This window comes from Heptranchias perlo, chromosome 20 (assembly GCF_035084215.1).
Source record: "Heptranchias perlo isolate sHepPer1 chromosome 20, sHepPer1.hap1, whole genome shotgun sequence".
Classification (NCBI taxonomy): domain Eukaryota; kingdom Metazoa; phylum Chordata; class Chondrichthyes; order Hexanchiformes; family Hexanchidae; genus Heptranchias; species Heptranchias perlo.
The window spans coordinates 20,533,948-20,606,036 of record NC_090344.1 but is presented as its reverse complement, the minus strand read 5'-3'; the positions used below and the strand labels follow the sequence as shown (position 1 = coordinate 20,606,036).

The following is a 72,089-nucleotide window of genomic DNA, read 5'->3' as shown; positions in this document are numbered from 1 at the left end:
CGCAGCTCGCACTTTACTTTCCCCACGCGCTTTAAAGTCTGTCGTTTCTGAACAAAATCCCCTCCGCGCCGGACATTCAAAGGACCTTTCGCTCACGGCCAACCTCCTGTAATCGACACTTTTTCGCCACTGCCGCTCTTTGCATTTCTCCTCATTCCTATTCAATCGTACATTTCCACAGACCTGTTAAAATCAAGTGGAACATTTCCGATCTTCCTGCACCGCCCAGATTGCCAAAAGTGCACATTTCAGACGTCATTCGCAGCGATGTAGCGCCGCCCGTCTCTCCCGCACATCAACTGCTCGGGGAAAAGCGCCAACGACCATGGAAACAAAACCCAGTTCTTCAGTTAACATCCCCCGTGTCACAAGATACCCCATGGAAATTTCACGGAGAAGTATGCCGCTGTCCTTCCGATTGCCAGCCCTGCTTTCTTCGTTCTTGTCTCTGGAGCAGTCTCGCAGGTGGGAATGTTTCAAGGCACAAATGAACATTGGTGTGAACGGGACATGTGCCCCCGAGTAACAGCGGTCGTTGAGAAAGGCATGGATGTTAGGGAACTTGGGGAAATAAATAGTGATGTCTTGAGGAGTGTACATATTACAGAGAGGGAGGTGCTGGAAGTCTTAACGCGCATCAAGGTAGATAAATCTCCGGGACCTGATGAAATGTATCCCAGGACGTTATGGGAGGTTAGGGAGGAAATTGCGGGTCCCCTAGCAGAGATATTTGAATCATCCACCGCTACAGGTGAGGTGCCTGAAGATTGGAGGGTAGCAAATGTTGTGCCTTTGTTTAAGAAGGGCGGCAGGGAAAAGCCTGGGAACTACAGACCAGTGAGCCTGACATCTGTAGTGAGTAAGTTGTTAGAGGGTATTCTGAGGGACAGGATCTACAGGCATTTGGAGAGGCAGGGACTAATTAGGAACAGTCAGCATGGTTTTGTGAGAGGAAAATCATGTCTCACGAATTTGATTGAGTTTTTTGAAGGGGTAACCAAGAAGATAGATGAGGGCTGTGCAGTAGACGTGGTCTACATGGACTTCAGCAAAGCATTTGACAAGGTACCGCATGGTAGGTTGTTACATAAGGTTAAATCTCATGGGATCCAAGGTGAGGTAGCCAATTGGATACAAAATTGGCTTGACGACAGAAGACAGAGGGTGGTTGTCGAGGGTTGTTTTTCAAACTGGATGCCTGTGTCCAGCGGTGTGCCTCAGGGATCGGTGCTGGGTCCGCTGTTATTTGTTATTTATATTAATGATTTGGATGAGAATTTAGGAGGCATGGTTAGTAAGTTTGCAGATGACACCAAGATTGGTGGCATTGTGGACAGTGAAGAAGGTTATCTAGGATTGCAACGGGATCTTGATCAATTGGGCCAGTGGGCCGATGAATGGCAGATGGAGTTTAATTTAGATAAATGTGAGGTGATGCATTTTGGTAGATCGAATCGGGCCAGGACCTACTCCGTTAATGGTAGGGCGTTGGGGAGAGTTATAGAACAAAGAGATCTAGGAGTACAGATTCATAGCTCCTTGAAAGTGGAGTCACAGGTGGATAGGGTGGTGAAGAAGGCATTCAGCATGCTTGGTTTCATTGGTCAGAACATTGAATGCAGGAGTTGGGATGTCTTGTTGAAGTTGTACAGGGCATTGGTGAGGCCACACTTGGAGTACTGTGTACAGTTCTGGTCACCCTATTATAGAAAGGATATTATTAAACTAGAAAGAGTGCAGAAAAGATTTACTAGGATGCTACCGGGACTTGATGGTTTGACTTACAGGGAGAGGTTAGACAGACTGGGACTTTATTCCCTGGAGAGTAGGAGGTAAAGGGGTGATCTTATAGAAGTCTATAAAATAATGAGGGGCATAGATAAGGTCGATAGTCAAAATCTTTTCCCAAAGGTAGGGGAGTCTATAACGAGGGGGCACAGATTTAAGGTGAGAGGGGAGAGATAAAAAAGGATCCAGAGGGGCAATTTTTTCACTCAAAGGGTGGTGAGTGTCTGGAACGAGCTGCCAGAGGCAGTAGTAGAGGCGGGTACAATTTTGTCTTTTAAAAAGCATTTGGACAGTTACATGGGGAAGATGGGTATCGAGGGATATGGGCCAAGTGCAGGCAATTGGGACTAGCTTAGTGGTATAAACTGGGCGACATGGACATGTTGGACCGAAGGGCCTGTTTCCATGTTGTAACTTCTATGATTCTATGATTCTATGATGTGGAGCAAACTTAAAGACATAAGAATGTGAAAGTGAGTGTTGGAGTCGGTAAGGCCGCAGTAAAGTCTCAATGAAATGGACCATGATTGTGGAAGGAAAAAAATCTGGAAGAAGCGGCGGGTCTGAATTTTGGATCTTTCAGCAGAGACACATGAGAGAACAAAGACAGGGTACAGACAAAGGTGTTGGAGGCAGAAAGAAAAAGAACGAATTAAGAGGAATGAAAAGAGAGTGAAAGAAAGGATGGGATAGAAGGCGATGAAAGAAAGAAAGAAAGAAAGAAAGAAAGAAAGAGGGGAGAGAGAAAGACAACCGTGCAATACTCACCCGGCAAACGGGCGCTGCTCCCAATCGGGTGCACTTCGCCCCACTGACCCTCGTCCCATTCACAACATCCTACAATACACTGTCAATGCTGAGCAGTGAAACAGAGAATTTAAAGGTATAAAGACACTCACACACCGTCCTACAATACACTTTCAATACCTGTGCAGTGAGACAGCGAGTTTCAAGGTATAGAGACACTCACACACCGTCCTACGATACACTTTCAATACATGTGCAGTGAGACAGCGAGTTTAAAGGTATAGAGACACTCACACACCGTCCTACGATACACTTTCAATACATGTGCAGTGAGACAGCGAGTTTAAAAGTATAGAGACACTCACCTTTTTGTTCAAAAGTAGCACATCCCAGGAATATTAGAGACCGAGGGTCAGTTTCCCTCTCCTGATGTAGCTAAGGCTTGTCAGTCAAGAGTCCCCTCCTCCCAGTATTGGCTGTTGAGGAAGTACAGTGTAGATTTAATGGAATACCTTCAGCCTGACCGAGGTTATTCTGACTGGCCAGTAATTACTCGATCTATCCCTTTCTCCCTTTTTAAACAACGGTACATCTTTAGCAGTCCTCCAATCCTCCGGCATCACACCTGTAACCAGGGAGGATTAGAAAATGATGGTCAGAGCATCCGTTATTTCCTTTCTTGCTTCTATTAACAACCTGAGATATATTTCATCCGGGCCTGGGGATTCAGGTGGAATGATTTGGGTACTTTCTATTTTCTGTTTGCAAAAGTTTGCACCGCAGGTCAAGATCACAAGTCTCGGTCAAAATTAGGACCACTTCTGGGTTTAAACCTCAAATCGTGAATTATACCACAACTCCAACGAGCCCAAAAACAAATAAATTAACGTGTTACAGACACATTCTATGAGAGGTCTGTCTGTACAATGAAAGGGCGTTTTTGATCAGTCATTCTGATATCCGTTTCCTCCTGAAGCTTGAACAAATACAAATTCCACACTGTTATTTTGTCGTTTAATTCCACAAATTAGGTGAAAATAATAAATTACGGAAGGCACTGCTGGGAGTTGGACCCTGGATCTCCTGTTTACGAGACAGTTGCTTTAACCAACTAAGCCACAGCGCCACTTGATAACATTGCTCCCCCACCTCCTCTCACTAATATCTATCAGTGACACGTTACTGTCTGTTTGGGGTTCAGACCGTTTTATCTTTGTCGATTTCGCTTGTCCGTTGACCTGTGCATCCCAATTTCGCCTGCATTTCTCTCTGTGTTCAACTTTGTGTATCCCTCAGTGCGTTGATACACGGATGATTATGTGTGCTTGTGTTTGTTACATTAAATAAATTAGGGGTTCAGACAATTCTCGCTCTGACATTGGACAACTATTGACCCAAACTTTACAGCGAAGTGTTGTTTATTATGGTGCCGAAACTAAAAAATCGTAAGAGGTCCAAAAAGGGAAAAGGAGATAAACTTGTGAGGGAAAATATTGACAACAATCAAGGTTTTTACACGTATATTAAGAGAAAAAAGCGTGACTAAGAGTAATGTGGGCCCCTTAAAGACAGATGGAGATGATATTGTAATTGAAAATCAGGAAATGGCAGAGTTGCTAAATTTTTACTTTTCATCGGTCTTCACAGAAATGGATGAGGCTAACATACCAGAGACACGAGGAAAACTGAAAATAAATCAAGGGGATTCATATAAGTAAAATAATGGTAATGGGAAAATAATGAGACGAAAGACAGACAAATCTCCAGGACCTGATGGTTACCATCCCAGGGGACTAAGAGGAATAGGCGAGGAAATGGTACATGTTTTAGTCATGATCGTTCAAAAGCCTCTTGATTCAGGAATTGTTCCTTTGATTGAAATATTGTCACTCTCACTCCATTATTTAGGATGGGTAGGAGAGATTAAGTTAGAAATTAAAGACCCATTAGTCTGAAGTCTGTTGTGGTGGAGTTACCAGTATCTGTTATTAGGGAAATAATGACTGAACACTTGGATAAATATGAAGTCATCAGCGAGAGCCAGCATGGATTTGTAAAGGGTAAGTCAAGTCTAACAAAACTAGTTGAACTTTTTGAAGGTGTATCTAACGTGGTAGATAATGGAGTTTCCTTGGGTGTTAAATAATATTCACTTCCAGATGCATTCGATAAGGTACCACATAAGAAGCTGTGAACAACAATGAGAGTGCGTAGAATTTAAGGCAACCTAATGAAATGGGTTCGGAGTTGGTTAGAAGGTGGGAGACAGAGAGCCAGAATAATAAGGTATGTACTCAAATTGGCAGGATGTGATCAGTGCTGGGGCATTAGCTTTTGACTATATGTATAAATAACGTAGGTGAAGGTACAGGAAGCCGTATCGCCACGTTTGTCGCTAGCATCGAATTAGATATCACAGTGAGTAGTGTTTTTGGGTGTATAAGGTTGTGGTGCAATCGGTCACCCTGCGGTAATTAGAGGACTCTAGAAATACCCAGGTTATGAATTCGAGTCGCACCTTGGATAGCCAAACCTTCCAATCCGAGCATTTTGACCGTAGTTCAAGGTGCAACTGGCATGTTCCATAAGGCATCTACTTCTTAGTGTTCCTATGTAGGCACTTGTGGGTACTTGATTTCCTCTGGCCGAACGTCTTGCAATAGCAGGTGCGAGTTTACTTGTTTATAAGGGAAGAGGGGGCGATCAGCGACAGCTGATAAAGCAAAGCGGCCGACACGAAGTCCTTAAATCTAAAGAACCAAACACACAAATCTTCTTTTCGTTGAGTGGATATTCGTCGATTGGAAGTTTCGTGTGAGGAAAATTTGGAAGGGAAATCTGCTGCCTGGTGTCACTGTGTAACGGGTGAAACTATTCAGTTTACAGATGTTAATACGCTGAAAGGTCGAGAGGTTATTTCCAACTCCCGTGTGGGACAAGTTTAGCTTTTGAGCCACTGGGTAAAGTGTTATTTTAATTGGTGCTAACGATTGACAAGACATTTGGCACAAACAAACAGAATTGTAAACTCACGAGTTCGCTCTCCACGTTTCTTACATCATGTTCAACAGAAACAAGGAATCCCCTCAACACGTCACTGAGAATTTTCAAAAAGGGATCCTCATCATGGTTCGACGTCAACGAGGGATAATTCATAGTGCAGGAATCTGCATAATGGAAACTTTTCTCATCGCGAGTCCGGGTAGCTCAATCGGAAGAACATCGGACTTTAAAAACCGATAATGATCTGAAGGTTCAAAGACTGGTTTAGGCTGTAAATTTTGAAACAGCTGGCAAGTTCTGTCTTTGCAGCGGAGCAACAACTGCGGGACAGACGATGCCTGCGATGTGCTGTCAAAGCTTCGGTGGTATCCTGTTTCCCAGGGATGGACAGAAATGCGCTTTCTTCGGCGGCATTCGCTTCTTTCCGCCAGCAACGTGTGATTGGAGAGAACGGGGCCGGACAGGCGGCCTGAATGTTGTTGCTGTCGTGGCCTCACTCAATCCGGGAGCTGGGGAACATCGAAATCGGAAAACTGATGGATGCAGTGCTGTTTAGAACTGCAGTTATTAACCGACGCAGCGCTGCAGGATTCTTTCATGATCTCTCACAAATCAACTGAAAACAGTCGCAATGTGCAGCTTTGAGAGGGGCTTTCTGCACCATTAGGGCAGGAAACGGGAGTGAGGGAGAGACACTGTCGGTATCTCTGTAATGCTTGAGTTTGTGTAGAACTGTGCAGAGGTTCTATGAGGTGTTGTGTTTTTTTCATATTTAACTACAGAGTGAATTCTTGCTTCATTTATATTCACTAATTGTTGGTGGATAACGTTTTCAAAATGTTTCCGCTCGGTTTCGAACCGGAGTTATTTAGTGCGTGATAATTACTGCACGACGAAAAGTTCACGATGTAAATGCATATTGGCATAACTCAGATGATAGCTGCCGTCTACAAATGCTCTCAGTGCGAGAGCCGGGTCAGATTCCCGTTCAGGGAATTAAGTTTTACAAAATAGTTTATTGTATTAATTTCGCAAAACTCATTAAACTCTGTAAAAAAGACGAATACTCGTTCTAATCGCCATTAATCAACCAGCAACATTCTGTTTCAGACTGCAGGAAATCCTAACATTTTTTAAATCATTCATGGGATTTCAGCGTCGGTGGAAAGGCCAGCACTTATTGCCCAATCCTAATTGCCCTTGAGAAGATGGAGGTGATCCGTCTTCTTGAACCGCTGCAGTCCGTGTGGTGAACGTTCTCCCACGGTGCTGCAATGTCGGGAGTTCCAGGATTTTGACCCAGTGACGATGAAGGAACGGCGATATATTTCCAAGTAACGATGGTGTGTGACTTGGAGGGGCCGTGCAGGTTGCGGTGTTCATATGTGCCTTCTGCCCTTGTCCTTCCAGGTGGTCGAGGTCGCGGGTTTGGGAGGTGCATCTTGTGGATGGCACACACTGCAGCCACGGTGCGCTGGTGGTGGAGGGAGTGAATGTTTAAGGTGGTGGATGAGGTGCCAATCAAGTGGGCTGCTTTTTCCTGGGTTGTGTCGAGCCTCCTGAGTGTTGTTGGAGCTGCATTCATCCAGGCAAGTGGAGAGTATTCCATCACACTCCTGACTTATGCCTTGTAGATGTTAGAAAGGTTTCGGGGAGTCACGAGTCTCCAGTGCAATCACAGCTTTCATGTAATTTGATAACCAGAACTGCACGCAGTACTCAAGTTGTGGCCTAACTAATGTTATTTTCAGTTCAAGCATAATCTCACTGCTATTGCAGTCTATGCCTCGGCTAATTAAGGAAAGTATCCGGTATGCCTTTTAACCACCTTATCTACCTGTCCATCTACCTTCAACGATCTGTGGACATGCACTTCAAACGTCCCTGTGTTCATCTACACCTCTCAGTATCCTCCCAAGCAAGGTAGTTTCAGAGCAACTAATTCTGAAACGTCTTACTTGATAATACAGGTCGTACAGTCAAAACCATTTGGTAAAGGGAGACTAATATTAGTGACTGAAAATAGTAAGTGCACAAGTTGATATTGCTGTACACCAGAATAGAAAACGAGATGGGATGGACAGAAACGGTCTGAAAGATGGCTGATCGGCTATGGGAAGCAGCGGACATTTATACTGGCTGTACTCCAGCCAGTGGTTTGTTTTTCTCGGGGTATGATTCTCACTTGGGGGATTTTATTGATTAATGATACGAATGGTCCCGGGTTCGAATCCACGACGACCCTGACAACTGGAAGGCTTTTTGTGAAAAGTCACCAATTGGCTTCTGATACATTTTCAGTGTTGCTGTTGGTCGAATTGAATTATATATAAAGCATTTTTAAGATCAAGAGGTGAGAGTGCGGAACTTTCCAAGGCGAAACACATGTGAAGTAAATAAATGTCTCAAGCTGATGAGGAGATTGAAGCTCGATGTGAATTTACCTTCAGGCGGCCTCATTGATATTAGATGATAGGATAGAAAGCCACATATCCAAATTAGCCGATAACACCAAGATGGGCAACATTGTAGGCAGTGCAGATGGATGAACAATATTACAGAGAGACATTAACATAATAAATGAATGGATTTCAATTTAGTCCAGTGTGAGATCATCCACTTTGGACCTAAATAGGATATTTCAGAATACTTTCTAAATGATGAAATGCTCGACGCTGTGGAGGTCCAAAGGGACTTAGCGGTCCAGCTACATAGTCATTAGAATGTCATGGACAGGTGCAGAAAATAATCAAAAAGTTTAATGTAATGCTGGCCTTTATATTTGGAGGAATAGAATACTAGAGAATAGACATTATGCTACAGCTATTCAAATATCTGGTGAGACCACACTTGTAGTACTGTGTTCAGTTCTGGGCACCGCACCTGCGGAAGGATAAATTGGCTGTGGAGGGAGTGCAGTGTCGATTTACTACAATGATACCTGGACTCCAAGGGTTAAATTCCGACGAGAGATTACACAAACGAGGTTTGTATACCCTGGAATTTGGTAGGTTCAGGGCTGATTTCATCGAAGTTTTCAAGATATTAAGGGGAATTGTTGGCGTAGATAGAGAGAAACTATTTCTGCTCGTTGGGTGCCTGGGACGAGGAGACATCGCATAAACATTAGAGTCAGCAATTTCAGGAGTGAAGTTGGGAAACACTTCCACACGCAAAGGGAGGTAGAAGTTTGGAGCTCTCTTTCGCAAACAGCAGTTGATGCGAGCTTAATTGTTAATTTTAAACCTGAGATTGATAGTTTTTTGTGAACCAAAGGAATTAAGGTTTCTGATGCTCAGGCGGTTTTCTGGAGGTCGGTCACAGATCAGCCATCATCTCATTCAATTGCGGAACAGTCTCGAGGTGCCAAATGGCTGACTCCAGTTCCCAAGTTGCTCATTGGTGCAGAATGCAAAACGATCCTGCATTGGCCGGGAATCGAACCCGAGTCCCTCGCGTGGGAGGCGAGAATTCTACCACTGAACCACCAATGCTGGCACATCTACTAACTGCAAATGTCCACTTACGTCTCTTCGCTCTCATCGTGAATGAAAGTAGCAATTTGAGGAAAGTTTTCTTGTGGTCGAGTGTGCATTGTGACGATACCGAGACAGACGACAATGTCGTTTCAGAGCAGTTCATTCTGTGTTACTTGATATTACAAGTCGTACATTCAAAACAAATTTGATAAAGAGAGACTAATATTGTTGATGTGAAATAATTGGTGTAGAACCTGATATTGCTCTGCATCGTACATGGTACAAGAAGCGAGATTGGATGGATAGAGCGTTCTGAAAGGATGGCGGATCGGGTATATGGGAGTGGAATTTTACCCTGGCTGAACATCTCCGTTACCTTTGGGTCTGATTTTTGCTGAGGGAGTTTCACTGGTTCAAACCGGATGAGCCCCGTTGTGTCCCCATTTTTAATCCAAAATCACCAATTGGTTTCTCACATCTTTTCAGCGGTGCAGAAGGCAGGTTTGACTTATCTCCAGCAGAGCATGTTTGAGCACCAGAGGACAGAATGCAGAGGGTTTGTCCACGTAACACACGTAGACGAAATGAAGATAATCTTTCAAGAAGTTTTACAGATTGAAGCCGGCACATGAATTTATCCCAATTCAGGCGATCTCATGTGTGCAGAATGAAAAGGTAAAGGATGCTGCATTGGCCTGGAACCAAACCCCTGGTTTCCCACCGGCAGACGAGGGTTCCACCACTGAACCGCTAATGTACACACAGCTGCAGGTTGCACGTGTAGCGTTGGACATATGTCTTGAATATACAGTCTGCAAAGCTCCTGGGCAGCCTGTTTCACAGCCGCGCGGTACCTGTGGGTTAACGAGCGAATTATGCAAGGCATGGACTTTGAAATTCACCTGGACGTTCAAAACCAACTCACACTCATAGTGCGAAATGCTCAAATAAATATGAGCTGTAATTACCAGGCAGTACTTCTCTCAGAGATAAAGAGATAATCCAGCCAAATGTTTACCTATAAGATTTCACGATATGGGGTTTAATTTAAGCTGCACCTTAAATTCAGCTTAATCACCGAATGTGGAGATTTATGCTATTATTTTCTTTGCGTGCTTCTCTCTACCTCTGTCTGCATTTCTTCTCTCTCTCTGTGTTTTCCCCTGATGGACTTATCAGGCTTCCTTGAACGGCTAGGTCCGGATGGAACATGGCTGTCGGATCTTCAGTCAAATGTTGTATTTCGACGGGATGATCTTTGCGATGTTCCGTCTCCGTTTTCGGAAAACGGAGACGGAACATCTGAAGGCCCAGATGGGCCTTCCCCTCCTCAGGTCCCGTCACCTGCGGGTACTGGGAATGAACCTGATCTATCACTCGGTCTTAATATCTGTATTCTCATTGCTTAAGAATAAGATAACGGGGTTACAGCTATTTTTAGGTCACATTTTAGAAATTAATACATAACAGATTTATTCGAAAACTAGAAGCACGTGGGGTTAAAGGACCAGTGGTAATGCGGGCACGTAATTGGCTCAGGGATAGGAGGCAGACAGTAGTGGTGAACGGATGTTTTTCTGACTGGAGGGAAACATGCAGTGGGATCCCCCAGGGGTCGGTACTCGGACTATTGCTTTTCTTGTTATATATAAATGCCTTGGATGTGGGAATAGGGAGTACAATTTCGAAGTTTGTGGACATTACAAAACCTGACAAAGTATTAAATAGTGAGGAAGATAGTAGCAGAATTCAGGAGGACAAGAACAGAATGGTGAAATGGGCAGTCACGTGATAGATTAAATGCAGATCAGTGTGAACTGATGCACTTTTTAAAGACGAACACAGAGAGGCAGTATAACCGAAATGGAACAATTTATGGGGGGCGGGGGGGGGGGGGTGGTGGCGGGGGTTGCAAGAGCAGAAGAACCTGGGGGTGCATATTCACAATACAAGGCAAATTGATAAGGCGGTTCAGAAAGCATAAGGGACACTTTGCTTTGTAAATAGGGGCATTGAGTACAAAAAAAGGAAGTCATACTAATCCTTACAAATCAGTGTTTAGGCCTCAGCTGGAGCGTATGTCCGGTTCTGGGCACCACACTTTAGGATGAAAAGGCATTGAAGGGGATTCAGAGCAGGTTGACCTGGATGATACCAGGGATGAGGGACTTCAGTTCTGTGGAGAGATTGGAGAAGCTGGGATTATACTCCTTACAGCAGAGAAGGTTAAGGGGAGACCTAATAGAGATATTCAAAATAATGATGGGTTTTGAAAGTACAAGGAGGGAGAAACTGTTTCCTCTGGCAAGTGGGTCGGTAACCAGAGGTCATAGATTTAAAATAATTGGGATAAGAACTAGCCCTGAATTATCGAGAATTTATTCACACTGAGGGTGTTTTAAGATCAGGAACGCACTTCCTGAAAGGGTGGTGGAAGCAGATTCCATAGAATCATTCAAAAGGCAATTGGACATGTACTTGAAGAGAACTAATTTGCAGGGAAAAATCTGGGTGTGGGTCTAATTGGACAGGTCTTCGAAAGATCCAGCACAGGCACCACGGCGGAATGGACTCCTTCTGTGCTGTAAGCTTCTATGATTCTATGATTACCTCTTGAATCATTACAATTGATAATATTCAGTGTTGAGGAACGAAGAAAATTATAACCGTGATATTCGGCTTCTCCATTCCCTTATGAATATCGCAGATTATAATGTCCAGGCGGGGTGGGACTGAATGGGGGATAGAGTGCGGAGATTGGAATGGAAGCCCAGCAGAATGAACTTGGTCTCATCAGTTTTTGTTATTTTTCCTAGCAGTTGCCCGAAGCAGGCGGTGAAACTTCTCGAGAGAGAGAAACGTCATTTCAGTTCTGAAGGAAAAAGGTGTCATGAAAATCGGGAGAAACGCACACGGAATGATCCGGGACTTACAGCACATCCCTTTTAGACAGACACAGACACGGAATGATCCGGGACTTACAGCACATCCCTTTTAAACAGACACAGACACGGAATGATCCGGGATATAAATCACAATTATGGTCGATTAGTTTCTCTTACGTTGACCATAAGATGGACTCTTTTTACCAGGACACCGCTGCACGTTTGATACGTCGCGATTTCACAATCTCAACACCTTCGTGGAAGGAACTGTTGCTGATTGCAGCAAACAACGCAAAAAGCTCCGTCTGCCGTTTCGAGAAGCATGGCACTGACAGCCACACCTTCTCGATGGAGTGAATGAGAGAAACAAGACTTCAACACACAAATCGACGACGATCGGATTCAAACCCACGCGTGCAGAGCACAATAGATTAATAATCCATTGCCTTACCCTCTGGGCCACCGCGTCACATGAATAGAAATTGGAAAGCCCATTTTGTTCAAAATGAAAATACTGGCTATGTTGCCAATCTGAAGTAATAACAGTAGATGCTGGAAATCGTCAGCAGGTCAGACAGAATCTTTAGATACAGAAAGAGAGTTAATGTTTCAGGTCGATGACCTTTCATCTGAGCTGAGTCAGAATAAAAGCGCTTTTATTTTCTGTTTTTGAATGCAAAGCCCTGAACTCTGAGGACAAGAAAGTCTGACCGTACAATATGACCTGCCCATGCATCCAAATCGAGAATGTTGAAAATATCCAGTCAGCAGAAAACTTCGGTGGAAGAACAGATTTTGTCACTGCATGCAGCGTGCTGGAAGGACCAAAGACTAATGGTGAGCGTGGGGAATTGCCAGGATACCAAGCATTAGGATTCACTCGATATTTTTGCAGAGAGTCCGTTGATGAATTTCAGATGGAACAGCAACATATTGAAATCCAGTCGGTGTGTGAAAGAAAGTTAGTGCTGATGGAAGTGGCTGAGAGTTCAGCAGTGTGGCACCGTGTGCCCAAGCACAGCAGCTAAATCCGATTCCCAATTAGTGAACCCATCCAAAACGCCTGTTTATTTGTTTGAGGGTTTTTTTTATTCGTTCACGGGATGTGACCGTCGCTGGCGAGGCCAGCATTTATTCCCTATCCCTAACTGCCCCTGAGAAGGTGGTGGTGAGCCGCCTTCTTGAACGGCTGCAGTCCGTGTGTTGAAGGTTCTCACACAGTGCTGTTCGTTCGTGAGTTCCAGGATTTTGACCCAGCGACGATGAAGGAACGGCGATATATTTCCAAGTCGGGATGGTGTGTGACTTGGAGGGGAATGTTCAGGTGGTATTGTTCCCATGTGCCTGCTGCTCTTGTCCTGCTAGCTGGTAGAGATCGTGGGGAGGTGCTGTCGAAGAAGCCTTGGCGAGTTGCTGCAGTGCATCCTATGGATGGTACATACTGCAGCCACTGTGCGCCCGTGGTGGCGGGAATGAATGTTTGGGGTGGTGGATGGAGTGCCAATCAAGCCTGCTGCTTTGTTCTGTATGGTGTCGAGCTTCTTGAGTGTTGTTGGAGCTGCACTCATTCAGGTAAGTGGAGAGTATTCCATCACACTCCTCACTAGTGCCTTGTAGATGGTGGAAAGGCTGTGGGGAGTCAGGAGGTGAGTCACTCGCCGCAGAATATCCAGCGTCTGACCTGCTCTTGTAGCCACAGTATTTATGTGGTTGGTCCAGTTAAGTTTCTGGTCAATGTGACCCCAAGGATGTTGATGGTTGGGGAATCGGCGATGGTAATGCCGTTGAATGTCAAAGGGACATGGTTTGATTCTCTCTTGTTGGAGACAGTCATTGCCTGGCACTTGTCTGGCGCGAATGTTACTTGCCACTTATCAGCCCAAGTCTGGATGCTGTCCAGGTCTTGCTGCATGCGGGCACCGATGGCTTCTTTATCTGAGGGGTTGCGAATGGAAATGAACACTGTGGAATCATCAGCGAACATCCCCATTCATGGCCTTATGATGGAGGGAAGGTCATTGATGGGGCCGAGGACACTGCCCTATACTGTACACTACTTTTTAAATATTACAGCTAAGCAGAGCACTTGAGCTGTCACAGCTGTGACTTTGACATTTCTCCCTCTCCTCTCGATCTCCCCGGCAACTGCCACTAACCACAATCTTCTGTCACACTTCTCCACGAGAAAGTTCCGCGCCTCAGTTTTCAGATGAAATAACGTCCATCTCTTCAATCAACGACAGCCCAGAGAGAGTTTCTGAGTTTCGGGTCCCACTTTGCATAAATCCTCCTTAAAGTATCATTATAAAATGTTCTTCAGTTAATAATAATATAAATAAAAGTTCTTATCTTTTGGGGTTTTGTTCAGATTCCACGGCTTTTAAAGATCATTGCGGATATTTGATGAAGCGCCTCTTGATTGGCGGCTTCTCTTTTATTAAGATGCCCAAGCGATCATTGAGAGACCGAAAATCAAGCTGTTTGTCAGAAACACTGTTATTTCGGTACTAAAATAAGCAGTATGGGCTATTGAAGTGCTTAGGTTATGAGTTCGAGTCTCACCTTCAACAATCAAACATTTCACTCTGAACATTTTGACCGGAGTTCAAAGTACAACTAGTATGTTCCATGACGATTCTCCTTCTTAGTGTTCCCATGTGGGCACTTGGGTTCCTCTGGCCTTCCGTCTTGCTTGAGCAGATGCGAGTTTCGTTGTTTTCGAGGGAGAGGGGGATCTCTGCGTCAGCTGATATGGCAAAGGGGCCGGGATGAGATCTTTAAATCGAAGCAACCAAACATACGATTGTTCTTTTCGTCAAGCGGATATTCATCGGTTGCAATTTGGAAGGGAAATATACTGCCTGGTCTCACTGTGTAACGGGTGAAATTATTCAGCTTACAGATGTTAATACGCTGAAAGGTCGAGAGGCCTTTTCCAGCTCCCGTGTGGGACAAGTTTAGCTTTTGGGCCTGTTATTTTATTTGGTGCCAACGAGTGACAAGTCATTTGGCACAAACAAGAAGAATTTTAAACTCACGAGTTCGCTGTCCATGTTTCTTCGATCATGTTCAATAAAATCAAGGATACCCCTCAACATGTGACTGAGAATTTTACAACAGGGACCCCCACCCCCGTTAGACGTCTTAGAGGGATGATTCAGAGTCCTCTTATGAATATTTAAGATGGGAACTTAACGACTAGCGAGCCTGGGTAGCTCATTCGTTAAAGCATCAAACTTTTAAAGCGGGTAGTGATATCAGAGTCCAGTGTTCAAGCTATAAATTTTGAAACAGCTGGTAAGTTCTGCCTTTGTTGCGGAGCCGAAAGAGGGGCTTAATGTTCTTTCTGTCGTGGCCTCAATCAATCCGGGAGCTGGGGACCATCGAGCATCGAAAAACTGATGTTTGTTGCCGCGGCCGCAATGTTGTCTATAACTGTGGTTATTAACCGAAGCTGTACTGCAGGATCCTTTAATGATCTCTCACAAATCAACTCAAATTATTCGCAATGTGCAGCTTTGAGAGGGGCTTTCAGCACCGTCAGTGCAGGAAACGTGAGTGAGTGTGAAACACTGTCTGTATATGTGTAGTGTTTGAGTTTGCATTGAACTATACAGAGAATGGAAAATATATCGGTTCTGTGAGGTGTGGTATTTTATTCACATTTAACCACAGATTGAATTCTTGCTTTTTTTCATACATATTGATTTTTATTGGGTAACATTTTCAAAATGTTTCTGGCCGGTTTTGAACCGGGGGCCTTTCGCGCGTGAAGCGAACGTGATAACCACTACACTACAGAAACGCTGTTGCATACGTTGGTGCAGGAAACACTCAGAAGATAGCTGCCGTCTGCAAATGCTCTCAGTGTGGGAGACGGGTCCCTTTCCCGTTCATGGAATGAACTTCTACAAAATAGTTTGCTGTATTAATTTCGCAATACTCATTAAACTCTGAAAAAAGACGAATAGTTGCTCAAATCGCCATTAATCAACTAATAACTTTCTGTTTCAGGCTGACGGAAATCCTAACTTTTTTTTATTCATTCACCAGGCAGAATATAGAAAGTTCAGAGGGGAACTGAAAGTGGAAATAAGAGGGGCAAAGAGAGGGTATGAGAATAGACTGGCGGCCAACATAAAAGGCAATCCAAAAGTCTTCCACAGGCATGCAAACAATAAACGGGTAGTATGAACCGGACTCTGATTCGGGACCACAAAGGAGATCGACTCACGGAGGCAGAGGGGGTGGCCCAAAAATATTTCTGCTTGGTTTCGAACCGGGGACCTATCGCGTGTTAGGCGAACGTCATAACCACTACACTACAGAAACTCTGCTGCACATGTCCCTGTAGGAAACCCTCAGAAGATAGCTGCCGTCTGTAAATGCTCTCAGTGTGGGAGACGGGTCCCTTTCCCGTTCAGGAAATTAACTTCGACAAAATAGTTTACTGTATTAATTACGCAAAACTTATTAAAACTCAGTAAAGAGACGAATAGTTGTTCGAGTCGTCATTAATCAACCAATAAATTCCTGTTTCAGGCTGACGGAAATCCTACCTTTTTTTTTATTCATTCATTCACCAGGCAGGATGAAGAAAGTTCAGAGGGGAAGTGAAAATGGAATAATAGGTGCAAAGAGAGGGTATGAGAATGGACTGGCGGCCAACATAATAGGAATCCAAAAGTATACTCCAGGCATGTAAACATTAAACGGGTAGTTAGAGCCCTGCTCTGATTAGGGACCATGAAGGAGATCTAATCGTGGAGGCAGAGGGGATGGCCGAGGTATTAAATGGGTAGTGGCATCTGTCTTTACCAAGGAAGCAGATGCTGCCAGAGTCTCAGGAAAGGAAGATATAGTTGAGATACAGGATGGGCTAAAAATTGATGAAGAAGAGGTATTTGAAAGGCTGGCTGTACTGAAAGTAGATAAGTCATCAGGTCCGGATGGGATCGGCCGAGATTGCTGAGGGAAATAAGGGTGGAAATTGCGGAGGTACTGGCCATAATCTTCCAAACATCTATAGGTATGGGGGTCGTGCAGAGGACTGGAGAGTTGCAAATGTTACACCCTTGTTCAAAAAAGAGTGCAAGGATTACCTCAGGAGCTACAGGCCAGTCAGTTTAACCTCAGTGGTGGGGAACATTTTACAAACGATGATCCGGGACTGAATTAACAGTCACTTGGACGAGTGTGGATTGATTAGGGAAAGCCGGCATGGATTTGTTAAAGGCAAATCGTGTTCAACTAACCTGATAGAGTTTTTTGATACATTAGCAGAGAGGGGAGATGAAGGCAATGCAGTTGATGCAATGAATATGGACTTTCTAGAGGCGCTTCATAAAGTGCCGCACGGTAGGTTTATCAGTAAGATTGCGGCCCATGGATGAAAGGGAACAGTAGAAACATGGATGCAGAATTGTTCCAAGGGATTGATTTTTACAAAATAGTTTATTGTATTAATTTCGCAAAACTCATTACACTCTGTAAAAAGAGGAATACTCGTTCGAATCGCCATTAATCAACCAGCAACATTCTGTTTCAGACTGAAGGAAATCCTAACATTTTTTTTATTCATTGATGGGATGTCGGCGTCGGTGGAAAGGCCAGCACTTATTGCCCAATCCTAATTGCCCTTGAGAAGATGGAGGTGATCCGTCTTCTTGAACCACTGCAGTCCGTGTGGTGAAGGTTCTCCCACGGTGCTGCAATGTAGGGAGTTCAAGAATTTTGACCCAGCGACGATGAAGGAACGGCGATATATTTCCAAGTAACGATGGTGTATGATTTGGAGGGGGGCGTGCAGTTTGCGGTGTTCATATGTGCCTTCTGCCCATCTCCTTCCAGGTGGTAGATGTCGCGGGTTTGGGAGGTGCATCTTGTGGATGGTACACACTGAGGGCACGGTGCGCTGGTGGTGGAGGGAGTGAATGTTTAAGGTGGTGGATGGTGTGTCAATCAAGTGGGCTGCTTTTTCCTGGGTTGTGTCGAGCCTCTTGAGTGTTGTTGGAGCTGCACTCATCCAGGCAAGTGGAGAGTATTCCATCACACTCCTGACTTATGCCTTGTAGATGTTAGAAAGGTTTCGGGGAGTCACGAGTCTCCAGCGCAATCGCATCTTTCCTGCTATGTGATGACCACAACTGCACGCAGGACTCAAGTTGTGGCCTAACTAATGTTATATACAGTTCTAGCATAACCTCATTGCTATTACAGTCGATGCCTCGGCTAATTATGGAAAGTATCCTGTATGTCTTTTAACCACCTTATCGACATGTCCATCTGCCTTCAGGGATTTGTGGACATGCACTTCAAGGTCCCTGTGTTCATCTACACCTCTCAGTATCCTCCCAAGCAAGGTAGTTTCAGAGCAACGAATTCTGAAACGTCTTACTTGATTATACAAGACGTACAGTCAAAACCATTTGATAAAGGGAGACTAATATTGGTGACGAAATAGTTAGTGTACAAGTTGATCGGCTGTGGGAGGCAGCGGACATCGATACTAGCTGCACGACGTCAGCTACAGTGGTTTGTTGTTCGCGGAGTATGATTCTCACTTTGGGGATTTTATTGATTAATGATACGAACGGTCCCGGGTTCGAATCCAAGGCGACGCTGACAACCACAAGGCTTTTTGTGAAAAGTCACCAATTGGTTTCTGATACCTTTTCAGTGTTGCTGTTGGTCGAATTGAATTATATCGAGCGCATTTTTAAGATCCAGAGGAGAGAGTGCGGAACTTTCCAAGGTGAAACACATGTGAAGTAAATAAATGTCTCAAACTGATGAGGAGATTGAAGCTCGATGTGAATTTACCTTCAGGCGGCCTCATTGATATTAGATGACAGGATAGAAAGCCATATATCCAAGTTAGCCGATAACACCAATATGGGCAGCATTGTAGGCAGTGCAGATGGAAGAACAATATTACAGAGAGACATTAATCTAATAAATGAATGGGCAAAACTGTGAAAATTGGATTTCAATTTAGTCCAGTGTGAGGTCATCCACTTTGGACCGAAGGAAGATATTTCAGAATACTTTCTAAATGATGAAATGCTCGAAACTGTGGAGGTCCAAAGGGACTTGGGGTCCAGCTACATAGTCATTAGAATGTCATGGACAGGTGCAGAAAATAATCAAAAAGTTTAATGTAATGCTGGCCTTTATATTTAGAGGAATAGAATGCTGGAGAACAGACATTATGCTACAGCTATTCAAAGCTCTGGTTAGACCACACCTGGAGTACTGTGTTCAGTTCTGGGCACCGCACCTGAGGGAGGATATATTGGCTGTGGAGGGAGTGCTGTGTAGAATTACTGCAATGATACCTGGACTCCAAGGGTTAAATTCCGACGAGAGATTACACAAATTAGGGTTGTTTACCCTGGAATTTAGTAGGTTAAGGGCTGATTTTATCGAAGTTTTCAAGAAAATAAGGGGAATTGTTTGGGTAGATAGAGAGAAACTATTTCTGCTCGTTGGGTGCCTGGGACGAGGGGACATAGCATAAATATTAGAGTCAGCAATTTCAGGAGTGAAGTTGGGAAACATTTCCACAAGCAAAGGGAGGTAGAAGTTTGGAACTCTCTTTCGCAAACAGCAGTTGATGCGAGCTTAATTGTTAATTTTAAACCTGAGATTGATCGGTTTTTGTGAAGCAAAGGAATTAAGGTTTCTGATGCTCAGGCGGTTTTATGGAGGTAGGTCACAGAACAGCCATAATCTCATTAAATTGCGGAACAGTCTGGAGGGGCAAAATGGCCGTCTCCAGTTCCCAAGTTGCTCATTGGTGCAGAATGCAAAACGACCCTGCATTGGCCGGGAATCGAACCTGAGTCCCTCGCGTGGGAGGCGAGAATTCTACCACTGAACCACCAATGCTGGTACAGCTGCTTACTGCAAATGTCCACTTACGTCTCTTCGCTCTCATAGTGAATGAAAGCAGCAATTTGAGTGAAGTTCACTTCTGGTCGAGTGTTTTTTGTGACGATACCGAGACAGACAACAATGTCGTTTCAGCGCAGTTCATTCGGCAAAGTGTCACTTGATATTACAAGTCGTACATTCAAAACGAATTTGATAAAGATAGACTGATATTGTTGATTTGAAATAATTGGTGTCGAACCTGATATTGCTCCACATCGTACATAGTACAAGAAAGCGAGATTGGATGGACAGAGCGTTCTGAAAGGATGGCCGATCGGGTATATGGGAGCGGAATTTTACCCTGGTTGAACGTCTCCGTTATCTTTGGGTCTGATTCTCCCTCATGGATTTTCAGTGGTTCAAACCGGATGAGCCCCGTTGTGTCCCCATTTTCAATCAAAAATCACCAATTGGTTTCTCACATCTTTTCAGCGGTGCAGAAGGCAGGTTTGACTTGTCTCCAGCAGAGCATGTTTGAGCACCAGAGGACAGAATGCAGAGGGTTTGTCCACTTAACACACGTAGACGAAATGAAGATAATCTTTCAAGAAGTTTTACAGATTGAAGCCGGCACGTGAATTTATCCCAATTCAGGCGATCTCATGTGTGCAGAATGAAAAGGTAAAGGATGCTGCATTGGCCTGGAACCAAACCACTGGTATCCCACCGGCAGACGAGGGTTCCACCACTGAATCGCTAATGCACACACAGCTGCAGGTTTCACGTGTAGCGTGTGATATATGTCTTGAATATACAGTCTTCAAAGCTCCTGTGCAGCCTGCTTTTACAGCCGCGCGGTACCTGTGGGTTAACGAGCGAATGAGGCAAGGCATGGACTTCAAAATTCACTGGGCGTTCGAAACCAACTCACACTCATAGTGCGAAATGCTCAAATAGATAAGAGCTGTAATTACCAGGCAGTGCTTCTCTCAGAGATAAAGAGATAATCCAGCCAAATGGTTACCTATAAGATTTCACGATATGGGATTTAATTTAAGTTGCACCTTAAATTCAGCTTAATCACCGAATGTGGAGATTTATACTATTATTTTCTTCGCGTGCTTCTCTCTACCTCTGTCTGCACTTCTTCTCTCTCTGTGTTTTCCCCTAATGGATTATCAGGCTTCCTTGAACGGCCAAGTCTGGATGGGACATGGCTGTCGGATCTTCAGTCAAATATCGTATTTCGACGGGATGATCTTTGCGATTTTCCGTCTCTGTTTTCGGAAAATATAAAGCCAGATGGGATTTCCCCTCCTCGGGTCCCGTCACCTGCGGGTAATGGGAATGAACCTGATCTATCACTCGGTCTTAATATCTGTATTCTCGTTGCTTAAGAATAAGATAACGGGGTTACAGCTATTTTCAGGTCACATTTTAGAAATTAACACATAACAGATTTATTCGAAAACTAGAAGCACGTGGGGTTAAAGGACCAGTGGTAATGCGGGCACGTAATTGGCTGAGGGATAGGAGACAGAGAGCAGTGGTGAACGGATGTTTTTCTGACTGGGGAGAAATATGCAGTGGGATCCCCCAGGGGTCGGTATTGGAACTATTGCTTTTCTCGTTACGTATAAATGACTTGGATGTGGGAATAGGGAGTACAATTTCGAAGTTTGCGGATGTTACAAAACTTGACAAAGTAGGAAATAGTGAGGAAGATAGTAGCAGTCTTCAGGAGGACATGGACAGAATGGTGAAATGGGCAGTCACTTGACAAATTTAATGCAGATCAGTGTGAAGTGATGCACTTTTGGAAGACGAATATGGAGAGGCAGAAAAATCTAAACGGAACAATTTATGGGGGGGGGGGGGCGGCGCGGTGGGTGGGTGCAAGAGTAAAGGGTCCTGGACGTGCATGTTCAGAAATCAGTGCAAGTTAATAAGGCGGTTTACAAAGCATATGGGATACTTTGCTTTGCAAATAGGGGCATTGAATACCAAAAAAAGGAAGTCATACTAATCCTTACAAATCAGTGTTTCGGCCTCATCTGGAGTATATTGTACGGTTCTGGGCACGACACTTTAGGATGAAAAGGCATTGAAGGGGATTCAGAGCAGGTTGACCTGGCTGATAACAGGGATGAGGGACTTCAGTTATGTTGTGAGATTGGAGAAGCACGGTGTGAGGACAACACAGTGTGCTGAGAGTTCGGTAAGTGTGGGAGTTTGGTGAAGTGGGGGAAGGAGGTGCTGCTTTGCCTTGCTTTTCCTGCAGAGCGGTAGTGGACCTGAGAGTAGAAGACTGAGATTGTGGAATAAAAGCAGCAGCAGACCTGCACCAAGAGACAACTACTGTGCGACATCACAGGGACTTAACTCCTGGACCTAAGATAAATAAGAAACAAAAAATAATCCAAGTGGGACGTCACCAAGGAAGAGGTAAGTGATTGGCTGGTGAGTATTTTCCTGCTGAATTTGTCTGAGGTTAGAGTTTGTGGATTCTAGGGTCTCTGTTGTGTAGTGGGGGACTGCTGTTCAGCAAGGGCCCTTGAGTATACCTTTTTAATTGAAGTGAAATTGGTGGGATTCATTTAATTTGAATTAATTAGTTAAAGGGTAAGTCATGTCAGGACAGCCCAGCCCCGTGTTATGCTCTTCCTGCTATATGTGGGAAATCAGGGACCCTTCCGGTGTCCCTGACGACCATGTGTGCGGGAAATGTAACCAGCTGCAGCTACTGACAAACCGCATTGCGGCACTGGAGCTGCGGATGGATTCATTATGGAGCATTCGCGATGCTGAGAACGTCGTGGATAGCACGTTTCGTGAGATGGTCACACCGCAGGTAAAGGTTGCACAGGCAGGAAGTAATTGGGTGACCACCAGGCAGAGTAAGAAGAGCAGGCAGGCAGTGCAGGGGTCCCCTGTGGCCGTCCCCCTCTCAAACAAATATACCGCTTTGGATATTGTTGATGGGGATGACTTATCAGGGGAAGGCAGCAGCAGCCAACTTCCTGGCACCAGGGGTAGCTCTGCTGGACAGGCTGGGAGGAAAAAGAGTGGAAGAGCTATAGTGGTAGGGGATTCTATCGTAAGGGGAACAGACTGGCGTTTCTGTGGCCGTAAACGTGACTCCAGGGTGGTTTGTTGCCTCCCTGATGCCAGGGTCATGGATGTCACTGAGCGGCTACAGGGCATTCTCAAGGGGGAGGGTGAGCAGGCAGAGGTCGTGGTCCACATTGGGACCAACGACATAGGTAGGAAGGGAGATGAGGTCCTGCATCAAGAATTTAGGGAGCTAGGTAGCAGATTAAAGAGGAGGACCTCAAAGGTTGTAATCTCTGGATTACTCCCAGTGCCACGGGCTAGTGAGTATAGAAATAGGAGGATAGAACAGATGAATGCGTGGCTAAAGAGTTGGTGCAGGAGGGAGGGTTTCAGTATCCTGGATCACTGGGCCTGCTTCTGGGGAAGGTGGGACTTGTACAAGTCGGACGGGTTGCACCTGAACCAGAGCGGGACAAATATCCTTGCGGGGAGGTTTGCTAGCACTGTTGGGGGGGGGGGTGGGGGTTAAACTAACTTGGCAGGGGGATGGGATACAGAGTGGACCTACAATAGGGGGTGATGTGCAGCCAAATATAGAGAAAAAAGCAAGTCAGCTTGGAAGACAGGGCAAATATGTGAGGGCAAGGCTGGATGGCATCTATTTTAATGCAAGGAGTCTTGCGAATAAGGTGGATGAACTGAAGGTGTTGATAAACACATGGGAGTATGATATTGTTGCTGTCACAGAGACATGGTTGAGGGAGGGGCAAGACTGGCAGCTCAATATTCCGGGGTACAGAATCTTCAGGCGAGACAGAGGGGGAGGTATAAGAGGAGGGGGGTCTCAATATTAATTAAAGAATCAATTACTGCCATAAGGAGGGATGATATATTAGCAGGTTCCTCTAATGAGGCCATATGGGTGGAGCTTAAAAACAAAAAGGGGGCAAGCACTTTGATGGGAGTGTACTATAGGCCCCCAAACAGTCAGGGGGAGATAGAGGAACAGATATGTAGGCAAATCTCAGAAAATTGTGCAAATAATAGGGTAATAATAGTGGGGGATTTCAACTTCCCCAATATTAACTGGGATACTCAGAGTGTAAAAGGCTTAGAGGGTACAAAATTCTTAACGTGCATCCAGGAGAGCTTTTTGAGCCAGCATGTAGAAAGTCCAACAAGAGAGGGGGCGGTACTGGACCTAATTCTAGGGAATGTGGCCGGCCAAGTGGAAGAAGTGCTAGTAGGTGAGCACTTTGGTGACAGTGACCATAATTCGGTGAGATTTAAGGTGGTCATGGAAAAGGACAGGGAGGGGCCGGAAATAAAGGTTCTAAATTGGGGGAAGGCCGATTTTAATAGGATAAGGCAGGATCTGGCCAAAATGGACTGGGATCGGCAGCTTGTAGGAAAATCCGCATCGGAGCAATGGGAGTCTTTCAGAAGGGAGATTGAGACCATACAATGGCAACATGTTCCCGTAAAGGTCAAGGGTGGTTCCAAGAACTCCAGGGAACCTTGGATGTCAGGGGATATACGAGAATGGATCAAGAAAAAAAGGAGGGCTTTTGGCAGATACAAAAGGCTAAAGACGGAGGAAGCCCTAGAGGAGTACAAAAAGTGCAGGGGGATAATTAAAAAAGAAATTAGGAGATCAAGGAGTGGCCATGAAATAACACTGGCGAGCAAAATAAAGGACAATCCTAAGATGTTTTATAAGTATATTAAGGGTAAGAGGATAACTAGGGAAAAAATAGGGCCCATTAGGGACAAAAATGGCAATCTGTGTGTGGAGCCGGCAGATGCAGCAGGGGTTCTAAATGAATTTTTTGCATCTGTTTTCACTATGGAGAAGGACGATGTAGACATAGAAATACGGCAGGGGGACTGTGATATACTCGAACATCGAGCGGGAGGAGGTATTGGCGGTTTTAGCAGGCCTAAAAATGGATAAATCCCCAGGCCCGGACGAAATGTATCCCAGGCTGCTGTGTGAGGCAAAGGAGGAGATTGCGGGGGCTCTGACACATATATTCAGAACCTCTCTGGCCACAGGGGACGTGCCAGAGGACTGGAGAACCGCTAATGTAGTACCATTATTCAAGAAGGGGAGTAGGGAAAAACCGGGGAACTACAGGCCAGTGAGCCTAACATCAGTGGTAGGAAAATTATTGGAAAAAATTCTGAAGGACAGAATTAGTCTCCACTTGGAGAAGCAAGGATTAATCAGGGATAGTCAACATGGCTTTGTCAAGGGAAGATCATGTCTGACTAATTTGATTTAATTTTTTGAGGGGGTGACTAGGCGTGTGGATGAGGGTAACGCAGTGGATGTGGTATACATGGATTTCAGTAAGGCCTTCGATAAAGTCCCCCACAGGAGACTGGTCAAGAAGGTACGAGCCCATGGAATCCAGGGTGCCTTGGCACTTTGGATACAAAACTGGATTAGTGGCAGAAGGCAGAGGGTGATGGTCGAAGGTTGTTTTTGTGACTGGAAGCCTGTGGCCAGTGGGGTACCACAGGGATCGGTGCTGGGTCCCTTGCTGTTTGTGGTCTACATTAATGACTTGGATATGAATGTAAAAGGTATGATCAGTAAGTTCGCTGATGATACAAAAATTGGTAGGGTGGTAAATAGCGAGGAGGATAGCCTCAGTCTGCAGGACGATATAGATGGGTTGGTCAGATGGGCGGAACAGTGGCAAATGGAATTTAACCCGGAAAAGTGCGAGGTGATGCACTTTGGAGGGATTAACAAGGCAAGGGAATACACAATGAATGGGAGGACCCAAGGCAAGACAGAGGGTCAGAGGGATCTTGGTGTGCAAGTTCACAGATCCCTGAAGGCGGCGGAACAGGTAGATAAGGTGGTAAAGAAGGCATATGGGATACTTGCCTTTATTAGCCGAGGCATAGAATATAAGAGCAAGGAGGTTATGATGGAGCTGTATAAAACACTGGTTAGGCCACAGCTGGAGTACTGTGTGCAGTTCTGGTCGCCACACTACAGGAAGGATGTGATCGCTTTGGAGAGGGTGCAGAGGAGATTCACCAGGATGTTACCAGGGCTGGAGCGCTTCAGCTATGAAGAGAGACTGGGATGATTGGGTTTGTTTTCCTTGGAGGAGGCTGAGGGGGGACATGATTGAGGTGTACAAAATTATGAGGGGCACAGATAGGATGGATACTAAGGAGCTTTTTCCCTTCGTTGAGGGTTCTATAACAAGGGGATATAGATTCAAGGTAAAAGGCGGGAGGTTTAGAGGGGATTTGAGAAAGAACTTTTTCACCCAGAGGGTGGTTGGAGTCTGGAACTCACTGCCTGAAAGGGTTGTGGAGGCAGGAACCCTCACAACATTCAAGAAGCATTTGGATGAGCACTTGAAATGCCATAGCATACAAGGCTACGGACCAAATGCTGGAATATGGGATTTGAGTAGACAGGGCTTGATGGCCGGCGCGGACACGATGGGCCGAAGGGCCTCTATCCGTGCTGTATAACTCTATGACTCTATGACTCTATGATTTGCCCAGCAGGAAACAGAAATCATTCTCTTCAACTGTACTCGCCCGAAGGAAAAGGGAACAAACAAAACTGCTCGGTTCTTTGTTTTAGCTTCTTCTGCTGGTTTACGTTCACTCACCGAGAAAGTGACAGAGAGAGAGACTGAGAGATTGGATTGGCTTTTTCACTTTGTAGTCGATTATACTTTGTACTTATTGTAAGAGACGGTTCCATCCCAATTGTCAAGTGCCTGATATTCTCATTAATACTATGATGTGTTCAAAATGAGTTTCTACTAATTTTACAAAAGCTGAACAGCGAAAACTGCTCTGAAACGAGTTTCGCTTCGCAACTTTTAATGGAGATTGGTTGCTGGTTGTAACTAAAGTAGTTTGTAAAATCAGCCCTCTGGAACAGTATCCTTGAAACGTGTTTCGGAGACATTGTATGAGAGGTCCGTCTGTACAACGAAGGAGCACTTCCGCACTGCAGTTCTGGAATCCTTTCCTTGTTGACTCCGAAACTAATACAAATATTATTTTGTGAAATGTTATTTTGTTGCTTAACTCACAAATTGGGTAAATATCACATCGGAGGCTGAGGACAATAAAGGACCCGACGAAACAGGCACTTTGAGCAGCGAAGCCACGGAGCCAAATCAAGCTGCAAATTCACCATCTCCTCTCACTGATCCCTGTCAGATGCTCGCCACTGTGTGTTGGAGTTTGAGGCCGTTTGGTTCATTTCGATTGCTCTTGTCTGTTTCGCTGTGTTTATCTGTGTCAACCTGTCGGTTGATGCTGAATGAAAAATGAAATAAAACACACTATCACCACATGGGCCAGTGGCGCAATGGATAACGCGTCTGACTACGGATCAGAAGATTGTAGGTTCGACTCCTACCTGGCTCGGGTTCGTGCAATTTTATCTCTGACACTGGGGAACTGAGAATCAAATTTCGTAATAAGATATTGTTTCTTGCAAAGCAGCAAAGAAAACATTCCATCTTAAAAGATTTATGTTCAGTTAAAAAAGAAACTGTGGCCACAACGTGATTCCAACAAGCCGCCATTTCAGTTGATGTCAGACACACGAACATTGCAGCACGAGGTGGAGACACCGCGCTGATGACCTTCATTTGTTTCCGGGCCTTTCAGAAACTTCGTGCGACACAAGAGCTTTCCAACCCCCGTGAGCTCCTGGACGCGGAGGCGTCTGTTGAAATCAGCATTCACCGGCAGGACCGCTATTCTGCTCTCTTTGCCGGTCTGCAGGAAATCCGATGCTGAAAAACACAAATCAGGACGGACAGTCCTGGGAAAACAGTTAAACTTTCAGTGTTCAGACTTTGATGAGAACTATAAACAAGACTTTGGGTACATATAAAGTGGGTGTGGTGTAGCAGTGCGCTGTTCTTTTATAAACAGTGGGAGTGTAGATATGAGTCTGATGTTATATATGAACTATGGGTGTGTATATATGAGTGTGATATTTATATCTGAACTGTGGATGTGCATATCTGAGTGCGATATTTATATCTGAACTGTGGGAGTGCAGATATGAGTGCGATGTTTATATATGAACTGACGTGTATATGAGTGCGATGTTTATACATGAAGTGCGGAATGACCGGGAGGGGCAATTCCTCCCGGGGTTACATGTTCTTCCAACATAAGGACACAAAGTTCAATTAACAGTGGGAAGGAAATCGCTCAGTTGGGAGGGTATTAGACTAAAGGTCTAATACCCTCCCAACTCTCGTGTTTCGGCAGTTTGAGTTATTTAGTTTCTGCTTCTTTGAATCCTAGAATCATAGAATGGTTTCAGCACGGAAGGAGACCATCCGGCACGTCGGGTCCGTGCTGGCCCTCTGCAAGAGCATTCCAGCTCGTCACACTCCCCCGCAGTTTCCCCGTAGCCCAGCACCTTTTCCCTTCAAGTACTTATCGAGTTCCATTTTGAAAGCCACGATTGAATTTGCCTCCAGCACTCACTCAGGCAGTGAATTCCAGATCTTAACCACTCGCTGTGTAAAACCGTTTACCTCATGTCGACTTTGATTCTTTTGCAATCACCATAAATCTTTGTCCTCTGGTTCTTGACTCTTCCGCCCATGGGAGCAGTTTCTCTCTATCTACCCTGTCTGGACTCTTCATGATTTTAAATACATCGACGAAATCTCCTCTCAACATTCTCTGTTCTAAGGAGAACAACCCCAGCTTCTCCAGTCCGCCCACGGAACTGAAGTCCTTCATCCCTACAACCATTCTATTAAATCTCTTCTGCACCCTCTCTAAGGCCTTCAGAGCCTTCCCAAAGTGCAGTGCCCAGAACTGGACACAATACTGCAGTTGTGGCCGAAGCAGTGTTTTATAAAGGCTCATTGTAACTTCCTTGTTTTTGCACTCTATGCCTCTATTTGTAAAGCTCATGATCCCGTGTGCTTTTTTAATCGCTTTCTCAATTTGCCCTGCCAACTTTAAAGATTTGTTCACAGATACCCCCAGATTTCTCGGTTCTTGCAACTCCTTTCGAATTGTGCCCTTTAGTTTATTCCGCCTCTCCTCGTTCTTCCTGCCAAAATGTATCGCTTCGCACTTCTCTGCATTAAATTTCATCTGCCATGTGTCCGCCCATTCCACCAGCCTGTCTTTGTCCTATCACTATCCTCCTCGCTGTTCACTAAACTTCCAAGCTTTGTGTCATTTGCAAATTTTGAAATTGTGCCCTGTACTCCCAAGTCCAATTCATTAATATATATCTAGAAAAGCAGTGGTCCCAGTACCGACCCGTGGGGAACACGACTGTACACCTCCCTCCAGCCTGATAAACAACCGTTCACCACTGCTCTCTGTTTCCTGTCACTTAGCCAATTTCGTACGGCCACTGCCCCTTTTATTCCATGGGCTTCAACTTTGATGACAAGCCTATTGCGCAACACTTTATGAAACGCCTATTGGTAGTCCATATATATCATGTCAACCACATCGCCCTCATCGACTATCTCTCTTACTTCAACAAAAAACTCAATCAAGTTAATTAAACACGATTTCCCTTCAACAAATCCGTGCTGCTTTCCTTAATTAACCCACACTTGTCCAAGTGACGATTAACTTTGTCTCGGATCATCGTTTCTAAAAGTTTCCCCTTCACCGAGGTTAAACTGTAGTTCCTCGGTTTATCCATACACGCCTTTTTGAACAAGGGTGTAATATTTGCAATTCTCCAGTCCCCTGGCACCACCCCCGTATCTAAGGATGAATGGAAGATTATGGCCAGTAACTCCACAATTTCCACCCCTAATTCCCTCAGCAAACTAGGATGCATCCCATCCGGACCAGGTGACTGATCTACTTTAAACACAGCTCGCCTTTCTAATACCTCTTCTTTATCAACTACTTCCTTTACTGTAACTTGGCAGCATCTTCTTCCTTGGTAAAGACAAATGCAACGTACTCATTTATTACCACAGCCATGCCCTTTGCCTCCATGCGTAGCTCTTCTTTTTGGTCCCAAATCGGTCCCACCCCTCCTCTTCCTACCCGTTTACTGTTCATGGTGCCAAAATAAGACTTTTGGATCCCCTTTTATGTTAGCCACCAGTCTATACTCATACCCTCTCCATGCCCCTTTTTTCCCTTTTCACTTCCCCTCTGAACTCTTCACATTCAGCCCGGTTCTCACTTGTATTATCAACCTGACATCTGTCCTACGCCTCTTTTTTCTGTTTCACCTTACTCTCTGTCTCTTTCGTCATCCAGGGAGCTTTGGCTTTATTTATCCTACTTTTCCCCCTCTTGGGAATGTACCTAGACTGTACCTGAACCATCACTTCTTTAAAGGCCACCCGTTGTTCAATTAGTTTTCCCTGTCAAACTTTGATTCCGATTTACCCTGGCCAGATGCGTTCTCAACCCACTGAAATTGGCCATCCTGCAATTAACTAATTTTACTCTAGATTGCTCCTTGTCCTATTCCAAAACGATTCTAAACCTTGTGATACTATGATCGCTGTTCCCGAAATGTTCCCCCACTGACATTTGCTTCACTTAGCCCCCCTCATTCCCCAGAACCGGATTTGGGTCCATTCTCGCATTTATTTACACCGAAATTTTACATCCGCTACTAAAGGATTGGGGGTGGAATAGAAACGAATCAAGTTTAGGAAAAATTTCGATCATATTCCTTTAGCTTTTATTTCTCTGTTCCCCTCTGTCTTTTTTCTCCTGGCTTTTTCTCCCCCGGTGCCAGGTGACCATTTGATTTGATGCATTTGTCGTAAACTGATGCCTTTTCCAGATCTCGGGGCGGTCAGACCCGCTCTGTCTGTCTGTTACTACTTCTGACCATTAATGGGAACAGGCCGCGAGTTAAACATTTATCTGCAAACCAGAGGAAGACAAGTAAAAAGAAAGATCTGTTTCTCCGCCACAGGGCAAAGATGCAATCGATGTTAACCAGAAAAATTCCCCTTGACTCTGAGTGTGGATTTGCTTGTAAATGTTGGATTTTAAAGTTGCAAAAAACCGAAAAAAATACATTGAGCTTCTGATGGCCCGTACGGGGATCAAACCCGCGATTAGGACTAACCAAGTGAGCTAACGACCATTTCTAATACTCCGTTATTGATTTGAATTATGTTTTGTACTTGTACGCTCGTTGGCAGTGGTTTATGGACATGGACCCCTAAATCTGTCTACTCCACATTTCCAAGCTTCTCGCCATTTAAAATATACTCTGATCTATCTTCCTTCGGACCAAAGTGGATGACCTCGCACTTTCCCACATTGAACTCTATTTGCCGCAGTTTTGCCCTCTCAGTTAATCTAAGAATGTCACTTTTCAACTTCCTGCTTCCATCTCCATTAATTATTGCGTCACAGGAAGGCTGCTTTTTCAAATCACGCCGGGTAATAGTTGTTTATGGAATTGATCGGATTCTGGATGTTCCAGAATGAATGTTTCATTTACCCCATTCTAAATATACAGAACTTTGCTCTAAAGTATGTCTCCCGAGTTCCCCAGTTTCAGGGAGGTGTCTCATTCTGCGCTCGACTTTTACATCGAGTCTGCAGCACCGAAACAGGCCATTCGGCCCAACTTGTCAATGCTGGCGTTTATGCACCACACGAGCCTCCTCTCACCCTTCCACATCTAACCCGATCAGCATATCCTTCTATTCCTTTCTCCTTCGTCTGCTTAACTAGATTCCCTTTAAATGTATCTATGCTATTTGCCTCAACAACTCTTTGTGCTGGCATGCTCCACTTTCCACCACACCCTGGGTAAAGAAATTTATCCTGAATTCCCCATTGGATTTATTAATGACTATCTTATACTTATGACCACTAGTTTTGGACACCCCCACAAGGCAAGTGGAAAGATTTTCTCTTTGTCTACCCTATCAAACCCTTTCATTATCTTCATTACTTCTATCAGGTCACACCTCGGCCTTCTCTTTTCGAGAGAAAAGAGCCTTAGCCTGTTCAGCCTTTCCTGATAAGTATATCCTCTCAGTTCTGGTATCATCCTTGTGAATCTTATTGCACCTTCCCCAATGTCCCTATATCCTTCTTATCATATGGAAACCAGAACTGTGCCCAGTACTCCAAATGTTATCTAACCTAGGTTCTCGACAAGTTTAATATAACGTCTCTGCTTTTCAATTCCATCCCTCTAGAAATGAACCCCAGTGCTTAGTTTGCTTTCTCATAGCCTTATTAACCTGTGTCGTGACTTTTAATGATTTGTGTCCTTGTGCCCCTCGATCCCTTTGCTCCTCTCCTCCATTTAGACTCTTATAATCCACGCAGTATGTGGCCTACTTATTCTTCCCACCAAAATGCACCCCCTCACGCTTACATATATAGAAATTAATCTGCCATTTATACGCCCATACTGCAAGTTTCCTATGTCTTCCTATATTGTTCGCATTTTCCTTTGTATTAACTACAGCTCCCAATTAGGTGTCGTCCGCAAATTTTGAAATTGTCCTTCCGATGTCCGTGTCCAAATCATTAATGTAAATTTTGAACAACAGTGATCCCATCACCGATAAATTGTGAACAACAGTGGTCCCAGCACCGAAAAATTGTGAACAACAGTGGTCCCAGCAGCGATAAATTGTGAACAACATTGGTCCCAGCAACGATAAATTGTGAACAACAGTGGTCCCAGGGCTTTTGTCCTTGAACTGCAGTTGAAACTTTTGAATAAAATGAAAAGAATTCCCCAAATCGCCCCACGTGAATCTCAAACGCTTTGGGAAGAAGTTCAGTGCAAACAATCAGGAATTTAAAGGCACCTCAGTGACCTGCACTTGCTTTGAATGAGTTTTGTTCGCCATTACATTCGATCGTGAATCTGCTCTCGGCTTTCATCTCACTGAAGCAGAGAGTGGCCGCTTTGTAGCATGTAAGTGACGTGGTTGGACTAAGCACGGGTCTTATCCAATTTTTGAAATATCATCAAGCGCCGGGGAAAAGAAACTTAGAGTCGAACTGTCCCTGTTCGTGATGAGTTGAAGGGAATATCGATCCAAGCAGATCTGGACAGCGCGCAGTGCAGTCTCACAAGAGTTCCAAATCCACCGTCCAGCCACTCGGCAATCAAAAATTTTGACTGAACTTTACTCTGGGCCGGAGTCACTCGCTGAAATCCAGTCCTTCTCGGGCACATTTTTTTCTTAACATCATAACCACTGGTTTAAAAGAGAAAACTGCCGTCCGTTTCACTGTAAGTGCAAGAGACAACTTTGTAGACACCGTGTCGTGTCACAGACCGGCGCGTTGGACCTGCTCATTTCATCTCATCTCATTTCCAGCAAACCAGAACGTTACTGAAATAGAGGATGGTGAATCACAGCTCGAAAAATCAATGCTGTCTATCACTGGGTGACTGAGTCTTCCAACATACAGGCATTTAGGGGCAAGGGGAGTTTGAAGTTCAGAAACAATACAGTACAGATTTTCACTCGTGCAAACTGCACACCCTTTATTTTGGAAAAGTGAACTGATGGTAAGACAGCTGATACATTGATAGCTGCAAGCTGAAGCTTTCGCTCGGTGAATTAATGGTTCAGTGCGCAAGGCATCGTGTCTCTGTAGCGCAATTGGTCACTGTTAATTAATAATGGTCGGTGGTTCAATTCCACTCACAGAGAGAAGTAGGTAACTGTTACCTTAACATTCATTGTCTCACATTGCCGGGTTTTTAAATTGCTGCTACCAGCTGGGCACGGCTGATATTCCAACATTAAGCCTGCGGTCGGAGAGTAGGCACACGAACAATAAATTAAAAAACCGAGATTGGCTTAAAGGTAATCAGAATTCTTCTTGACACACCAGGTCCGAAGAGAAGACTCTCTGTTTGCCGGAGGGCTGTCTCGCTGTGACGTGGATATTTCTGCAGTGAGCAAGACGCAGACTGTTTCCCATTTTTCCGCAATGAATGTCACTCCCCTTACTTTGGAAAAGTAAAATGGTATTCACATTCCGACAGGTTTCAGTTGATTTGTGAGGGATCATTAAATGATCCTGCAGCGCTGCCTCCGTTAACAACAGCAGTTCCAAGCCGCATTTCAGACGGAGCAACTATCCCATAAGTTGTTCGCTGTTCCCCAGCTCCCGGAGTGCGTGAGACCGTGACAGCAGCGCCATTCAGGCCCTCTGTCCGGCTCTGCTCTCTCCAATCACCGGCTGCCATCGGAAAGCAGCGAATACAGTCTCAGAATGAGCATTACTGCCCTTCCCTGGGAAACTGGGTACCACGGCCCGACCAAGCCTTCACATACACCAAGGACAGGCAGTGGAAGTTCCGGGGAGTTTATGTCCTGATCACTTGGCCTTCCAGCAGGATTTACCGAGAACCAAACTGTCAATACTCCTCATTGAGAAAATCAGGGTCAGTAAATTAGAGCTGCTGGAGTCAGGATGAGCCAGCGGTCTAAGGCGCTGTATTCAGATCGTAATTTCCCCTCGTGGTGTGGTTTCGAATTCTCACAGTCAGTCCTTTATATGTCGTGGTTTTTCTGTTCCTTAGGCTGGAGGTGATTTTCCCGCACACTTGATTTGCTGCTTCCAGAAAACCAACCCGACATCCGTCCACGGCAGGTTTGTTTTTATTGGTTGTAAGAATGTGTAGTGTTGGGGGTCAGCAGAACACGGCCCGTGGAATCAATCCACTGTGACATTGACCAGTTGTTCCAATAACTTCGTCACGAGCCTCATCTGGCGAAATGGGAATCCAGATGTGGTTAATTGCAATTGCGATTATTAAATAAGAATGAGTAATGGACACAGTCTTTGGGCCTGTGATCTCAATACTCATGTTCGCATGACGTATGCATGTGGACTTTAAACTTTTTGTGTGTTTTTGATACAATGGTGAAAAGCAGAGTGCAGGAGTGTATTGATCGTTGTGAGTGCTTTACTTCCTTGGTTACTGAATGGTGAGAGATGTTTGCTATGAAATATACACATGTGAAGTACTGTATATTGTTTGTGTGTAAGATGTTTCCAACTAATATTCGTTCATGCGCCGAAAACGATGTCACCATAGCCACGAATGCGGCTCGTCAGCAATTTCTCCTGGACAACTCTGCATGGAGGCATAGAGCATGGCCGAGTGGATTGAGCCCGGACATTGATATTCCAGGACTGTCTGGGTGGGTTTCGATTTTCGTTGCTCACAAACTTTCCATTGACACGGAGTGATTGGCGGCTGCTGTTTCATACTATCACAGTCAAGCAAACGCACACACACTTTGTATGTACACATTTGTGGTTGGACAATAGTGGGGCCAATATTTCATGTACTTTAATTGAGGCGGCACTAGTTGAGGTTGTATGATAAAGTGGAGCAGTCGTCGCCCTTCTGTGTTACTGAGTTGGGGAATTTAACTGCACCAGATTCCTTGAATCATAAACACGGAACATTTTTAACCAAGTCCGAAAATCACGACTGTAAAATGGGAACGGATGACAATTGAACTCAGGCAAAACACAAGAAACTGATTGAAGTTTAGACTGTCACTTGGTTACCAAGGTGGAAAACCGACAACGTTGATAATTGCTCAGGTATGTCCTCTTCAGAAAACGCAGGAAAAATCCAATCCAGTCAATTACCGCCCCATCAGTCTACTCTCAATCATCAGCAAAGTGTTGCAAGGAGTCGTCGGCAGTGCTATCAAGCGGCACTTACTCACCAAGAACCTGCTCACCGATGCTCAGTTTGGGTTCCGCCAGGACCACTAGGCTACAAACATGGACAAAAGAGCTGAATTCCAGAGGTGAGGTGAGAGTGATTGCCCTTGACATCAAGACAGCCTTGACCGAGTGTAGCATCATGGAGCCTTAGGAAAATTGAAGTCAATGGGAATCAGGGGGAAAACTGTCCAGTGACTGGAGTCTTACCCAGCACAAAGGAAGATGGTATGATTGTTGGAGGCCAATCATCTCAGTCCCAGGACATTGCTGCAAGAGATCCTCAGGGCACTGTCCTAGTCTCAACCATCTTCAGCTGCTTCATCAATGACCTTCTCTCCATCCTAAGGTCAGGAGTGAGGACGTTTACTGAAGATTACACAGTTTTCAGTTCCATTCGCAACCCCTCAGATAATGAAGCAGTCCGTGCCTGCATGCAACAAGACCTGGGCAACATTCAGACTTGTGCTCATAAGTGGCAAGTAAAATTCAACAGCCAGGCAATGATCATATCCAAAAAGATCGAGTCGAACCACCTCCCCTTAATATTTAACGGCAACACCATCGCCGAATCCCCCATCATCAACATCCTGGGGGGCAGGATTGACCATAGACTTAACTAGCTTTGCACGGTAACATAGTGGTTATGTTACTAAATTAATAATACAAGCAGCCTGCACTAATTTATCCAAAAATATGCGTTCAAATCTCGCTACGGCAAGTGGGAAATTTAAATTCAATTCAATAAAATCGGGAATTTAAAAAACTGTAATCAGTAAAGACGACCATGAAACTTCTGGATTGTCGCAAAAACCCATCTGGTTCAGTAATGCCCTTTTGGGAAGGAAACCTGCCGTCCTTACCCGGTTTGGCCGAAATGTGACTCCAGACCCACAGCAATGTGCTTGATTCTCAATTGCCCTCTGAAATGGCCCAGGAAGCCACTCAGTTGCACAATCTCACCAAAAAAAAATCATAATAAGAATAAAACCGGATGGAACACTCGGCACCGGAGACGACAATGGCAAACCAAGCCCTTGTTCACCCTCCAAAGTCCTCCTCACTGACATCTGGGGACATGCGCAAAAATTGGGAGAGCTGTCCCACAGACGAGTCAAGCAATAGCCTGACATAGACAGACTCACAGAATCGGACCTTTCGGCCAAGGTCCCAAACTCTTCCATCATACATCTCTGGGTATGCTCTGTCCCATCGGCAGGGCAGATCGACCGGACGTGGCGGTACAGTGATCAACAGTTAGGAGGGAGCCCTCAACATTGACGCCGAACCGCATGAAATCTCATGACATCAGGTACAACATGGGCAGGGAAACCTCCTGCTGATTACCAACTAACGTCCTCCCTTAGCTGATGAATCAGTCCTCTTCCATGTTGGGAAGCACTGAGGGTGGAAAGGGCACAGAATGTACTATGGTGGGGGACTTCAATGTCTATCACCAAGAGAGGCTCGGTAGCACCACTACTGAACGAGCTGGCTGAGTCCTGACGGCCTTAGCTGTCAGACTCGGCATGCGGCAGGTGGTGAGTGAACCAAGAGGTGGGAAAAACCTGCTTGACCTCATCTCTCACCAATCTTCTTGTCGCAGATGTATCTGTCGATGACAGCATTGGTAGGAGTGACCACCGCACAGCCCTCGTGGACACGAATTCCCGTCTTCACAATGACGACACCATCCAACGTGTTTTGTGGAACTACCACCGTGCTAAATGGGAAAGGTTCAGAACAGATCTGGCAGCAAAAAACTAGGCATCCATGAGGTGCGGTGGGCCATCAGCAGCAGCAGAATTGTATTCCAGAACAATCTGTAACCTCATGGCCCGGCATATTCCCCACTCTAACATTACCAACAAGCCAGGGGATCAACCCTGGTTCAATGAGGAGTGTCGAAGAGCATGCCAGGAACAGCCCCAGGCGTACCTAAAAATGAGGTGCCATCCTGGTGAAGCTACCACACAGGACTACATGCATGCTAAACAGCAGAAGCAACATGCTATCGACAGAGCTAAGCGATTCCACAACCAACGGATCAGATCAAAGCTCTGCAGTCCTGCCACATCCAGTCGTGAATGGTGGTGGACAATTAAACAACTAACGGGAGGAGGAGGCTCTGCAAACATCCCCATCCTCAATGATGGCGGAGTCCAGCACGTGAGTGCAAAAGACAAGGCTGAAGCTTTTGCAACCATCTTCAGCCAGAAGTGCTGAGTGGATGATTCATCTCGGCCTCCTCCCAATATCCCCACCATCACGGAAGCAGGTCTTCAGCCAATTCGATTCACTCCACGTGATCTGAAGAAACGGCTGAATGCACTGGATACAGCAAAGGCTATGGGCGCCGACAACATCTCGGCTGTCGTGCTGAAGATTTGTGCTCCAGAACTCGCCGCGCCTCTAGCCAAGCTGTTCCAGTGCAGCTACAACACTGGCATCTATCCAACAATGTGGAAAATTGCCCAGGTATGTCCTGTCCACAATAAGCAGGACAAATCCAATCAGGCCAAATACGCTCCATCAGTCGACTCTCAATCACCAGCAAAGCGATGGAAGGTGTCGACGACAATGCTATCAAGAGGCACTTACTTACCAATAACCTGCTCACCGATGCTCAGTTTGGGTTCCGCCAGGACAACTCGGCTCCAGACCTCATTTCAGCCTTGGTTCAAACATGGACAAAAGAGCTGAATTCCAGAGGTGAGGTGAGAGTGACTGCCTTTAATATCAAGGCAGCATTTCACCGAGTGTGGCACCAAAGAGCCCGACTAAATTGAAGTCAATGGGAATCAGGGGAAATCTATCCACTGGCTAGAGTCATACCTAGCAAAAAGGAAGATGTTAGTGGTTGTTGGAGGCCAATCATCTCAGCCGCAGGGCATTGCTGCAGGAGTTCCTCAAGGCAGTGTCCTCGGTTCAACCAACTTCAGCTGCTTCATCAATGACCTTCCTTCCATCATAAGGTCAGAAATGGGGATGTTCGCTGATGATTGCACAGTGTTCAGTTCCAGTCGCAACCCTCAAATAATGAGGCAGCCCGAGCCCGCATGCAGCCAGACCTGGACAATAACCAGGCTTGGTCTGATAAGTAGCAAGCAGCATTCCCACCAGGCAGTTTCGAGACAATGACCATCTCCAACAAGAGAGAGTCTAATCACCTCCCCTTGACATTCAACAGCATTACCATGGCTGAAACCCCCACCATCAACATCCTGGGGGTCACCATTGAACAGAAACTTAACTGCACCAGCCGCATAAATATTGTGGCAACAAGAGCAGGTCAGAGGCTGTGAATTATGCGGCGAGTGACTCCCCAAAGCCTTTCCACTATCTCCAAGGCGCAAGTCAGGAGTGTGATGGAATACTGTCCACTTGCCTGGATGAGTGCAGCTCCAACAACACTCAAGAAGCTCGACACCATCCAGGACAAAGCAGCCCGCTTGAATGGCACTCCATTCACTACCTTAAACATTCACTCCCTCCACGACCAGCGCACCGTGGCTGCAGTGTGTACCATCTATAAGATGCAATGTAGCAGTGCTATTCGATAAGGCTTCTTCGACAGCACCACCCAAACCCGCGACCTCTACCACGTAGAAGGACAAGAGCAGCAGGCACATGGGAACAACACAACCTGAACATTCCCCTCCAAGTCACACATCATCCTCACTTGGAAATATATCGCCGTTCCTTCATCATCACTTGGTCGCAATCCTGGAACTCCCTATCAAACAGCACTGTTGGAGAACCTTCATCACAAGGACTTCAGCGGTTCAGGAAGGCGGCTCACCACCACCTTCTCAAGGGCAATTAAGGATGGGCAATAAATGCTGGCATTGTCAGCGACACCTCCATCCGATGAAATCATAGATTTCGGAGAAAGGTTGCAGCAAAGAAGGAGACCCTTCGGCTCAATGCAACAGCAATCCAGCTGGTCCCACTTTCCCATCCGATCGCCGTCGCCCGGAAATTCTTTTCCTTTGAAGTAATTATCCAGTTCCCTTTTGAAGCCCGAGATTGAACCTGCCTCCACCACCCCCTCGGGCAGTGCATTCCAGGTTCTAACCATTCGCTGTTTGAAAAAGGTTTTCCTCATGTCACCTTTGGCTCTTTTGCCAATTACCTGAAATCGATATCCTCTGGTTCTTGACACTTCAGCCAATGGGAAAAGTTTCTCCCCATCTATTCTGTCTCGACCCATCATGATCTTGAATACCTCTATAAATTCTCCTCGCAACCGTCTCTGTTCCAAGGAGAACAATCCCAGCGTCTCCAGTCTATCTACGTAACTAAAGTAGGTCATCCCTTTAATAATTTTAGTAAATCTCTTCTGCACCCTCTCTAAGGCCTTCACATCTTTACTAAAGTGCGGTGCCCAGAACTGGACACAATACTCCGGTTGTGGCCGAACCAGTGTTTTATTAAGTTTCATAATGTCTTCCATACTTTTGTACTCTATGCCTCTATTTATAAAGCCCAGGATCCCGGATGCTTTTTAATGGCTTTCTCAACCTGCTCTGCCACCTTCAACCAGCTGTGCACATAAACCCCCATATCTATCTGTTCCTGTCCCTCTTTTAGAGTTATGCCCTCTAGTTTATATTGCCTCTACTCGTTCTTCCGACATGAAATGGATCAGTACGCATTTTTCTGCGTTAAATTGAATCTGCCACTTGTCCGCTATGCCACCAGCCTGTCTATAACCTCTTGCAGAGTATTACTCTCCTCCACACTGTTTACTACCCTTCCAAATTTTGTGTCATCTGCAAATTTTGAAGTTGTGCCCTGTACACCCAAGTCCAAATCATTAATATATATCAAGAAAAGCAGTGGTCCCAGCACTGACCCCTGGGGAACACCACTGTACAACTCCCTCCATTCCATAAAACATCCGCTCTCCACTACTGTCTGTTTCCTGTCCCTGAGCTAATTCTGTATCGATGTTTCTACTGCCCCCTTTAATCCATGGGCCACAAACTTACTGATAAGTCTAAAGTGCGGCACTTTATCAAACGCCTTTTGAAAGTCCATATACACTGCATCAACTGCATTGCTTTCATATACCCTCTATGTTAACTCATCAAAATATTCTATCAGGTCAGTTAAACACGATTGGCCTTTAACAAAGAGGTGCTGGCTTTTCCTAATCAATCCACACTCGTCCAAGTGACTGTTAATTCTGTCCCGGATTATAGTTTCTGAACGTTTCCCCACCACTGAGTTTACCTGACTGGCCTCTTGTTGCTGGGTTCACCCTTGCACTCTTTTTTGAAGAAGGGTGTAACATTTGCAATTCTCCAGTCCTCTGCACCACCCCAGTATCTTTGGATGTTTGGAAGATTATGGCCAGTACCTCCACAATTTCCCCTCTTACTTCCCTCAGCAACCGAGGATGCATCCCATCCAGATCGGGTGACTGATCGACTTCAAGTGCAGCTGGCCTTTCAAGTACCCGTTCTTTATCAATGTTTAACCCATTCAGGATCTCAACTATATCTTCCTATAATGAGACTCTGGCAGCAACTTCACTCTTGGTAAAGACAGATGCAAAGTATTCTCTTTGCCCATCGTATTTCCTCTTTCAGTTCTCCTCTCAACTTTCTGTATTCTGCCTGGTGAATGAATTTTAAAAAAGTTAGGATTTCCGTCAGCCTGAAACAGAAAGTTATTAGTTGATTAATGGCGATTTGAACAACTATTCGTCTTTTTGCAGAGTTTAATCAGCATTGCGAAATTAATACAGTAAACTATTTTGTAGAAGTTAATTCCCTGAACGGGAAAGGGACCCGTCTCCAACACTGAGAGCATTTGCAGACGGCAGCTATCTTCTGACGGTTTCCAAAAACAACGTATGCGACAGAGTTTCTGTAGTGTTGTGGTTATCACGTTCACCGAACATGCGAAAAGTCCCCCGTTCAAAACCATGCAGCAACATTTTTGGGCCACCCCCTCGACCTCCATGAGTCGATCTCATTTGTGCTCCCGAATCAGAGTCCTGTTCTTACTACCCGTTCACATAAGAACATAAGAAATAGGAGCAGGAGTTGGCCAATCGGCCCTTCGAGCCTGCTCCGCCATTTAATAAGATCACGGCTGATCTAATCCTAACATCAAATCTGAATTCATGTCCAATTTCCTGCCCGCTCCCCGTAACCCCTAATTCCCTTTACTTCTAGGAAACTGTCTATTTCTGCTTTGAATTTATTCAATGATGTCGCTTCCAAAGCTTCGTGGGGCAGCAAATTCCACAGAACTACTACCCTCTGAGTGAAGAAGTTTCCCCTCATCTCAGTTTTGAAGGAGCAGCCCCTTATTCTAAGATTATGCCCCCTCGTTCCAGTTTCACCCATCCTTGGGAACATCCTTACCGCATCCACCCGATCAAGCCCCTTCGCAATCTTATATGTTTCAATAAGATCGCCTCTCATTCTTCTGAACTCCAATGAGTAGAGTCCCAATCTCCTCAACCTCTCCTCATATGTCCACCCCCTCATCCCCGGGATTAACCGAGTGAACCTTCTTTGTACTGCCTCGAGAGCAAGTATGTCTTTTCTTAAGTATGGAGACCAAAACTGTATGCAGTATTCCAGGTGCGGTCTCACCAATACCTTATATAACTGCAGCAATTCCTCCCTGTTTTTATATTCTATCACTCTCGCAACAAACGCCAACATTCCGTTGGCCTTCTTGATCACCTGCTGCACCTGCATACCAACTTTTTGATTTTCTTGCTCTCGGACCCCCAGATCCCTTTGTACTGCAGTACTGTCCAGTCTCTTGCCATCAAGATAATAACTTGCTCTCTGGTTTTTCCTGCCAAAGTGTATAACCTCACATTTTCCAATATTGTATTGCATCTGCCAAATCTCCGCCTCCTCGCCCAGCCTATCTGTATCCCCTTGTAGGTTTTTATGTCCTCCTCACTCCCGACTTTCCTTCCCATCTTTGTATCATCTGCAGACTTTGATATGTTACAATCGGTCCCCTCCTCCAAATCGTTAATATAGATTGTAAAGAGTTGGGACCCAGCACCGAACACTGCGGAACACGACTGGCCACTGGTTGTTCGTCCGAGAACGAACCATTTATCCTAACTCTCTGCTTCCTGCTAGATAACCAATCCTCCACCCATGCCAGAATATTACCCCCAATCCAGTGATTCTTTATCTTGAGCAATAATCTTTTATGTGGCACCTTGTCGAATGCCTTCTGGAAGTCCAAATACACCACGTCCACTGGTTCCCCTTTATCCACCCTGTACCTTATGTCCTCAAAGAACTCAAGCAAATTTGTCAGACATGAATTCCCCTTCGTAAAGCCATGCTGACTTTGTCCTATTAAATTATGTTGATCCAAATGTTCTGCTACTGTCTCCTTAATAATAGATTCAAAAATTTTACCAAAAACAGACGTTTAATGTTTACATGCCTGTTGAAGGCTTTGGGATTGCATTTTATGTTGGCCGCCAGTCTATTCTCATACCCTGTCTTTGCCCCTCTTATTTCCCCTTTCAGTTCCCCTCTCAAATTTCTTTGTTCTGCCTGGTGAATGAAGAAAAAAAAAGTTAGGATTTCCGTCAGCCTGAAACAGAAAGTGATTAGATGATTAATGGCGATTTGAAGAACTATTCATCTTTTTTCAGAGTTTAATGAGTATTGCGAAATTAATACAGTTAACTATTTTGTTGAAGTTAATTCCCTGAACGGGAAAGGGACCCGTCTCCCACACTGAGAGCATTTGCAGACGGCAGCTATCTTCTGAGGGTTTCCTATAACCATCGATGCAGCAGAGTTTCTGTAGTGTAGTGGTTATCACGTTTGCTTAACACGCGAAAAGTTCCTGGTTCGAAACCAGAACGAAACATTTTTGGGCCACCCCCTCTGCCTCCATGAATCGATTTCCTTTGTGATCCCGAATCAGCGTCTGGTTCTTATTGCTCGTTTAATGTTTACATGCGTGTGGAAGTATTTTGGATTGCCTTTTATGTTGGCCACCAGTCTATTCTCATACCCTCTCTTTGCCCCTCTTATTTCCGCTTTCAGTTCCCCTCCCAACTTTCTATATTCTGCTGGTGAATGAATAAAAAAAAGTTAGGTTTTCCGTCAGCCTGAAACAGAAAGTTATTAGTTTATTGATGGCGATTCGAGCAACTATTCATCTTTTTTCAGAGTTTAATGAGTATTGAGAAATTAATACAGTAAACTATTTTGTAGAAGTTAATTCCCTGAACGGGAAAGGGACCCGTCTCCCACACTGAGAGCCTGTGCAGACGGCACCTATCTTCTGAGGGTTTCCTAAAACCATGTGTGCAGTAGAGTTTCTGTGGTGTAGTGGTTATCACGTTCGTTTAATATGCGAAAAATCTACGATTCGAAACCGAGCGGATGCATTTGTGGGCTGCCTCCATGAGTCGATCTGCTTTCTGGTCCCGAATCAGAGTCGGGTTCTTACTCCCCGTTTAATGTTTGCATTCCTGTGGAAGATTTATGGATTCCCTTTTATGTTGGCCGCCAGCCTTTTCTCATACTCTCTCTTTGCCCCTCCTATTTTCCCTTTCAATTGCCCTCTCAACATTCTGTATTCTGCCTGGTGAATGAATAAAAAAAGTTAGCATTTCCGTCAGCCTGAAACAGAAAGTTATGAGTTGATTAATGGCGATTTGAACAACTATTCGTCTTTTTTCAGATTTTAATGAGTATTGCGAAATTAATACAGTAAACTATTTTGTAGAAGTTAATTCCCTGAACGGGAAAGGGACCCGTCTCCCACACTGAGAGCCTGTGCAGACGGCAGCGATCTTCTGAGGGTTTCCTATAATAATATATGTAGCCGAGTTTCTGTAGTGTAGTGGTTATCACATTCGTCTAACACGCGAAAGGTCCCCGGTTCAAAACCGGGAAGAAACATTTTTGTGCTGCCTCCATGAATCGATCTCCTTTGTGGTCCCGAATCAGAGTCGGGTTCTTACGACCAGTTTAATATTTACATGCCTGTAGAAGACTTTTGGATTGCCTTTTATGTTGGCCGCCAGTCTATTCTCATACCCTCTCTTTGCCCCTCTTATTTCCACTTTCAGTTCCCCTCTGTATTCTGCCTGGTGAATAAATAAAAAAAGTCAGGATTTCCGTCAGCTTGAAACAGAAAGTTATTAGTTGACTTAATTGCGAAATTAATACAGTAAACTATTTTGTCGAAGTTAATTCCCTGAACGGGAAAGGGACCCATCTCCCACATGAGAGCATTTGCAGTCGGCAGCTATCTTCTGAGGGTTTCGTATAGCAACGTGTACAGCAGAGTTTCTGTAGTGTAGTGGTTATCACGTTCGCCTAACACGCGAAAGGTCTCCGGTTCGAAACCGGGCAGAAACATTTTGAAAAAGTTACCCACTAAAAATCAATCCGTCTGAAAAAAGCAAGAATTCGGTCTGTGGTTAATTGTGAATAAAATACCACACCTCACAGAACTGATATATTTTCCATTCTCTGTATAGTTCAATACACATTCAAACACTACACATATACAGACAGTGTCTCGCCCTCATTCACGTTTCATGCCCCGACTGTGCAGGAAGCCCCTCTCAAAGCTGCACATTGCGATTGTATTCAGTTGATTTGTGAGAGGTCATTAAAGGATCCTGCAGCGCTGCCTCGGTTTATAAATGCAGTTATAAACAGCATTGCAGCCGCGGCAACAAACAGATCAGTTTTTCGATGTTCGATGTTCCCCAGCTCCCGCATTGAGTGAGGCCACGAGAGCAACAACATTCAGGCCGCCTGTCAGGCCCCGCTCTCTCCAATCACACGTTGCTGGCGGGAAGCTGCAATTGCCGCTTCAGGCAGCGCATTACTGCCCATCCCTGGGAAACAAGATAACACCGAAGCTTTGACAACACATCGCAGGCATCGTCTGTCCCGTAGTTGTTGCTCCGCTGCGAAGACAGAACTTGCCAGCTGTTTCAAAATTTACAACCAGAACACTGGATCCTCAGATCACTACCCGTTTTAAAAGTCTGTTGCTCTACCTATTGAGCTATGCAGGCTCGCAATTTGTTAAGTTCCTATCGTACTTATTCATTGTAGGACTCTGAATTATCCATCGTAGACGTCGAAATTGGGTGAGGGTCCCTGTTATAAAATTGTCAGCAACGTGTTGAGGAGACTCCTTGTTTCTTTTCAGCATGATGTAAGAAACATGGACAGTGAACTCGTGAGTTTACAATTCTCGTGTTTGTGCCAAATAAGAACATAAGAACATAAGAAATAGGAGCAGGAGTAGGCCAATCGGCCCCTCGAGCCTGCTCCGCCATTCAATAAGATCATGGCTGATCTGATCCGAACCTCAAATCTAAATTCATGTCCAATTTCCTGCCCGCTCCCCGTAACCCCGAATTCCCTTTACTTCTAGGAAACTATCTATTTCTGTTTTACATTTATTTCATGATGTCGCTATTATTTAACAAATGTCTTGTCATTCGTTAGCAGCAATTAAAATAATACTCTACCCAGTGGCTCAAAAGCTAAACTTGTCCCACACGGGAGCTGGAAAAGGCCTCTCGACCTTTCAGCGTATTAACATCTGTGAGCTGAATAATTTCACCCGTGACACAGTGACACCAGGGAGAATATTTCCCATCCAGATTTTCCCCACACGAAACTTCCAACTGATGAATATCCGCTAAACGAAAAGAAGAATTGTATGTTCAGTTCTTTAGATTGAAAGATCTCGTACCGGCCCCTTTGCCATATCAGCTGCCGCTAACCGCCCCCTCTCCCCCGATAAACAAGTAAATTCACACCTACTATTGCAAGACGGTAGGCCAGAGGAACCCAAGTGCTCACATGGGAACACGAAGAAGTAGATGCGTTATGGAACATACCAGTTGTACCTTGAACTCAAAATGTTCGATTGTTCCAGATGAGGCTCAAACTCACAACCTGGGCATTTCTGGAGTTCATAAAAGTACCGCACTCTGAGCGCTTGCGCCACAAGAGCAGCGCACAATCGGTTCGATCAGTGCTCCCGTCAAACAGCTTCATTTTCCGTCTCTGAATTATCGCTTTGTGATCTTTCTCCGATTTCTCCAAGAAGCCTCCAATCAAGATGCGCTTCAATAAATATCCGCAGTGAAATTTAAAAGCCCTGGAATCTGAAACAAAACCCCAGAAGATCAGAACTTTTATTGATCTTATTTTTAACTAAAGGACAACTTTTGATGGTGCTTTAAGGAGGATTTGGATAAAGTGTGAAATGAAACTAAGAAACTCTCTCTGAGCTGTCGTTGATTGAAGAGATGGGCGTTATTTCATTTGAAAACTGAGGCTCGGAACTTTCTGATGGAGAAGTGAGACAGAAGATTGTGGTTTGTGCCAGTTGCCGGGGAGATCGAGAGCAGAGGGAGAAAAGTCAAAGTCACAGCTGTGACAGCTCAAGTGCACTGCTTATCTATAATATTTTAAAAAGTAATGTACAGTACAGGGCAAACCGATTTGGTATCGGTTATCAAAAATACTAAAGGATACAGGTTCAAAGGCGGATTTGTGAAGAGGGAACGGATTTAACCGCCAGACCGTAATCATTCCACATGAATCTGAAGCGTCTTGAGGAAAATGGCAGCGCGAACTGTTATGTTCGTGTCATGACTTGAAAGACCCTCCAATTACCGACAGTATCTTTGAACGAGTTGTGCAGCAAAACCGTGAGTGAAGCCGCTTTGCATTTGTCAAACGTGCAGGTGACGATATTGGCGTTAATAAGGGTCGATTTCAATTATTTGAAATCTCACCATAACTCTTGACCCGAAAATCGATGATAAAATCGGGCTTTTCCTGTAGGTCGTGAATTGAAGGGAAAGCCGCATCAAATAGATCTGAGAAATGAAGAGCAGAAAATGTGGATGAAATTTGCACGAGTGAAAATCCCTGTTTTTCGGAAGACTCAGTCCCCAATGGTGGAGAGGATTGATATTTCGAGCTGTTATTCACCAGCCTCAACTTCAGTAATTTCCTGTTTGCTGACAACGAGATGAGACGAAATGAACAGGTCTAACGAGCCGGTCTGGAACACAGGACAATGATTCAGTGCAGCTCGTTACCCAGTCACTGGGCTCCGTTATAGCCGCTCCTGTCAGTCACACACGAAGATAAATTGTAAATCGGAAACAGAAAGAGTTAATGTAAAACACTTAATATCAACCACCAGTATTTCCCTCTTTCCGGCTTTTAAAACAATCTGTTTCACAGTTTGTCAAACCCAAAACAGCCTCTGGTATTTGCTGATCGAGAATTTCAGTGGAAATTGGGACCGTCACTTAGTATCGGAACAAATATACCCGCTGAGGTTTCGGGGTTGTTACTGGTTTATTTATATCAGTGAGTGACTGGTTTTAAACTAGGTGAGGATCTAAGCCTGAGGTAAGTGCCTGGGATGGACAAGAGATTCTACAATATATCAAGTTAAATTACATTGATTCCACCAACACTGTACATCACATCCCTTAAATATTGTTACATTTTGCTATGTAAAACTGGTGTGGGTGGAAATGTGAAATAACTGAAAAAACCTTCATTGTATCCAACTTATTATTATTATACAAACAATGTACAGCCTATCCCTTAAAAAAGACTCAATGTAAAACCAGTCGCCAGTTCCAGAGCTGCTGTGCCGGTTATGTGATTTGCATCCGATTCTGACTGACTTAGTGTCAGACGCGCTCCCGTCCACAGTAAACGGATGGGGCCGGATCCATAAGAGCAAAATGAGGACCGACCTCCGCATAACCTGTCCTCATAATTTAACCATTTTAGCCCCGGTATCATTCTGGTGAATCTGCGCTGCAGCCCCTCCAAGGCCAATATTTCCTTCCTGATGTTTGGTGCCCAGAGCTGAATGCAGTACTTTAAATGGGGTCTCAGCAGATATTTCTACCTGTAACATTCTCCCCCTTTGAATACCAGCTTCTTTGAGATAAAGGCCAACATCCCATGAGACATTTAAATACATTTTTCGACCATTCCACTGGCTTTTAGCGATTTCTGTACTTGGACCCCTAAATCTCTCTGCTCCTCCACAGTTCCTAGCTTCTCACCTTTCAGAAAATACTCTGATCTATCTTGCTTCAGTCCAAAGTAGATGAACTCACACTTCTCCATATTGAAAGTTTGAACAGACTGGAACTCTTCTGTATAGAAAAGAGAAGGCTGAGGGGTGACCTGATATAGGACTTTAAGATTATCCAATGGTTTGATAGGTTAGACGGAGATAAGGTGTTTGCATTTGTGGAGGTGGGGACTCCAAATCATTGAGGCAATGAATATAAGGTATTCACAATTTAATTCAATATGGCATTCAAGAGGAACACATTCATCCAGAGAGTGGTTAGAATGTTCAATTCGCTCCCACAAGGAGTAGTTCAGGCGAATAGCATGGATTCGTTTACAGCGAAGCTAGAAAAACAAATGGAGGAGAAAGGAATCTAAGGGTTTGCTCATAGGGTGAGATTAAATGGGGTTGGCGGAGGCTTGTTTGCAGCATAAACACCGGCATTGTCTCGTTGTGCCGAATTGCCTGTTTCCGTGATGTACTTTCCATGTAATTCTATGTTGCTCCATCTGCCACAGTTTTGCCAACTCTCTTAATTTATCAATTTCCCTTTGTAACTTTATGCTTCCATCTACACGACTCACTGCGACACCTATCTTGGTGTCAGCGACACACGTGGATACACGGCTCTCTATTCCTTCGTCTATGTCATTTATATACCGGGTCTCTGTCTCCCACCTTCTAACCAACTCCCTACCCATTTCATTAGGTTGCCTCTAATTCTACGCACTGTCATTGTCGTTAACAGTCTCTTATATGGTACCTTATCGAATACATCTGGAAGTCAATATCATTTAACAACCATGGACACTCCATTATCTACCACGTTAGTTACATCTTCATAAAGTTCAACTAGTTTTGTTAGACTTGACTTCCCCTTTACAAATCCATGCTTGCTCTCTCTGATCAATTCATGTTTATCCAAGTGCTCAATCTTTCTTTCCCTAATAACGGATACTGGCAACTTCCCCACAACGGATGTCAGACTAATGGGTCTATAATTTCCAACATCATCTCTGCTACCCATCCCAAATAATGGAATGACATTGAAATTGTTTCCATCAAAGGAACAATTCCTGAATCAAGAGATTTTGAACGATCATGACTAAAGCATGTACAATTTCCTCACCTAGTCCTCTCAGTCCCCTGGGATGGTAACCATCAGGTCCTGGAGATTTGTCTATCTTTAATCTAATTATTTTCTCCATTGCCATTATTTTACTTATAATGAAACCCCTTGATTTATTTACAGTTTTCCTCATATCTCTGATATGTTAGCCTCATTTATTTCTGTGACGAACGAAGCAAAGTAAATATTTAGCAACTCTACATTTCATGATTTTCAATTACAATATCACCTCCATCTGTCTTTAAGCGGCCCACATTACTCTAAGCCTCCCTTCTTTCACTTAATATACTGGTAAAAATCTTGACTGTTGTCCTCATTTTCCCTAACAGGTTTATCTCCTTTTCCCTGTTTGGACCTCTTACGGTTTTTTATTTTCAGCACCAAAATAAACAATACTTTGCTGTAAAGTGCGTCTCAATAGTTCTTCACTTTCAGAGCGAGAATTGTCGAAACCGGTAATTTATTTAATGTAACAAACATAAGTATACATACTCATCCGTATATCAACGCATTGATGGAGACACAAAGATAAACAAAACGAGATATGTCGGCAGCATCGGGATGCACAGGTGAACGGACAAACCAAACAGACAAAGATGAAACGGTCTGAACCCCAAACAGACAGTGACGTATCGCTGATAGATATTAGTGAGAGGAGGTGGGGCTGAGCGATCATGAATGGGCGCTGTGGCTTAGTTGGTTAAAGCATCTGTCTAGTAAACAGGAGATCCTGGGTTCAACTCCCAGCAGTGCCTTCCATAAATAATTATTTTTACCGAATTTGTGGAATTCAGCGACAAAATGGCACTTTGGAATTGGTATTTGTTCAGGTTTGAGGAGGAAACTGATATCAGATTGACTCTTCTAAAACGCCCTTTCAGTGTACAGTCAGACCTCTCATAGAATGTGTCAGCAACGGGTTAACTTGAAGACACGTTCTCGTTTTTGGACTCGTTGAGGTCAGAGTATAATTCACGATTTGAGGTTCAAACCCGGAAGTAGTCCTAATTTGGACCGAGACTTGTGATCTTGACCTGCGGTGAAAATCTTTTCAAAGAGGAAAATGAATTCCCAGATCACTCCACCTGAATCTCCCGACCCCGATGAAATATAACCCAGGCTGTTAACAGAAGCAAGGAAGGAAATAACGGAGGCTCTGGTCATCATTTTCCAATCCTCCCTGGTCACAGGTGATATGCCGAAGGATTGGAGGACTGCTAAAGTTGTACTGTTGTATAAACAGGGAGAAAAGGATAGATCAAGTAATTACAGGCCAGTCAGCCTAACCTCGGTCAGGCTGAAGGTATTCTATTAAATCTACTCTTCACTTCCTCCACGGCCAATACACGGAGGAGGGGACTCTTGACTGACAAGCCTCAGCTCTATCAGGAGAGGGAGACTGACCCACGCTCTCTCTTGCTTCTGGGATGTACCACTTTTGATAAAAGAAGGTGAATTTCTCTATATCTTTAAACGCTCTGTCTCACTGCACATGGTTTAAAGTGTATTGTGGGACGCGGTGAGTGTCTCTGTACCTGTAAACTCTCTGACTCACTGCACGGATGTTTAATGTGTACTGTAGGATAGTATGTAAGTATCTCTGTATCTTTAAACTCTCTGTCTCTCTGCACGGGTATTGAAAGTGTATTTTAGGATGGTGTGTGTGTCTTTATACCTTTAAACTCTCTGTTTCACTGCACAACATTGGCAGTGTATTGTAGGATGGTGTGTGTGTCTTTATGCCTTTAAACTCTCTGTTTGACTGCACAACATTGGCAGTGTATTGTAGGATGGTGTGTGTGTCTTTATGCCTTTAAACTCTCTGTTTCACTGCACAACATTGACAGTGTATTGAAGGATGGTGTGAATGGGATGAGGGTCTGTGGGGCGAAGTGTAGCCGATTGGGAGCAGCGCCCGTTTGCGGGGTGAGTATTGCACGCTTGATTTTCTCTCTCCCTTCTATCTTTCTTTCTCTCTTTCTTTCTTTCACCTCCCTCTCTCCCATTCTTTCTTTCACTCTCTTTTCATTCCACTTATTTCGTGCTTTTTCTTTCTGCCCCAGCACCTTTGTCTTTATCCTGTTTTTGTTCTCCATGTGTCTCTGCTGGATGATCCACAATTCAGACCTGCCGCTTCTTCCAGCTTTTCCTTCCTTCTACGATCATGGTCTATTTCATTGAGACTTTCCTGCGGCCTTGCCGAATCTAACATTCACTTTCACATTCTTCCGGCTTTAAGTTTGCTCTCCATCGACCGCTGTTTCTCGGGGGCACATGTCCCGTTCGCATCAATGTTCATTTGTGCCTTGAAACCAGTCGATACATTTCGATCTGCTCCAGAGACAAGCTCTAAGAAAGCAGGGCTGGCATTCGGTAGGACAGCGCATACTTTTCCGTGAAATTTCCATGGGGTATCTTGTGACACGGGGGATGTTAACTGAAGAACTGGGTTTTGTTTTCATGGTCGTTGGCGCTTTTCCCCGAGCAGTTGATGTGCGGGAGAGACGGGCGGCGCGACATAGCTGCGAAAGACGGCTGAAATGTGCATTTTTGGCAATCTGGGCGGTGCAGGAAAGTCGGAAATGTTCCGCTTGATCTTAATAGGTCTGTGGAAATGTCCGATTGAAAAGGAATGAGGAGAAATGAAAAGAGCGGCAATGGTGAAAAAGTGTCGATTACAGAAGGTTGGCCGTGAGCGAAAGGTCCTTTGAAAGCTCGGTCTGGAGGAGATTTAGTTCGGAAACGGCAGACTTTAAGCGCGTGAGGGAAGTAAAGTGCGAGCTTTGTCTTTGGGTCAAATTGGGTGTTTTCAGGAAAACAGCCATTGTGAAATCACAGGAATGAAAACAGAAAATGCTGAAAACGCTGAGCAGGTCAGGCAGCACCTGTGGTGAAAGAACCAGAGGAAACGTTTCAGTTGTATGAGCTTTGGCATCCGATCTGAATGGCTCACCATGTGCGTGAATAACTGCGCTGTCTCAGATGCTGGTTTCCATCTCTGAATTATGAGGGTTCGAATCTCACTGCTGCCAGAATTTGTACACCCTTCCATTTTCGCCGCCTCACCAAAAACCCTTTTTTGATCGGGAGTGCTTTTCCGCATTGCTGATTGACACCTGTTGGCACAATTCAGCTAAGTCTGGATTGCCACCCAACTGTTTCTTGGACGGAGGTGTTGGGACTTTAAGGTGTCGTCTCGGCGAAGTATCAATCAATGTGCACAATGGCGCCCTGGTGAACCGAGTACCTCTTATTGTCAGTATAATACAAAAGATATGCACCATAATTATGAATTTCTTCTTTGCATCACACAAGGATTTATTATCAGGGAATGTGCATGAGCAGGTCGATTTACGCCACGCTCCGGTCGTTTCGCATCGCCTCCCACAAATAGAATAGAATCATAGAAAGGTCACAGCACGAAAAGAGCCCATTCGGCACATCGAGTCCGTGCCGGCTCTCTGCAAGTGCAATCCAGACAGACCCACTCCCCCACCCTTTCCCTGTAGACCTGTATTCTCTTTCGTTTCAAATACTTATCCAGTTCTTTATTGAACACCATGATTGAATCTGCCTCCACCACCCCCTCGGGCGGTGTATTCCAGATCCTAAACACTCGCTGTGTCGAAAAGTTTTTCCTCATGTCACCTTTGGTTCTTTTGCCAAACACCTTAAATCTATGTTCTCTGGTCCTTGAACCTTCCGCCAATTGGAACAGTTTCTCTCTATCTCCTCTGTCTAGATCCTTCATAATTTTGAATACCTCTATCAAATCTCCTCGGAACCGTCTCTGTTCCAAGCAGAACAACCCCAGCTTCTCCAATCTATTCATGAAACTTATACCCCTCATCCCTGGAATCATTACAGTAAATCTCTTCTGTGGGGCTTCGTTAGTAACATCGCCGAATCCCCCACCATCAACATACTAGTGGTCATCATTAACCAGAAATTTAACTGGACCAGCAACATAAATATTGTGGCGACAAGAGCAGGTCAGAGGCTGGATATTCTGCGCCAAGTGGCTCACCTTCTAACTCCCTAAAGCCGTTCAACCATTTACAAGGCGCAAGTTGAGTGAGTTGGAATACTCATGTGATGGTCATGGACCTGAAACATTAACTCTGTTTCCATGTCGAAAGATTCTGCCTGACCTGCTGAGGATATTCACATTTACAGTTTTTATTTCAGATTGGCCACATAGCCAGAATTTTAATTTTGAATAAAGGGGGTTTCGCATATTTCTGCATGCGACGAGGTGGCCGAGTGGTTAAGGCGATGGACTGCTAATCCATTGTGCTCTGCACGCGTGGGTTCGAATCCCATCTTCGTCGTTATTGCGTTTAAGTTTTGTTTCTCCCATTCAGTCCACCCAGAAGGTCTGGTGAAAGTCCCATCCTTCTCGAAACGGCCGACGGAGGGTTTTGCATTGTTTGCTGAAATCAGCAACAGTTCCTTCCAGGAAGGTGTTGAGATTGTGAGATTGTGAGATCGCGAAATATCAGAGTGTACATTGGTGTCATTGTAAAATGAGTAAATCTTATGGTCAACGTAAGAGAAACTTACGTCCCATAATTATGATTTATGTCCGGATCATTTCGTGTCTGTGTCTGTTTAAAAGGGATGTGCTGTAAGTCCCGGATCATTCTGTGTGCGGTTTACGCGATTTTCTTGATACCTTTTTCCTTCTGAACTGAAATGACGATCCTCTCTCGAGAAAAAGGTTCACCGCCTGCTTCGGGCAACTGGTCGGAAAAATAACAAAAACTGATGAGACCAAGTTCATTTTGCTGGGCTTCCATTCCAAGCTCCGCACTCTATCCCCCATTCAGACCCACCCCCGCCTGGACATTATAAGTTGCGATATTCATAAGGGAATGGAGAAGCCGAATATCACGGTTATAATTTTCTTGGTTGCTCAACAATGAATAGCTTCAATTGCAATGATTCAGAAGGTAATCATAGAATCATAGAATCTTACATCACAGAAGGAGGCCATTCGGCCGTCGTACCAGTGTCAGCTTTTTCGAAGACCTGTCCAAATTAGACCCATACCCCAGGTTTTTCCCAATAATCATGCAAATTAGTCCTCTTCAATTATGTCCAATTGCCTTTTGAATGATCCCATGGAATCGGCTTCCACCACCCTTTCAGGAAGTGCGTTCCTGATCTTAACAACCCTCTGTGTGAAAAAAATTCTCCTCAATTCCCCTCTAGTTATTTTCCCAATTATTTTAAATCTATGATCTCTGGTTACCAACCCACATGCCAGAGGAAACAGTTTCTCCCTACTTGCTCTTTCAAAACCCCTCATTATTTTGAATACCTCTATTAGGTCTCCCGTTAACCATCTCTGCTGTAAGGAGAACAATCCCAGCTTCTCCAATCTCTCCAAATAACTGAAGTCCCTCATCCCTGGTATCATCCAGGTCAACCTGCTCTGAATCCTCTTCAATCCCTTTTCATCCTAAAGTGTGGTGCCCAGATCTGTACAATATACTCCAGATGAGACCTAAACACTGATTTGTAAGGATTAGTAAGATTTCCATTTTTTGTATTCAATGCCCCTATTTACAAAGCCAAGTATCCCATATGCTTTCTTAACCGCCTTATCAACTTGCCCTGTTTTCTGAATATGAACCCCCAGGTCCCTCTGCTCTTGCAACTCCCCATAAATTGTTCGATTTAGATTATACTGTCTCTCCATGTTCTTCTTCCAAAAGTGCATCACTTCACACTGATCGGCGTTAAATCTGTCACGTGACTGACCATTTCACCAGTCTGTCCATGTCCTCCTGAAGTCTGCTATTATCATGCTCACGATTTACTACTTTGCCAAGTTCTGTATCATCCGCAAACTTCGAAAATGTATTCCTTATTCCCACATCCAAGACATTTATATATAACAAGAAAAGCAATAGTCCTAATACCGACCCCTGGGGGATTCCACTGCATATTTCTCCCCAGTCAGAAAAACATCCGTTCACCACGACTCTCTGCCTCCTATCCCCCAGCCTATTACTTGCCCACGTTACCACCGGCCCTTTAATCCCACGTGCTTCTAGTTTTCGAATAAGTCTGAATTTCTAAAATGTGTCCTGAAAATAACTGTAACCCCGTAATTTTATTGTTAAACAATGAGAATACAGATATTAGGACCGGATGATAGATGGGGTTCATTCCCATTATCCGCAGGTGACGGGACCCGAGCAGGGGAAATCCCATCTCGGTTTATATTTTCCGAAAACGGAGACGGAAAATAGCAAAACTCAACCCGTCGAAATCCAACAATTGGACGAAGAACCGACAGCCTTTTCCCATCCCAGGTTTGCAGACCTGGCTGTTGAAGGAAGCCGGATAAGTCCATTAGGGATCAACAGCGAAAGTGAAGAAACGCAGACAGAGATAGATAGATACATGCAAAGAAAAATAGTATAAATCTCCAATTCTGTGATTGAGCAGAATTTAGGTGGCAGCTTAAAGGAAATTCGTCGCATTACGTGAAATCTTAGACGTGTACATAGGGCTGGATTCTTACATTATTTCTGAAAAAAGTAAACACTGCCTGGTAACTACAGCTCTTATTTATTTGAGCATTTTACAGTGGCGGTGTGAAGTGATTTCGAATCTCAGTGAATTTCAAGACCATGCTTGACCCACTCGTTTGGTCACCCACAGGTAGCACGCGGTTGTAGACTGCGCAGGCTCATCACAGGAACTCTGCCAGACTGCATGTTCCAGACTTGTATCCAACGCGACACGTGCAGCCTGCAGCCGTGTGTGCATTGGTGGTTCAGTGTCGAACCCTCGCCTGCCGACGGGAAACCAGGGGTTTGGTTCCAGGCCAATGCAGCTTCCTTTACCTTTTGTATCTGTACCCATGAGATCGCCTGAATTGGGATAAATTCATGTGCCGGCTTCAATCTGTACAACTTCTTGAAAGATTATCTTCATTTCGTCTACGTGTCTTTCGTGGACATACCCTCTGCATTCTGTCCTCTGGTGTTCAAACATGCTCGGCTGGAGATAAGTCAAACCTGCCTTCTGCACTTGCTTCAAAGATGTGAGAAGCCAATTGGTGGTTTTTGACGAAAAATGGGGACGCAAGGGGGCTCATACCGGGATTTGAACCAGTGAAACTCCCTCAGCGAGAATCAGATCCAAAGTCCAACTGGTAACAGAGCCGTGCAGCCACTGTAAAATTTCGCTGCCACGCAGCCGATCCGCCATCCTTTCAGAACACCATGGCCATCCAAACTCGCTTTCTTGTACGATATACGATGTAGAGCAATATCAGGTTCTAAACTAATTATTTCAGATCAACAATATTAGTCTCTCTTTATCAAATTAGTTTTGAATGTACGACTTGTATTATCAAGTAACACTTTACAGAATGAATTACTCTGAAACGACATTGTCGTCTGTCTCGGCATCGTCATAGTTTACACTCCACCATAAGTACACTTTACTCAAATTGCTGCTTTCATTCACCATGAGAACGAAGAGTCACCAATGTGGAAACATTAGCTGCGAATTTATCGGCTGGGTTGCACCTTTCCTTTTCCGACTTCCTCAGTCTTTTTTTTCTTTACCCTTCTCTGCTATTTTTGCAGGTTCGATCAGCCATCGCCGTTCAAGGAAGCCTGAGAAGTCCATTGTGGACAATACAGAGAGACAAGAGACGGAGACATGGAGAGATAGAGAGATGCAGGCAAAGAAAATAAAGAGTATAAATGTCAGGTTTTGCAAACTAGCAGAATTTATGTTACAGATTGGGAGAGATTCCTTCTTGGGTCTTGAAATCTTGCAAGAGAAGATTGGACACAAGTTAAAAGCACCGGGCTCGCTGGAGAATCTCTCATTTTGGGAGAGAGATAAATGCGGTAAATTAACTCCAATTAATCTATTTCTGCACTGAAGGGATCTTTAAACAGTAGCTCTGCGAGCAGAATTCAAACCTGGGCAGGAAAACCTCAATTGAATTTTGAGTCCAACGCTTTAAACACTCGGCCACCGCAGCTGTAAACGGCATGCTCATTCAGATCGGATTCCAAATGGACACATGCTGCTGTTACAAACGCGCGCATTGATGGTGCTTGGGGTCGAATTCTTACTTGTTACGCTGGAGACCTTGGTTCGATTCCCGATACAATGCAGGATCATTCTGTAACAATGAGGAGCTGAAGAGCAAAAGTATACTATTTCGCCCCTCGAGCCTTATGCGCAATTCAGTGAGATCCTGGTTGACATGTCACCTAACTGCATATTATCGCCTGAGCCCCATGTCCCTTAATGCCTTTGGTTAACAAAAATCTATCAATTTCAGTTTTAAAATTAACAATTGAGCTCGCATCAACTGCCGTTTGCGGACGAGAGTTCCAAACTTCTCCCTCCCTTTGCTTGCAGAGGTGTTTCCCAACTTCACTCCTGAAAGTCCTGACCCCAATGTTCAGGCTGCTTCCCCGAGTCCAAGACACGCTAACGGGCGGAAATCTTTTTTTTGTCTATTTACCCCATCAGTTCCCCTTAATATTTTGAAATGTTCGATCAAATCAGCACTTAATCGACTGAATTCGAGGCAAACGCGAGTTTACGTAATCTCTCCGCGTAATTTAAACTGTGGAGTCCAGGCAACATTCTAGTAAATAGACGCTGCACTCCCTTCATAGCCAATATATCCTTCCTAAGGTGCGTTGCCCAGAACCGAAGGCAATACTCCAGGTGTGGTCCAACCAGAGCTTTGTATAACTGTATCATAATGCCTATCCCCTTGTATTCTAGTCCTCTCGATAGAAAGACCAACATTCCATTAACCTTTTTGATTATTTTTTGTACCTGTCCTTGACATTTTAATGATGTATGTTCATGGACACCAAAGTCTTTTTGGACCTCCACTGTTTCGAGCTTTTCACCATTTCGAAAGTACTCTGATTTATCCTTTTAGGTCCAAAGTGGATGACCTCACACTTGACGAAATTCATATCGATTTGCCACAATTTTGCACATTCATTTATTATATTAATGCCTCTCTGTAATTTTATGCTTTCATCTGCACTGCTTACAATGCTGCCCATCTTGGTGTCATCGGCAAACTTGGATATGTGGCTTTCTATCCCGTCATCTAATATCCGCCTGAATTGGGAAAAATCCAAATTCAGTTTCAATCTCCTCATCTTCTTGAGACATTTTATTTGCTTCATGTGTATTGCGTCGACGAAACTTCGGCATTCAGTCCACTGGAGCTCAAACATTCTCTGGATATAATTCAGTTCCACCAACAGCAAAACTGAAAAGATGTGAGAAGACAATTGGTGACTTTTCACTAAAACATGCGGGCTCGTCCGGGATTTGAACCCGGGACCTCTCGCATATCACTCAATGAAACTCCCTAAGCGAGAATCATACCCCTAGACCAACGAGCCGCTGTTACTTTAGCTGTGCAGCCAGTGTAAAAGTTGGTTGCGTCTCACAGCTGATCGACCATCCTTTCAGACCACTTCGATCCATTCAATCTCGTTTTCTGTTCGGGTGGACAGCAATATCAAGTTGTGCACCAACTATTTCCATTCACCAATATTAGTCTCTCTTTACCAAATTGCTTTCGAGTGCACGACTTGAGTTATCAAGTAAGACTTTTCAGAATTAGTTGCTCTTAAACTACATTGCTTGTGAGGATGCTCAGAATCGTGTCGATTTCGGGCACGCTCTGTTCCCTTTGCATTGCAACGTACACATAGAATTGAATCATAGAAAGCTTACAGCACGGAAAGAGGCCATTCGGCCCATCGAGTCCGTGCTAGCTCTCTGCAAGAGCAATCCAGCTGGAACCACTCCCCCGCCTTTCACAGAAGCCCTGCATTTTTTTTTCCTTTCAAGTACTTATCCAGTTCCCCTTTGAAGGCCATGATTGAATCTGCCTCCATCACACCCTCGGGCGGTGCATTCGAGATCCGAACCTCTCGCTGTGTAAAAAAGTTTTTCCTCATGTCACCTTTGGTTATTTTGACAATCACTTTAAATCTCTGTCCTCTGGTTCTTGACCCTTCCACCAATGGGAACAGTTTCTCTCCATCTTCCATGCCTGGATCCTTCATGATTTTGAATACCTCTATCAAATCTCTACAAAACCGTCTCTGTTCCAAGGAGAACAACCTCAGATTCTCCGGTCTATCCACGAAAGTAAAGTCCCTTATCCCTGGAATTATGATAGTATTTTTTTCTGCACCCCCTCGAAGGCCTTCACATCTTTCCTGAAGTGCGGTGTCCCGAACCCCACACAAAATTTCAGTTGTGTTCGAACCAGTGTGTTATAAAGTTTCATCCTGACTTCTATACTTTTGTACTTTTGTACTCTATACATCTATTTCTAAAGCCCAAGATCCCGTATGCTTTTTAACCGCTTTCTCAACCTGCCCTGCCACATTCAACGATTTGTACACATAAACCCCTCTTTGTTCCTCTACCATTTGTGCCCTGGTGTTTATTTTGCCTCTCCTCGTTTTTCCGGCCGAAATGTATCACTTCGCATTTTTTTTGCGTTTAATTCCATCTGCCCCGTCTCCGCCCATGCCACCAGCCTGTCTATATCCTTTGAAGTCTATCACTATCCTTATCATTGTTTACTGCTCTTCCAAGTTTTGTTTCATCTGCAAATTTTGAAATTGTGCTCTGCGCACTCAAGTCCAAGTCATTAATATATATCAAGAAAAGCAGTGGTCCCAGCACTGATCCCTGGGGAACGCCACTGTACACCTCTCCTACACAGCAGGAAACAGTGTAGGAGAGGTGTCAATTCTGCATTCATGTTGTTACTGCCCCCTTTATTCCATGGGCCGCAATCTTGATGAGAAGCCTCCCATGCGGCACTTTAGCAAACACCTTTTGAAAGTCCATATACACCACATCAACTAAATTGCCCTCATCTATCCTCTCTGTTACCTGATCCAAAAACTCTAACAGGTCAGTTAACCACGATTTGCCTTTAACAAATCCGTGCTGCCTTTCCCTAATCAATCCACCCTCGTCCAAGTTGCTGTTAATTCTGTCCCGGGTTTTCGTTTCGAAACGTTTCCCCACCACTGAGGTTAAACTGACTGGCCGATAATTGCTGGGTTTATCCGTACACCCTTTTTTGGACAAGGGTGTAACCTTTGCAATTTTCCAGTCCTCTGGCACCACCCACATATCGAGGGATGTTGATAGTTTATGGCCAGTACCTCTGCAATTTGCACCCTTACTTCCCTCAATAACCAAGCATGCATCCCATCCGGACGTGGTGGCTTATCTACTTTCAGTACAGCCAGCCGTTCAAGTGCCTCTTCTTTATCAATTTTTAGACCATCCAGTATCTCAACGATAACTTCCTTTGCTGAGACTCTGTCTTCTTGGTAAAGACAGATACAAAGTACTCATTTGGTACCAAGGCCATCCCCTCTGCCTCCATGAGTAGATCTCCTTTATCGTGCCGAATCCGCCTCTCGCCTCCTCTGACTACCCGTTTACTGTTTGCATGCCTGTCGAAGTCTTTTGGATTCCCTTTTATGTTGGCCGTCAGTCCAGAGTCATATTTCTCTTTGCCTCTCATTTCCTTTTTCACTTCCCTAAATTGTCCTGGTGAATTGACGCATAAAAAAGTCAGCATTTCTTTCAGCCGGAAACAGAAAGTTACTGGTTGATCAATGGCGATTTGAACAAGTATTCGTCTTTTTTACAGAGTTTAATGAGTTTTGCGAAATTAATACAGGGAACTAATACAGTAAAGTTGAATTCTTGATCGGGAACCGCCTCAGACAGAGCATTACTGCCCATCCCTGGGAAACAAGATACCATCGAAACTTTGAAAACACATCTCAGGTCCCGCTACAAAGTCACAGCTTGCCAGCTGTTCCGAAATTTGGAGCCTGGACAGGGAATTAAACGCTGGACCTTCAGCTCACTGCCCACTTTAAAAGTCTGATACTCTACCGACTGAGCTACCCAGGCTCGATACTACATAAGCTCCCATCGTACATATTCATGGGAGATCTCTGAATTATCCCTGCAGCCGTCGAACGAGGGTGAGGTCCGTTTGATAAAATTCTCAGCAACGTGTTGAGGAGAATCCTTGTTCCTGTTGAACAAGATGTAAGAAACATGAACAGTGAACTCGTGAGTTTACAATTCTTCTTGTTTGTGCCGAATGTCGTGTCATTCGTTAGCAGCAATTAAAATAGCACTTTACCCAGCGGCTCAAAAGCTGAACTTGTCCCACACGGGAGTTGGAAATGGCATCTCGAACTTTCAGCGTATTAACATCTGTAAGCTGAATAATTTCTACCGTTACACAGTGACACCAGGCAGCATATTTCTCGTCCAAATTTTCCCAACACTAAACTTCCAACCGATGAATATCTGCTAAAAGAAAAGAAGAATTGTTTGTTTGGTTCTTTAGATTTAAAGATCTCGTACCGGCCCCTTTGCCATATGAGCTGCCGCTAAAAGCCCACTCTCCCCCTTTGAACAAGTAAACTGGCACCTGCTATTGGAAGACGGTAGGCCAGAGGAACCCAAATGCCCGCATGGGAAAACTAAGAAGTCGATTGTTGACCTCCATACTTTTGTCCCACAAGAGCGTATTGTAAAAACGACTGGTTGTTAACAAGATGCGTTATGGAAGATACCAGTTGTACCTTGAACTCCGATCAAAATGTACGGAGTAAAAGGTTTGATTGTTTTAGAAGACGCTCGAACTCACAACCTGGTCATATCTGGAGCCCATACTGCTATAAATAAGTAACGCACGCTTAACAATTGTGCAACACGAGAGCAGCGAACAACCGACAGCATCAGCGCTCCTGCCAAACAGCTTTATTTTCGGTCTCTCAATTATCACTTCGTGATCTTTCTCAAACAGAAGCCTCCAATCAAGATGCGCTTCGTTAAATAACAATTCCGAAATCAAGAGAGTTTTGATCAATCATGACTAAAGCATGTACAATTTCCTCACCTGTTCCATTTCATCCCCTGGGGTGGAAACCATCAGGTCCTGGAGATTTGTCGATCTTTCGCCTCCTCTTTTTCTCCATTGCCATCATTTTACTTGTACTGAATCCCCTTGATTTATTAACAGTTTTCCTCGTGTCTCTGGTATGTTAGCCTCATCCATTTCTGTGACGACCGATGCAAAGTAAAAATTTAGCAACTCTGCCATTTCCTGATTTTAAATTACAATATCACCTCCATCTGTCTTTAAGCGGCCCACGTTACTCTCAGCCGCCGTTCTTTCTCTTAATATACTCGTAAAAACCTTGAGAGTTGTCCTCATTTTCCCTCATAAGTTTTTCTCCTTTTCCTTTTTTGCTCCTCTTACGATTATTTTAGTTTCAGCACCACAATAAACATAACTCCGCTGTAAAGTTCGGCTCAATAGTTCTCCAATGTCAGAGCGAGAATTGTCTGAAGCCCTGATTTATTTAATGTCACAAATACAATCACACATAATCATCCATGTATCAACTCACTGAAGGAGACACAAAGATAAACTCAGCGAGAAATGCAGTCAGTGTCGGGATGCACAGGTAAACGGACAAGCGAAATGGACAGAGACAAAACGGCCTGAACCCCCAACAGTGAAGTGTCGTTGATGGATATTAGTGAGGAGGTGGGGGAACCATGTCATTAATTGGTGCTGTGGCTTAGTTGTTTAAAGCATCTGTCGAGTAAACAGGAGATCCTGGGTTCAACTCCCAGCAGCGCCTTGTGCAGTTCATTATTTTACCTAATTTATGGAATAAAGCGACAAAATAACAATGTGGTGTTCGTATTTGTTCAGGTTTCAGGAGGAAACGGATAACAGAATGACTGTTCAAAAACGTCCTTTCATTCCACAGACAGACCTCTCAGAGAAGGTGTCTGTAACACGTTAATTTAAGGACACGTTCTTGTTTCTGGGCTCGTTGGCATCGGGGTATAATTCACGATTTGAGGTTCAAAGCCGGAAGTGGTCCGAATTTGGACCAAGACTTGCGATCTTGACCTGCGGGACAAACGTTTGCAAAGAGGAAAAAGAAGTCCTCAAATCGCTCGACCTGAATCTCCAGGCCCAGATGAAATATATCCCAGGTTGTTAACAGAAGCAAGGAAGGAAATAGCGGAGGCTCTGACCATCATTTTCCAATCCACCCTGGCAAAAGGTGTCGTGCAGGAGGATTTGAGGATTGCTAACGTTGTACCATTGTTGAAAATGGGAGAAAGGGATAGATCGAGTTAATACAGGCCAGTCGGCCTAAACTCGAGCTGAAGTATGAATCGTCATTTAGAAAGGCACGGATTAATCAAGGACAGTCAGCGTGGATTTGTTAAGGGAAGGTCGTTTGAATTGAATTATTTGAGGAGGTATCAAGGAGGATCGATGAGGGTATCGCGATTGATGGAGTCAACATGGATTTTAACGAGGCTTTTGACAAAGTCCTACAGGGCAGATTTGTCAAAAATTAAAAGCCCATTGGACCCAAAGGACATTGGCAAGTTGACTCCAAAATTGGCTGAGTAGCAGGAAGCAAGCGGTTGTGATCGACGGGTGCTTTTGTGACTGGAAGGCTGTTTCGAGTGGGGTTCCATGCGGCTTCGTACTAGGTCCCTGCTTTTCGTGGTACAGATCATCGATTTAGACTTAAATGTAGGGGGCACGATGAAGACATTTGCAGATGATACAAAAATTGTTCCTGTGGTTGAGAGTGAGGAGGAAAGCTGTAGACTGCAGGAAGATATCCATAGAGCGGACAGGTGGAAAGAAAAGTGGCAAATGCAATTCAATCTGAAGAAGTGTGAGGTAATGCATTTAGTGGGGGTGGGGCAAAAAGGCAAGGGAGTATATAATAAATATTGCAATTAATTTGCCGTTTACACGCCCATTCTGCAAATTTACTAATGTCTTCCTTTATTATTCGCATTTTTCTTTGTATTAACGACAGCTCGCAATTAGCTGTCGTCCCTAAATTTTGAAATTGTACTTCCGATTCCCGTGTCCAAATCATGAATATAAATTTTGAACAATAGTGGTCCCAGCACCGATAAATTGTGAAAAACAGTGGTCCCACCACTGATAAAGTGTTAATAACAGTGGTCCCATCACTGATATATTGTGAACAACAGATGTGCCAGCATCGATAAATTGTGAACAACCGTGGTCCCAGCACCGATAAATTGTGAACAGCAGTGGTACCAGCACCGATAAATTGTGAACAACTGTCGTCCCAGGAATTTTGATCTTGAACTGCAGTTGAAACTATTGCACAAAAGAAAATAACGTCCCCAAATCGTCCCACGTGAATCTCAAATGCTTTGGGAAGAAGTTCAATAGAAACAATCAGGACTTTAAAGGCACCTCAACGACCTGAACTTTCGTTGAATGAATTGTGTTCGCCATTGCATTCGACCGTGAAATCGCTCTTGACTTTCATCTCACTGAAGCAGAGTGTGGCCGCTTTGCATCTGTGATCATGTCGGTGGCGTGTTTAGCTTTGATATTGTTCGCTTCCAATTTGTAAAATTTCATCAATCGTCAGGAAAAATAAACCAAGAATCGAATTGTCCCTCTAAGTAATGAACTGAAGGGATTGGTGATCCAAGCAGATCTGGAAAATGCGTGGTGCAATCGGTCAGGAGTTCCAAATCCACCCTCCAGCCACTCGGCAATTATATTGAATGAACTTTACTCTGGCCCAGTGTCGCCGCACTGAAATCGAGTATTTCTCCGGCATGTTTTTCTTCATAGTTGCTGGTTTAAGTGTGAAGACTGGCTGGTTGGAATTTAACTCCAACAAGCTTTAATCATTCACTTTTCACTGACTGTAGACAGTTTTTATATTGGTCGCTGCAATCTCAAAGTTTAGCCCAGTGAATTATTGGTTTAGCAGGTGATCTCTTCACCTGTTCTCGGCGGTGTTATCCGTTAGCGTGAAAGTTTGATTGTTCGAGCCCTTATTTTATTTTTCCTCAGGATTCATCGCCTCAAAGTTCCAGGGTTTCAACGCATGTTTTGGAATCAAGAAAATGTACCGGAATCATTGCCAGCTGAGCAGGGCTGATATTCCACCATTTACCCTGCGGTCGGGAATCAGGCACATGAATCATATAAAGGAATGGAACATTGGCTTCACGGTAATTACAATTCTCCTTGACAGACAAGCCCCCGAAAGGCCCGAAGGGAGGCCGCATTCGCAGCAGGAGAGCTGGTTCGCTGTGACATGGAGATTTCTGTAGTGAGTGAGACCAGACTGTTCCTATGTTCAGAGAATAAATTTCACACCCTTTATTTTGGAAAAGCAAAACGGTGGGGATTTCTGTCATAGCCCGATGCCTTTCGTGTTGTATCAGATGTTCCTCGTTGCGTTACTTTCATCTTGATCGGAGAACCAGTTCGGGCGTTCCTGTGATAAACAGCGACAATTGCCAGTTAATGTTAAATTTAACAACGACTCCAATGCGTTTTTAATCCCACTCTTAAGATGCAGTCTACAAAATGAAAAAAAATCATCACATTCAAAGCATAAAAATCTTATTAAAGTTTTGACTGTCTCTCGGTAACCACGTCAACATCGCCTTCAGTCTGAAATATTAAGTTATCGATTGATTCATGGTGATTAAATCAGGGACTCAACTACGAACATGATTTAATTAGCTTCATGTACTTAATTTAATAAGTTCATAACTCTTTTTAAAGTTAATTCCCTGACTGGGAATCGAACCTCGCGGCGGTGAGAGTACAGAATTCTCACCACCAGGCCATTGGGGAGCTCCCAAGATTGCGCACGAGACAAAGTGGAACTGATGACATTTTTTTTTCTTTCGCTCTTTCATGATTCATTCAGCTCTGTGTTTATTCTCAGGCCTCTTATCTCTCCTTTTCAGCTTCAGATTGCGGATATTCCTGTGGCTAAATATCAATAATATAGAACATCTCACAGCCCCGATATATTTGCTGTTTCTCTGTGCAGTTCTGTGCAAAATCAAACTGCACGCAAATACCGACAGTGCCTCTCTCTCACTCCCCACAGAAGCAGGAGGAGATGCCACTTTAAACTGTCAGTTGCTTCAAACGATTCACGATGGACCTGCGTGGCCTTGCAGTTTTCCAAGGAGCTGTATTCAGTGCGTGAATGTTGGAAATGGAAACATGTCCATCAGCAGCTTGTGGTCGTATTTTACCTCACTTTCCATTTCATGTACATGCCTACTTGCACTTGGTGATGTCATTGCCTGAACATCACCTCTGTCGCGATATTATTTCGAACAGAAAATGGCATTTTGTGCGAGCAGTTTGTCTGGCAGGAAAATGACCTGAATTAAAAAGGGCCAAGTCGGAAAGGCCGCGTTGCTCTGCTTGTTCGCAGCAAAGAATTTTCAGCGTTTCCTTGGGGTTTAGTGTTTAGGATTCGGCGCTTTCATCACCACGGCAAAGGTTCGATTGTCGGTCTCAACATCCGCATATTATACACTCTACCATAAGTGTACTGTACTCAAATTGCTGATTTTTTCATTGTGAGGGGAAGAAACATAAATGTGTGGGCATTAATTTCGAATTCATCAGCTGGGTTGCACCTTTTCTTTTCCTACCGTCTCAGTCTTTCCATCTTTACCCTTCTCTGCTGGTGTTGCAGGTTCCATCATTCTTCGCTGTTCACGATGCCTGAGATGTCCATCAGGAGAAAACAGGCAAAGTCAAGAGACAGAGAAAGGGAGAGATTAAAACATAGAAATAAATTGTGTAAATGTCAAGTTCTGCGAACGAGCAGAACTTCGAATGGAGCTTGGGAGAGATTCCTTCACGTGTCTTGCAATTTTGCAAGAGATCATTGGGCTCCGAGTTAAAAGCGTCGTTGGCGATGGAGCACCTCTCTGAGGGAGCGAACAAGGTCCGTTCGTTCAAGTTCACATTAATTTGAACACTGAACAAACTTTAAAAAGTAGCGCTGCGAACAGGATTCGAACCTGTGCAGGGAAACCCCATTGGATTTCAAGTCCAACGCCTTAACCACTCGGCCATCGCAGCTGCAAACATCGATCATGCACAGCTATAAATCAGAATGCGTAGGGTTATCACACGAGATCTGTGACACTTTGTTCTCTCAGACAGGTTTCCAACTGGAAACTTACAGCTTGTTAATGTGCTCACTTTGCTGTCTCGGTGATGGAATTCTCATTTATCACGTGAGAAACCGGGGTTCGATTTCCGGTTCGTTTACGATTATTTTCATTCTCCATTCATACGATCGCGTGAATTGTGCGACATTCGCCTTCAGCTTCAATCTGCGCACCATTTGAGACATTTTCCATTCTCCACGTGTGTTGCGTCGAAGCTGGGTTGGAAAATCACATTGCAAGTCCTACTTCGTAATCATTGGATCATCGCAGCTGCAAGTGACAAATCCGACACGGCTGCAGAAGAGAATGAAGAAGGTTATGACAGGAGAACTCTGAGACTGTATGTTCTTTTAGACAGGTTTCGAACGGAGCGCAGACCGCCGGCTGCTGTGCGGACTTTGTTATTTCAGTGATAAAATTCTTGCTTTCTGCGCGGGAGGCCCGGGTTCGATCACCACCCAATAGAGGAGCATTTTTCATTCTCCATTCATGAGGTCATGTGAATTCGGATACGTTTACATTAAGCTTCAATTTGAACACCATCTTGTGACATTTTCCTTTCTCCATGTGTGTTGTCGTCGACAGAACCTCTGCATTCTGTCCTCCATGCACTGGAATTAAGACAATCCTGCCGACTACACCGCTGACAAGACGTGAGAAGCCAATTAGTGATTTTGAACTATAAATGGTAACACCGCAGGGCTCGTCCGGGATCTCTCACATAACAATCAGCAAATCCCCAAAGCGAGATATCATACCCGAAGACCAAAGAGCCACTGATAACAGAGGGGTGCAACCAATGCAGAATTCTGTGCCACCCACAGCCGATCGGCCACCATTCTCTACATCCTATCACTTTTTCTATTCCGATGTACGGCAATGTGAAGACGCACATTAACTATTTCATAGCAACAATATTAGCATCTCTTGACCACATTCGTTTCGAATGTGCGAGTTGTAATATCAAGTGAGACTTTGCAGAATTAATTGCTCTAAAGCTACATTGTTGTCTGTCTCGGCATCCGCAGATTATCCACTCCACGACAAGTATAACAGTGACCACACTTCAAAAATACTTTATTGGCTGTAAAGCGCTTTGGGACATCTTGATGTCGTGAAAAGCGCTTTGTAAATACAAGACTTTGTTTTTATACTGGACTAAAAGTACTGATGATTTCACTATGAGGACGAAGAGACATCAATATGTGGACATTGGCTACGAATTCATCATCTGGGTTGGTCCTTTACTTTTCCTCCCGTCTCAGTCTTTCGATCTTTACCGTTCTCTGCTGGTGTCGCAGGTTCGATGAGCTTTGGCCGTTCAAGGAAGCCTGAGAAGTCCATCAGGGGAAAACAGAGAGGGACAGAGACAGGGAGAGACAGAGAGATAAAAGTATGGAAAAAAAAGCCTGAATATCAAGTTAGCAGAATTTGAAATGAAGCTTGAGAGAGATGGAATCATGCACTCATAGAATCGTTGCTGCACAGAAGGAGGCCATTCGGCCCATTAAGCCTGCCCCGGCTCTCTTTAAGAGAAATCCAGTTAGTCCCATTCCCCCGTTCTTTCCCTATAGACCCGCAAATAATTTTCCTTCAAATACTTATCCAATTCCTTTTAGAAAGTCACGATTAAATCTGCTTCCACCACCCTTTCAGGAGATGCATTCCAGATTATAACTACTCGCTGATTTAAAACGTTTTTCCTCATGTCGCCTTTGGTTCTTTTGTCAACCACCGTAAATCTGTATCCTCTGGTTCTCGAACCTTCCGCCAACAGGAGCAGTTTCTGTTTAGTTACTTTATCTGAACCCATCACGATTTTGAACACTTCTATCAAATCTCCTCTCAACCTTCCTGCCCTAAGGAGAACAACCCCAGCTTCTCCAGTCCATACACGTAACTGAAGTCCCTCATCACTGGAACCATTCCAGTAAATCTTTTCTGTATTCTCTCTGTGGCCTTCACATCCTTCCTAAAGTGCGGTGCCCAGAATTGGACACAATATTCCAGTTGTGGATTATTGTGAAGTTTCCTTCACGCACCTTCAAATTTTGCAAGAGACCATTGGGCTCCCAATTAAAAGGCTCTGCCGCGGTGGAGGATCTGTCTGAGAGAAGGAAATGCGGCCCGTTATCTCCAGTTCATATTTATTTGAGCATTGAACAAAACTTGAAACAATAGCGCCGCGAGCAGCATTCCAATGTTTTACCAAAAGACCCCGTCGAGTTTTAGATCTAACGCCTGAACCACTCGGCCATCACAAGCAGCGAGTGCTAGTAATGCACGGCTGTAAATCAGAATGCGCAAGGTACTCAGAGGAGATTTGTGAAATTATATGTTGTTTTAAACAGGTTTCCAACTGGACCCGGAGAGCCCGATACCATGCAAACGTTGCTGTTTCACTGGTAGAATTTGCACTTACCACGCGAGGGAACAGGGTTCGTATTCCCGACCAATTAAGGAGCATTTTTATTCTGCACCTCTGAGATCGCCTGAATTGGGATAAATTCACTTTCAGTTTCAATCTGCAAACCGCCGTGAGACATTTTACTCTCTCCGTGTGTGTTGCGTCGACAAACCGGATGCATTCCGGCCTCTGGACCTCAAATATGCTCGAGAATTAAATCAATCCTGCTTTCTGCAACGCTGAAAAGACGTGAGAAAGAAATAAGTGAATCTTCATTGGAAATAGTGAAACAGGAGGGTTCTGGGATTTGAACTGGGGACCTCTCACAAATCAAACAGTGAAACGCCCAAAATGAAAACCATAATCCGAGAACAAGGAGCCGTCAGTCACACAACCGGACAACCAGTCGGAAATTTCCCTGCTTCCCTCAACCGATCGCCCATTCATTCAGACCGCTTCTGGCCATCGAATCATAGAATGGTTACAGCACAGAAGGAGGCAATTCGGCTCATCGAGCCTGTGGCGGCTTTTATGAGAGCAATCCAATTAGTCCCATTCCCCGGCCCTTTCCCGGTGCTCTGTACTTTTCCCCTTCAAATTCCTTTTTTAAGTCACGATTGAATCTGCTTCCACCACCCTTTCAAGCAGCGCATTCCAGATCAGAACTATTCGCTGCGTAATTCAGTTTTTCCTCATATCGCCTTTGGTTCTTTTGCAATCACCTCAAATCTGTGTCCTCTGGTTCCCGACCATTCCGCCAATTAAAACAGCTTCTCTTTATTTACTTTATCGAAACCCTTCATGACTTTGAACACTTCTTTCAAATCTCCTCTGAACCTTCTCTGCTCTAAGGGGAACAACCCCAGCACGAGGCAAATGCGGTCAATCAGCTTGAATTAATTTGTTTGATCATTAAACAGACCTTTAAATACTGGCCCTGTTTTGTGGAAGTCTGAGCTAATGGTTTAAATCGCTGGTTTCAATGTCTGGGGAGTTTCTCGATTCGAATTTTACCATTGACAGAATTTCTGCAAATATCCATTTTGACCTGTTCACAGAAAACCCGATTACAGTGCGATGGAGCAGAGGATGTGAAAGAAGCTGAACGTGGAAGTGCAGATATTATTTTCATCTCGGGGACAGGTCACGTTTCCACAGGTAAGGATATCTCAACTTAAGGTTCTTTCCAGCACAGTGGGACAGGTGATCAGAGTGACCAGGCTCTAACGGCGCAATCGGTCCTTATATGAGATACAGGCTCGGGAAATGCCGGGGTTTTTAATTCGAGTCTCACCTAGATCAAACAATCCTTTTCCTTGTGAACATTTCGACCGGAGTTGAAGGTACAATTGGTGTGTTCCAAAATTCATTTAATTATCTGAATTGCCAAGTGGTTCCTCCGGACTACGCGGTTGCAAGAGCAGATGAGATGTTTAGTATTACCTGTTTACAGGAGGGAGGCTGCGGTTTTGTAGACACAAACTATGATTTTGATCCATCTTCAAATCGTGGGATTTAACTGGAGCTTTAAACCAGCACCAGAGGCCGCTCAGCCAGGATACTTTCCATCCTACACTTCAGGAGCTAGTTTTACAGGAATTGAATTACTACAAACAAGAATTCTACCCCTGAAGCATCAATGCTCACACGGCAGCAGGATGCATGTGTCCAGTTAGAAACCTGTCTGAAGGAACATGCAGTCTGACAGAGCCGGAAATCCAGCAGATTGACTTTCGGTCTGAACAGATGATGAGTCTCCTTCTTGAGTGAGTTTCGCCAAT

The 72,089-nt window shown here is 44.5% G+C and overlaps 11 non-coding genes across 11 annotated transcripts; 6 read left to right on the top strand and 5 right to left on the bottom strand.

The window, feature by feature from the left end:
• Positions 1-8,961: 8,961 nt before the first annotated feature.
• On the bottom strand, positions 8,962-9,032 carry trnag-ccc (transfer RNA glycine (anticodon CCC)). The gene has a single exon. It is a non-coding gene; the product is annotated as a tRNA-Gly (tRNA).
• Positions 9,033-15,634: 6,602 nt separating this feature from the next.
• On the bottom strand, positions 15,635-15,707 carry trnav-cac (transfer RNA valine (anticodon CAC)). The gene has a single exon. It is a non-coding gene; the product is annotated as a tRNA-Val (tRNA).
• Positions 15,708-19,721: 4,014 nt separating this feature from the next.
• On the bottom strand, positions 19,722-19,792 carry trnag-ccc (transfer RNA glycine (anticodon CCC)). The gene has a single exon. It is a non-coding gene; the product is annotated as a tRNA-Gly (tRNA).
• A 7,385-nt stretch (positions 19,793-27,177) lies between these two features.
• Positions 27,178-27,250, top strand: trnar-acg (transfer RNA arginine (anticodon ACG)). Its single transcript has one exon. It is a non-coding gene; the product is annotated as a tRNA-Arg (tRNA).
• Positions 27,251-44,387: 17,137 nt separating this feature from the next.
• trnav-aac (transfer RNA valine (anticodon AAC)) lies at positions 44,388-44,460 on the top strand. The gene has a single exon. It is a non-coding gene; the product is annotated as a tRNA-Val (tRNA).
• A 389-nt stretch (positions 44,461-44,849) lies between these two features.
• On the top strand, positions 44,850-44,922 carry trnav-aac (transfer RNA valine (anticodon AAC)). Its single transcript has one exon. It is a non-coding gene; the product is annotated as a tRNA-Val (tRNA).
• Positions 44,923-50,462: 5,540 nt separating this feature from the next.
• Positions 50,463-50,536, top strand: trnat-agu (transfer RNA threonine (anticodon AGU)). Its single transcript has one exon. It is a non-coding gene; the product is annotated as a tRNA-Thr (tRNA).
• Positions 50,537-54,030: 3,494 nt separating this feature from the next.
• On the top strand, positions 54,031-54,112 carry trnas-gcu (transfer RNA serine (anticodon GCU)). Its single transcript has one exon. It is a non-coding gene; the product is annotated as a tRNA-Ser (tRNA).
• Positions 54,113-59,111: 4,999 nt separating this feature from the next.
• trnap-agg (transfer RNA proline (anticodon AGG)) lies at positions 59,112-59,200 on the bottom strand. The gene is given in 2 exon segments: positions 59,112-59,147; positions 59,165-59,200. It is a non-coding gene; the product is annotated as a tRNA-Pro (tRNA).
• A 4,240-nt stretch (positions 59,201-63,440) lies between these two features.
• trnat-agu (transfer RNA threonine (anticodon AGU)) lies at positions 63,441-63,514 on the top strand. Its single transcript has one exon. It is a non-coding gene; the product is annotated as a tRNA-Thr (tRNA).
• A 4,213-nt stretch (positions 63,515-67,727) lies between these two features.
• Positions 67,728-67,809, bottom strand: trnas-uga (transfer RNA serine (anticodon UGA)). The gene has a single exon. It is a non-coding gene; the product is annotated as a tRNA-Ser (tRNA).
• Positions 67,810-72,089: the final 4,280 nt, after the last annotated feature.